The 61,660-nt window shown below is 41.0% G+C and overlaps 2 protein-coding genes across 2 annotated transcripts; both read right to left on the reverse strand.

The window, feature by feature from the left end:
- Positions 1–28,203: 28,203 nt before the first annotated feature.
- LOC113439312 (sulfotransferase 6B1-like) lies at positions 28,204–35,781 on the reverse strand. The gene is made up of 7 exons (XM_026705130.2): positions 35,473–35,781; positions 34,318–34,463; positions 33,286–33,375; positions 32,084–32,210; positions 29,893–29,987; positions 29,030–29,183; positions 28,204–28,633 (listed from the first exon to the last, which is right to left on the reverse strand). Exons 1-7 carry the CDS (start codon positions 35,666–35,668, stop codon positions 28,503–28,505), a joined length of 939 nt encoding a protein of 312 aa, XP_026560915.1. The 5' UTR covers positions 35,669–35,781; the 3' UTR covers positions 28,204–28,502.
- Positions 35,782–51,352: 15,571 nt separating this feature from the next.
- On the reverse strand, positions 51,353–59,588 carry LOC113439313 (sulfotransferase 6B1-like). The gene is made up of 7 exons (XM_026705131.2): positions 59,297–59,588; positions 58,123–58,268; positions 56,414–56,503; positions 55,576–55,702; positions 53,406–53,500; positions 52,856–53,009; positions 51,353–51,819 (listed from the first exon to the last, which is right to left on the reverse strand). The coding sequence occupies exons 1-7, from the start codon at positions 59,490–59,492 to the stop codon at positions 51,689–51,691; spliced, it is 939 nt and encodes a 312-aa protein (XP_026560916.2). The 5' UTR covers positions 59,493–59,588; the 3' UTR covers positions 51,353–51,688.
- Positions 59,589–61,660: the final 2,072 nt, after the last annotated feature.

Consider the following 61,660-nt stretch of genomic DNA (forward strand, 5'->3'; position numbering starts at 1 on the left):
ACTAGTCAAGACTAAAACAGGATTCCACAAATTCCACCTCCCTGAAGTAACAGTAAAGCAGCAATTAATTAAAGAACCCCCACTTCCAAAACCATCTCCAATTTGGACTGCTGTACAGGATAATGGTGCAATTGAAGCTTTAAATCTGCACTGTGATTTCAAGGAATATCTTCAAAACTTCAATGCAGAAATATTACTGTTTTTCAACTCAAAAAAGTAGTTTTGGACTAACTGTGTTCCCAATTTCATTCTACAACCTGCCGATGAAATTCCTACAGAATATGGAATGAGAGAGGCTTAGGCAACTTTGGAGAAAGACAAACTGATCTTTCGCAAGGATCCTAAAATGCATTTCATCTCTTTCCCTTTTTTTTTCATGGAGAACCCTTAGAAGGGGTTGCAGTGAATTGTTGTGGTTATGAGACAGTTAAGATTCCGGTACCACTCAGAGAGCGATAAAGGGGTCAAAAGGGGAGTTTGGTTGATGAGGGTAGAAAGAAATATTCCAGAAGAGGTCTTGGAAAAGGCTGTGAACTATGGAAATTTACTCTTCCACTGTCACCAGCTATTAAAAAGGCCATTAATTAAAGAGCATCAAACTGCACTGAACTCCTTGGTATGCAGTTCCCATTAACCAGTACCACAATGAAAGAAACGACCTACCACCTTTTTTCCTCAAGCGCGAGGGGATCATTAAAAGCGAGAAAATGGATAATGGATGGTTAAACTATTTATATTTCTATGTAAGTAGGCAACCTTATGTCCACAAGCTGTTTCAATCTAACAATCTAATTGGCTCTTGCCAGTTTGCCCAAAAGTAAGGGAATTGTCAAGGATTTCCATTAAATCCATTGTTTGGGTGCATGCCTGGATGCATGTGCAGACAGAACACACACACACAAACACAGAGAGAGAGAGACGGGGGGGGGGGGTTGTGTTCAATGAATTAATCCTTATCAACCAAAAATACACACAATGTAGGAGGAGCCCAACTCCCTTCTCCAGATCAGTGGAGAGAGAAGGGGGGAGAAGGGGGAGGGGAGGGGGAAGGGGATGGAAAGAGAAGAGAAGAGAAGAGAAGAGAAGAGAAGAGAAGAGAAGAGAAGAGACAAGAAAAAGAAGAGAGGAGAGGAGAGAAGAGAAGCCAAAACGAAGCAAAGCAAAGCAAGAATGCAGCATCTTAGTAGAGCATTTAATGAAGGAAACTCTTACGGATTTGAACCGAATGATCAGAATAAAATAAAATAGCATTTTACACAGTTCTTTCTTATTTTGATGAAATTTTTTGCTGTCTGGTAGAATTAAGGAAAAGCTATTCACTAAGGAAAACAATATTACAGAATTTTTATACACTTAAAACTTACCACAAATGTTAAAGATCATAAAACATGGCCTTTTTGTTTCTGTTTTAGCAGGATTCAGCATCTCCAATAGCATAATTGCAATGACTTCTAGGACCATTCTCATGTATACAAATTCACAAGATTAGAAAGATTGAACCATATGGAAACCTAAAATTCAGACTTTACACTTTAACAACAAATTTTTACAATAGTCCATCTTGCTAAATTTTTACTTATAAACCTGTTTATAAAACTAGAACTGTGAACTGGCTTCCTACATTTTATTAACCCATGTATGGTCCACAGTTCTTGGAGTTCCTTTTATTTTCTCATCTTTGATGTCATTTTTAGGCTTCTCTTCACATTGTACATTATTTCTTGTAGTCAGAAAGCAGAGACAGAGACAAGAAATCATGTCATATTGGGTAAAGTCCTAGGTAACTGGCAAAGCAAAGAGCAACAATTGCACAAGTTCTAGAAAGAATTATAGGATAAAAGTCTTGGATAAAAACATAATCATGAAAACTCTGAGACTGAATTCCCAGACTTATAAAAACTTAATTAGGGTGGAGTCTCTTTGAAATGCTTGCTTCCTACAATGCTCATATCTGGGCTATATGCATGTTCCTACCTAAGCTGCACTCGTTTCACAGCGAAGGAGTCAACCAATTCTTCAAAGTACCTGAGGGCAGAACAAGAAATAACAGTTGGAAACTTATCAAGGGGAGAAGTAACCTAAAACTAAGGAGAAATTTCCTGACAGTTAGAACAATTAATCAGTGGAACAACTTTCCTCCAAAAGTTGTGAATGCTCCAACACTGGAGGTTTTATAGAAGAGATTGGATAACCATTTGTCTGAAATAAGGTATAAGGTTTCCTACCTGAGTAAAGGGTTAGTCTAGAACAAAGGTCGTCAACCGGTGGTCCGTGGACCACTGGTGGTCCATGAGAAAATTTTCGTGGTCCACAGCGCACCCGTGTCTGCAACAGGGGTGATACTGGCAGTGAATGGACTGATGCACGCAGGGAGAGAGGGTAGTGCACTGGAGATTGTGGCATCTGAGTTCTTCCCTGGCCTGTGAGGAACGGGCGCAATCTCTTGTGCCCTTCCCCTCAGGAGCCACTCACCACCCCTCTGGCAGCTGCCAAGCCTCCTTCCACTGTGCTTCTCTTCCTCCTCACCAGAAGGGCTCGCATGCCCAGTGGGAAGGAGGCTTGGAGGGTGCCAGAGGGGTGGAGAGCACTTTGCAGCTCCTGAGGGGAGGGATCGAGCCTCCCCCTCGCACCGTCTTCACCTTAGGAAATTGCTGGAAGCCGCTTCCTGCAGCTCAGGGGGTCCCTGTTCTCCCCACTACTGCTCAGCCTCCTTAGTGTGCAGCGGCAGGAGGCAAGAGGCAGCAGCCATGACACAGGTTTGCTAGGGAGACTGCAGGATTGTCCCACCTCCCCACCAGCCATCTGGTCTTCAGCACATGGCTTGTCGGCCTCCAGACATCAGATTCTCACCACCCAGCACCAGTTCAGAGGTTCCTTCCCCCCGCCCACCCCCAGGGACAGAGAGATAGAAAGAGGGAGAAAGGGAGAAAGAGAGGGGGGAAAGAGAGACACAAGACACAGAGAGAGAGAGAGAAAGAGAGAGAGAGAGAAAGAGGGAAAGAGAGAGGGGGGAAAGGGAGAAAGAGAGAGAGAGAGAGAGAGGGAAAGAGAGAGATGAGAGACAGAGAGAGAGAGAGAGAAAGAGAGACGTGAGATCCCGGTGTTTTGTTTTCTATGGGAAACGGGTCCAAATGACTCTTTGGAGTATTTAAGGTTGCAGAATCAGGCAGCCAAGCTAAGTGCCTGAAGGACCTTGTTCCATCACTGGGAGTCCAGGCGCTTCAGCAATCAGCATGCTGGATTCATATTAGTAGTCCGTGGGATTTAAAATTATGTATGAATTTGGTGGTCCCTGAGGTCCAAAGGGTTGGAAACCCCTGGTCTAGAATACCTGGCCTACACACAGCCTGAAAAATCCGACTGGCTGTAGGTGAGAAACTGGAAAAGAAGCACGTGAGAAGTCTAATCAGAGAATGCAAAATAAAGTAGTTGGAAAGGACCCTAAAGGTCTTCTAGACTAACCCTTAACTCAGGCAGGAAACCTTATACCATTTCAGACAAATGGTTGTCCAGGACAAGAACAATTCTAGGTAAAGGGATGCTGTTATGTCCTGAGAACTCTAGGAGTTCTCACTCAGGTCCACTCTCTTTGCGTGGGCGTCCTTCCTTTCACCCATTGGTTGGTTCTCCCCAGCAGCCAACTATAAAAGCAGGCTGCGGGGTCCCACCAGCTGCTGATTGCTGCGAGCCAGTTCCAGACGTGGCAAGCACGGTCAGCCCTTTATTGTTTCAATAAAGTATTCGTTGCATTCATGCTCTGGTTCAGCCTCTCTTTTCCCAAACTTAACACTGGCGATGAGGATGGGATGGCTACCAGAAGCACCATGCAACCGCTGAGTCACTAGCCGCCGATCCGCAGCCAGAGAGAGCGATCGGCCGGCGATAGAGCAACACTGATCCGCAGCCAGAGAGAGCGGTCAGTAAACAAAAAGAGCAAACAAAAAGAGCAAATGCTGATCCGCTGACAGAGAAAGCGGCCAGCGAGCGATAAGAAGCGAACACTGATCCGCAGCCAGAGAGAGCGGTCAGAATCGAAAGTTAGAAGCATCTGTAGCCGCTTGTTAGCCCAGCTACAGGAAAGTGAAGCGCTGCGAGCCGCAGCCGCTCAGAATTAGGCGCGAAATTCAAACGGCTGTCATTTGAATTTCAAACCTAGAAGGCACAGCATAGCGCTGTAGTCCAGTCACTGACGCCCACACAAGGCGCGAATCTAGACGCTGCCAACGGCTAACAGCCAAACGTGGTTAACCCAGAGAGAAAGAGAGGATCGCAAAAAGCCTCTCCTGAGCTGAAATCACTCGCCTACTACAGGCGCTAAAACATTGTCTGCTGCCCCAGAGAGATTTTTTCCACAGGTAGTTCAACCGGCCCCAGCACCATGAGTTCCAACCCAGTCTTCCCGGCGTTCAAACCAGACGAGGAGAAGTGGGAATCGTATAAGAACCGCTTCAATCATTATATCGATGCAGTCGGCCTGGCGGATGCAGGAGAGCATCGGAAAAAATCCTATTTCCTAATCTACTGTGGAGCCACCGTCTACGATACTGCCACAGCACTCGTGGCTCCTCGTGAGCTGAAAAACGTTCCGTGGTCTGAGTTACTTGAAATCCTCACTAACCACTATTCTCCCAGGCCCTCACAGATTGCCAGGAGATTCACCTTCCGTATGAGGAAGCAATCGAGCAAGGAGACCATCAATCAATATATGGCCGCTCTCAGAACAGCAGCATTGCATTGTGGGTTTGGAACCTACCTGGAGGACATGCTCCTTGATCAACTAGTCTGCGGGTCAAGGACCTACACCTGCAAAGGCGCCTTCTCGCCAAAAAGACCTCAACCTCGCACAAGCAGTCGAGGAGGCCTTGGCAGCTGAGTTGGCAACGAACTCAGCCACCGAAATCCAGGGCCCAAGTGCCAAGCTGACATCACTTCCAGTCCACTCCGAGGAGGTGGTAACAGAGGAAGCCATCAGTGATGAAAACGACGCCCACCGCCTCTCCAACGATAGACGGCCGCAGGTAGGAGCCAAACAAGAAAACATCGGTCCTCCCAAGCACATCACCCTGTGCCTAGCCTGTGGGGGATCTCATCAGAGGGCCACCTGCAAGTTTAAGGGAGCCACCTGCAATAACTGCCATAAAAGGGGACACATCACGAGAGTCTGCCAAGCCCCTCAAAGCGCAACACAAAGACACCCCCCCTCGCACTCGGGACCACAGAGGCAAGTATTGAACTGTCGTACGCACCACCTTGCCAAGCACACTTGCCCCACTGTTAGTAAAATTTCTCTCTCCGTTTCCCTAGAAGGTAAACCGTGCCGCATGGAGGTTGACACAGGGTCAGCGCTCTCAATTATCTCGTGGAACACCCTCAAGAGGCTCCAACCCAGCCTATCCACTAGCCGGCTCCAGAGATGCCAGTTTAGCCTGAAGGACTACCAGGGGAAGACCGTTCCTGTAATCGGCAGAGGCAAGTTCCTTGTCAGTTTTAGAGCTTTTAAAGGTCACCTACCTCTAGTGGTAGTTAACGGCAATCTACCCACCTTATTGGGGCTCGGTTGGTTTCCCCATCTCGGCCTAGGGCTAACAGGAGTCCATGCTGTCTCAACCTCAGACACTGACTCCTTATTCGCTGATTACTCAGATGTGTTCAGCGAAGAGCTGGGGTGTTATAACAGTACCCCCATCTCATTCTCAGTTGACCCCCAGGCAGTCCCAATCAGGCTAAAACCGCGTAGGGTCCCATTTGCTATTCGGCCAAAACTTGATGCAGAATTGGATAAACTGTTAAAACAAGGGGTCATTGAGCCAACAGATTTCACCAAATGGGAGACGCCCATTGTCACACCCCTCAAAAAAGACGGTAGCCTGAGAATTTGCTCGGACTACAAGACGACAATCAATAAATTTTTGCAAGTTAGCGCTTATCCGGTGCCCGTCATTCAGCATTTATTACACACATTCGAACCAGGCAGCATTTTTGCTAAATTGGACATGTCTCAAGCATATCAGCAGTTCCCTGTTGATAACCAAACAGCGGAACTCCAGACCATTGTCACGCACAGGGGTGCTTTCAGATGCAAGCGTCTCCAATTTGGCGTAAGTGTTGCCCCAGGTATTTTTCAATCCCTCATGGAGCGGATTTTGCAGGGCCTCCCTGGTGTAGTACCCTACTTTGACGACATCTTAGTCTCGGCCAGGGACAGACCCCAACTCTTCCAGAGAGTGCGAGCAGTGTTAGAGAGGTTCAGACAGCATGGCCTCAGGTTGAAAAAAGAAAAATGTGCCATTGTCACTAGACAGGTGGACTTTCTGGGTTATAAAATTGACGCCTCTGGCATCCACCCCCTGGAGTCCAAGGTTAAGGCAATCCACGAGGCGCCCACTCCAACCTCCAAAACTGAACTGCAGGCTTTCTTGGGGCTGTTGAACTTTTATGCGTCCTTCTTGCCCCATAAAGCATCAGTAGCCGAACCCCTACACAGATTACTGGATAAAAAGTCACCGTGGCACTGGGGGCACAAAGAAGATCAGGCTTTCCACGCCGTCAAATCACTACTCACGTCAGAGGCGGTACTTATTCAATTCGACCCTAACCTTCCTTTAGTGCTGGCAGCAGACGCATCCCCTTTTGGAATTGGGGCAGTACTAAGTCACAGGCTCCCCAATGGCGCCGAGGCTCCCATCGCCTTTTTCTCTAGGACGCTCTCTGCAACGGAGCGCAATTAAAGCCAGATCGATAAGGAAGCCCTAGCAGCTGTTGCAGCCGTGAAAAAATTTCACGAATTCCTTTTTGGCCATTTCTTCGAGCTGGTCACGGACCACAAACCCCTCCTGGGCCTACTAGCCGGGGACAAACAGACCCCTCAAGTCCTTTCCCCTAGGATGACAAGGTGGACCCTCTTCCTAGCAGCCTACTCCTACAGACTTATACACCGCCCGGGTAAAACACTGTCCCACGCTGACGCTCTCAGTCGCTGCCCCTTGCCGGCTCTGGCTGAAGACCCTGCTCCTGTCCACGCGATTTTCGAGATCACCCAGTTAGACCTACCCATCACGGCTCTTGATATTGCGGCTAAAACCAAGACGGATCAAACGCTCGCCCAGGTGCTCGACTGGGTAAGGAGGGGGTGGCCAGAGGGAAATGTTGAAAACAAATTCACACCCTTCAAGACTCGCATGCAGGAGTTGTCCAGTTTGCAGGGCTGTCTACTATGGGGCACTCGAGTGGTCATCCCGACCTCGCTGCGTCCGAGTTCTGGAAGCGTTGCACGAGGGACACCCTGGCATCGTGAGAATGGGCGTTAGCACGCAGCTACGTGTGGTGGCCAGGTCTCGACGAGGACATTGTCAATTGGGTAAGTTCCTGCAGCATTTGCCAGGAATCCCATCCTGCTCCCCCCATTGCCACCCCTACCAGATGGGAAAGCGCCAGCGCTCCTTGGTCCAGAATTCACATCGACCTGGCCGGCCCCTTGCATGGGAAGATGTTCCTAGTGGTCGTGGACGCCTATTCTAAATGGATTGATGTAGCACAGCTATCCACGACCACCACACTAGCAATCTCCAACGCATTAACACACCCGTTTGTAACGCACGGGCTACCCGACGCCATTGTCTCCGACAATGGCCCACAGTTTGCATCGACCGAGTTCAGCCGTTTCGTGGCCAACCTGGGCATCCGCCACATTTTCACAGCCCCATTTCATCCTGCCAGTAACGGATTGGCTGAAAGGGCCGTCAGGACCACTAAAGAAGCCCTGGCCAGGTTCAACCGGGATGACTGGCACCACAAACTCTCGCGGTTCCTGATGAGCCAACACTCAACTCCTTGCTCAGCCACCAATAAGTCCCCAGCCGAGCTCCTGATGGGCAGGTGCCTGAGGACTGTGTTAGTGTTTGGGGATAAACCCCCAAGCAGAGTATGCAGCAGCAGTCAAGCCAGGCAGGCAAATGAGAGAGAGAGTGGGCCCAAGAGTATACACACACTGGAGACAAAAACACTGTTTGTAGTTATAAAATAGTTATTTATTGCACACAGAGATTAAGAAGTGTCATTCAGTCCATATGTCATTATCCAGTATATCCATCCAGTTATCAAGTCCATTAACAGTAAATACAATGTCCTTATCTGCTTGTAAGTCTTCTCCTCCCGATACCTTTATCTCAAAGACAACGCTGAATCTTCAGCTCACCAAGCAAACAGTCTTTGTGTTCAGTTGAAATGGTATCTGGCACAGTAGCCTCCAAAAGCAAGCAGACGTTCCAAAACAGCAGGCAGCAGACCAGGAACAGAACCAGGTGCATCCAGAAGCAGGGTCTATTACGTTTCCCTTCCTACCTATATTGCTGCCTGCAACCGCACCCACAATGACATTGCAGTTTCTTGTGCTTAAAGCTACATAGACACTTAATCCTAGATTTACATATTTATTCAACCCAAACCTGGTTGGTGTATCCATATACCCAACATTCTCCCCTTTTGGGTGACATAAATATGTAATGCCTTTACATTCTAAACCCATATTTTTCACAACTCTCTAGATGCTTAATGGCACCTTGGGCTTTAGTAAAATGATCAGCTACATTGTCCTCCGACATGCAGTACTCCAGCTGTATCAATTTACTCTGTACAGATTGTCTTACATTAAGATACCTCAAATCTGTATGTTTACTTCTCGTTTTGACTGCAATATTAGTGGCCATTTGAATTGCTGCCTGATTATCTTCATGTACAACTATAGGGTAATTTACAGTTATACCCATATCCTTCAACATTTGTTTGTACATAATTAACTCAGTACACAATAAAGATAAACAGGAGAATTCTGCCTCCATAGTAGACAAACTTATATGCTGTTGTCTTATTGACTTCCAGCCTATTAATGTCTTACCCAGCATTATGGCTGTTCCTGAAGTCGACTTTCTAGTATCTCTTTCTGCTGCAAAACTAGCATCTGCATAAGCACTCAATATGAGATCACCTTTTGGTTCTAAATACAGTGCATAGTGTAATGTTCCTTTAAGATATCTTAGGATTCTTTTCAATGCATTCCAATGACATTGAAGCGGATCATTATTGTGTCGTGCCAGCTGATTAATACTAAAAGCAATATCTGGCCTTGACCAATTGCTAATATATGATAAGCTACCAATCAAAGATTGATATAATGCCTTATCACATTTGGGACTTTGAGTATCCATTTTGCAAATATCCTGACTCATTGGAGTCTTTGCAGGCTTACAAAGTTCCATCTTATAATCTATTAGCAATTTAGATATCTTATCTTCCTGAGATATCTTAAAACCTTTCTGTGTTCTCAGTATATTCAATCCTAGATATCTCTTTATCTCCCCTAATTGCTTGATTTTTATTTTCTTGGCTAATGATGATATTATTTCATTTGCTTCATCATTAGTTTTAGTTATCAGAGCAATATCATCAGTAAACAACAATAATAATGATACTTTCCCATGTTTCTCTCTCTTAAATAGACATGGGTCGGCTAAACCAGCTTTAAACCCTATATTGGTCAGTTCCTTCACAATATACTGGTTCCATTCATAGCCCGATTGTTTAAGACCATAGAGGCTCTTCTTTAATAACCAACAATCATTATCATTGTCTCCTTTAAATCCATTAGGCCTTTTCATATAAACAGTATGTCTTAGTGGAGCGTGCAAGTAAGCAGTTTCCACATCTAAATGGTTAACTATATATTGCTTGCTTGCTGCCCACACTAATGCTGCCCTTAACGTTGCTGCTTTAAGACTAGGTGCAAATACTTCATCATAGTCGTTTGCACTTTGTCTAAAGCCTTGGGCTACTAACCTTGCCTTATAGATTGTGTTTCCATCCTTATCTGTTTTTATTTTAAAAATCCATTTGCAGCTAATGGGTTTTTCATTACTAGGTAATCTCACGTTTTCATACACTTGCATATCCTTCAAGGATTGTAATTCCTTATTGATAGCTGCATACCAATTTTCTTTCTCTTTAGAAGGATATCTTTTAATCTCATCCACAGTACTTGGGATTCTATTTTCCTGGCACACTGTGTTAGCCTGGTATCTTTCAGGCGGTCTAGAAATACGTGTAGTCCTTCTGGGTATTACTGGGCTTGGTTGAGTTACTACCTGTTCCTCATCCTCAGCTATTTCTTCCTCTAGGGGCTGTACTTCTTCCTGTACTTCTTCCTTTACATTATTTTTAAAGTTACAGGGATACTTAATGGGATTTCTATAGGATTCAATAACCACCTCGTTATTGTTATCCTGCTCTAACTTATCCCATCCTACGTGCTCTAGAAATTGGGCATTGGCACTACATAACACCTTAGATGTGCCTTTCTCCCAAAATCTATATGCCCTATGGTTAGCTTGATAACCAACGAAGAAAAATTGTTTAGCTCTGTGTTGCCCTTTACGCCTGAGTTGTGTAGGGATATGCACCCATGCTGGTGCACCAAATGTGTGCAGGTAACTCAAATCAGGCTTCCTGCCATGCCACATGGTGAATGGTATTTCACCAGTGGTTGAGTTAACAACGTTATTTAATAAATGATTAGCACACATTACGGCCTCCCCCCACAAAGAATCAGGTAACCCAGAATCAGTTAACATAGTACGGGTCATTGCCTGCAATGTTTGGCCTCGCCTTTCAACATATGCATTGTGCTGTGGTCTGTATGGTGCAGATGTCTTATGAGCTATTCCAGCTGCCTTTAACCTATTCTGGAATTTGCTATTAACAAATTCCGTGCCATTATCTGTCACCAGGGTTATAATTTGCCGTTTGGTTTTTCTTTCAGCAAACTTTAACCAGTTGAAGAAATGTTGATATGTTTCAGTTTTGCTTTTCATTAGGTAGCAAAACCCATATCTAGAGTAATGGTCCATAATGCTCAGTATATATCGAGCACCCCCCATACTGGGTTTCTTTGGACCTATAATGTCTGCAAATACTACTTCTAAAGGTTCTTTAGTTTTGAAACCATTTAGCCTATTTGCAGGCAATATATTACTCTTATCTTCACAACAGACATTACAACGCAAATACTTATCACAGGGTTTTAACCTTATTCCTTCAGATAACTCTACTGTACGTTTTAGCATTTTAAAATTCACATGCCCCAAACGCCTATGCAATAAATGGATACAATCATCATGAGGCTTGATATTATTAAATACAGTTTGTGCCTCCCCTTTCTTACTATCATGTAAGACATATAATGTTCCATTTAAAGCTGCAGTTACCTTTTTGTTATCTCTCTCCAGTATGCACTTATTATTCTTAAATGTAACTACATATCCTAGTTTATCTAATACTCTTACAGAAAGTAAGTTCATCTTTAACTGTGGTACATATAACATTTTTATATTCTGGTTTAAACATGGACAATAAGCAATACCTTCACCCTTGGCCTTGAGGTGCCAACCATTGGCGAGTGATATACGTTGTGATCTTGTAGACATTTTTATAAACTTTGTCTTATCTCTCGTGATGCAGTGGGATGCACCACTGTCCACCACCCATAAATCATTCTTCATATCACAATTGCTAAACATGGCCAGTTCAAAGGATTTCTTTGGCTTCTTTACATTCTGGCTTTTTCCTTTTCTGCAGAATCTTGCCAAATGTCCTCTGCCTCCACAATTAAAACACTTTTTAATTGTGTATGCCGTTGAAGATAATTTCTCTTCTTCCGGGTGCTTTACTTTACACAGCTGGTTTCTTTCCAGCCTTGAAGATAATTTCTCTTCTTTATTAGGCTTATCTTCTCTCAGCTGATCACGTTCAAACCTTCTTCTGGCTTCTTCTAATAGCCTGCCGGTAATCTCAGTTACTGATAAACTGTCTTTTGGTAACACCTCTAATGCAGTCACAAAATCATCATAGCTTCGATCCAAAGAAGACAGTATGATGTATACTTGTTGCAACTCATTAAAGATAAGCTCTTTTTCTTGTAATTCTTGAAAAATGCTTTTCATACAGTTTAAATGAGTTAACATGTCTCCATTTATCTCAAGATGTGTTCTAAACAGCTTCCGTGTAAGATTGATATGAGCTCCTACACTGTCTCGAACATAAATCTTCTTGAGGTTATCCCAGCAGTCTGCAGCATTTTCCACTCCACGGATATGAATGAGTTGCTGGTCAGACAGGGTGAGACCTATGATGCACAAAGCCTGTTCATTCTTTCGTTCATAATCTTGTATCAGTTTATAATCCTCTTCATCATTGGGATTTAAATTAGACACATCTGGTGGGTTTGTTATTATGTCCCACAAACCTTCTCTTCGTAGAAGTAAACTACATTTCATTGACCATGAAACATAGTTTGTTCCATCTAGTCTGGATATCATGGACAGACTTGGCAAATTGACTTGTGCCATTGCTCTTGTGATAAACAACTATTTAACAAACAGTTTGTATTTACAGTAATGTGCAACTCCCACCAGCTCTCACTGCTATATCCTGGTTAGTTAGACTGTGCTCACTGCTGGGCCCATAACCAATGTTAGTGTTTGGGGATAAACCCCCAAGCAGAGTATGCAGCAGCAGTCAAGCCAGGCAGGCAAATGAGAGAGAGAGTGGGCCCAAGAGTATACACACACTGGAGACAAAAACACTGTTTGTAGTTATAAAATAGTTATTTATTGCACACAGAGATTAAGAAGTGTCATTCAGTCCATATGTCATTATCGAGTATATCCATCCAGTTATCAAGTCCATTAACAGTAAATACAATGTCCTTATCTGCTTGTAAGTCTTCTCCTCCCGATACCTTTATCTCAAAGACAACGCTGAATCTTCAGCTCACCAAGCAAACAGTCTTTGTGTTCAGTTAAAATGGTATCTGGCACAGTAGCCTCCAAAAGCAAGCAGACGTTCCAAAACAGCAGGCAGCAGACCAGGAACAGAACCAGGTGCATCCAAAAGCAGGGTCTATTACGTTTCCCTTCCTACCTATATTGCTGCCTGCAACCGCACCCACAATGACATTGCAGTTTCTTGTGCTTAAAGCTACATAGACACTTAATCCTAGGTTTACATATTTATTCAACCCAAACCTGGTTGGTGTATCCATATACCCAACAGACTGTATTGGACAAACTCCACCCACAATATTGCCCTGACTCTCCCCTCGCTTCCACATCGGGGGTTAGACATTTTATCTTACAGGAGCCAGTATTCGCGAGGAACTTCGCTGGAGACCCCCTGTGGATCCTGGGCGAGATCGTAGCCATCACCGGACCGCGGTTGTATCGGGTCAGACTAGAGGATGGCCGCGTCTGGAGAAGGCACATAGACCAACTGCGGAGGCGCCCCAGCACCCTCGCCAGCAGGGATCCAGAGTCACACGATGAAGGGAGACCTCATCAGCAGCCCCACATCCACATCAGGCCCGGCGACCAGCTCACACCAACAGCCGATTCCGAAAGCCCGAACACGGACAGCGACACCCAGGTGGCTGACCAACCCGATCCTGTCTACGGGAGCGCATCCCCAGAAACCAACCCTACAAGCCCCGGGCATGCCCGAACCGAAGGGCATACTGATGACACCATGCCGACCCTGCCTTCCCAGGCAGACCCCGAACGGACAGACAGTGTTCCAGAGCTGCGCCGTTCCGGGCGCCAACATAGACCTCCGGCCTACCTCAGAGACTATGCGTGTTCGCATCTGGGGGGAAGGGGTGTTATGTCCTGAGAACTCTAGGAGTTCTCACTCAGGTCCACTCTCTTTGCGTGGGCGTCCTTCCTTTCACCCATTGGTTGGTTCTCCCCAGCAGCCAGCTATAAAAGCAGGCTGTGGGGTCCCACCAGCTGCTGATTGCTGCGAGCCAGTTCCAGGCGTGGCAAGCACGGTCAGCCCTTTATTGTTTCAATAAAGTATTCGTTGCATTCATGCTCTGGTTCAGCCTCTCTTTTCCCAAACTTAACAGATGCCTTAATGTCCTACAGACGTTCTACCAAGTCTCTCTTTGGCCAGGAAAAGCAAGTTACCAGTGTATATGCTGTTAATCAAGCAATTGAGAGTTGCAAATAGACTGGGCAGTTGAATGGTAATGTCTGGAAGGTACGTTTTATTTATTTATTTGTATCCCGCCTTTATTATTTTTAGTGGGATATTTTAGTGTGTGTATTCTTTATACACACACAAACACAAACCATGTTGAGCATGCCCAAACCCAAACAAACTCAAGGCAGTGAACATATTAACTTTTCCTTCCTCCTCCTATTTTCCCCACAGCAACCCTGTGAGGTGGGTTAGATTGAGGGGAAGCGACTGGCTTTCATGGCTAAGGTAGATCTTGAACTCAAGATCTCCCACTTTTTAGCATGGTGCCTTAACCACTAGTCTAAACTGGGTTTAGTTCACTATAGGTTTCTCCCTTCTCATATTCATAATGTGCTATTGGGGGGAAAAAGACGAAGCAAGAATTATATTCATGGATTGATTGTAAACCTGTGCAAGGAAGCCTTATATCCATACCAATTAATAAAAATTTATTTATTATTGTAATCAAGACTGTGCCTAAATATTATTTTGGATGGGCAATGCTGGGCAGTTTTAAACTCAATAACATCTAAATTGTCCATCCAATTCAGATTTATGGCATGGATTTTATTTACTGTCTCAACTTTTGCTCTCCATCTCGAAAGGTGAAATGTTATAAAACTCTTAAGTTTGCCTTTTTAATGTTATTGATTGTAGCCTAATATGCATCTTGCCCAAACGAATTTTGAAAATTTCCCTTGTAGGATAGTACATTTAATTTTAGTAGTTGGGAATCTACAGAGCATGAAAAGGAAACAGCAAAGAGGTTTGGAACCATCTTCTAAATCACATTCCTCTAATTAATTATAAATAATGATTGATTTTAGAAATCATATCATTTAGGGTTTAAAAATCAAACTAGCAGAGCAGACAGTAGAATATAATCAGGGTTTTATAGGATGTACAGGTGAAACTTGAAAAATTAGAGTATCGTGTAAAAGTTCATTTATTTCAGTAATGCAACTTAAAAGGTGAATCTAATATATGAGATAGACTCATTACATGCAAAGCAAGATAGTTCAAACCATGATTTGTCATAATTGAGAACATTATGGCTTACAGCTCATGAAAACCCCAAATCCACAATCTCAGAAAATTAGAATATTACATGCAATCAATAAAACAAGGATTGTACATAGAACAATACCGGACCTTTTAGAAGTATAAGTATGCATATATACTCAGTACTTGGTTTGGGCCCCTTTTGCAGCAATTACTGTCTCAATGCGGCGTGGCATGGAAGCTATCAGCCTGTGGCACTGCTGAGGTGGTATGGAAGACCAGGATGTTTCAATAGTGGCCTTCAGCTCTTCTGCATTGTTCGGTCTCATGTCTCTCATCTTTCTCTTGGCAACGCCCCATAGATTCTCTATGGGGTTCAGGTCAGGTGAGTTTGCTGGCCAATCAATCACAGTAATCCCACGGTCATTGAACCAGGTTTTGGTGCTTTTGGCAGTGTGGGCAGGTGCCAAGTCCTGCTGGAAAATGAAGTCAGCATCCTCATAAAGCTCATTTGGGGAAGGAAGCATGAAGTGCTCCAAAATCTCCTGGTAGATGGCTGCATTGACCCTGGACTTAATGAAGCACAGTGGATCAACACCAGCAGATGACATGGCTCCCCAAATCAACACAGACTGTGGAAACTTCACACTGGACTTCAAGCATCTTGCAGTGTGTGCCTCTCCATTCTTCCTCCAGACTCTGGGTCCTTGGTTTCCAAATGAGATGCAAAAGTTGCCTTCATCAGAAAAGAGGACTTTGGACCACTGAGCAACAGACCAGTTCTTTTTTCTTTAGCCCAGATAAGACGCTTCTGATGTTGCTTGTTGTTCAGGAGCAGCTTGACAAGAGAAATGCAATATTTGAAGCACATGTCCAGGATCCGTCTGTGTGTGGTGGCTCTTGATGCACTGACTCCAGCCTCAGTCCACTCCTTGTGAAAGTCCCCAACACTTTTGATATGCCTTTTCCTGACAATCCTCTTCAGGCTGCGGTCATCCCTGCTGCTTGTGCACCTTTTTCTTCCACACTTTTGCCTTCCACATAACTTTCTATTAATGTGCTTTGATACAGCACTCTGGGAACATCCAACTTCGTTTGCAATTACCTTTTGCGGCTTTCCTTCCTTATGGAGGGTGTTAATGATGGTTTCCTGCACAACTGTCAGGTCAGCAGTCTTTCCCATGATTGTGATTCCTACTGAACCAGACTGAGAGACCCTTTAAAGACCCAGGAACCCTTTGCAGGCGTTATGGCTTAATTAGCTGATTAGAGTGGGACACTTTGAGCCTAGAATATTGAACCTTTTCACAATATTCTAATTTTCTGAGATTGTGGAAGTGGGGTTTTCATGAGCTGTAAGCCATAATCATCTCAATTATGACACATCATGGCTTGAACTATCTTGCTTTGCATGTAATGAGTCTATCTCATATATTAGGTTCACCTTTTAAGTTGCATTACTGAAATAAATGAACTTTTGCACGATATTCTAATTTTTTGAGTTTCACCTGTATACGGTAGGGTGAAAGCCAAATGATTTATGTTGAAACCTGGAACACAAATGTTAAGAAATCATTTCCAGATGAGGATCTGCACCCAATGAGAGGCTTTGCATTTTTCTTTTTAAAAACCAATATGATAACTTTCATCCATATCAACAGTTTCCCCAATGTCAACTGGATTTTTTTTACTGTATATTCCTTTCTATAAGCCTTTTGTCAAGGGTGTTCCAACTGGCTTTTCATTACGTTGTTGCCCATTTGAGCCTGAAAGTTTATTGCCATGTTTTAATTAATCTATATCTTTATACAGGTGGTATCCTCATTCCACAAAATGCAAGCTTTTATTTTGATATATGATTCCAAGCATCTCTTCCCAGTTTGGACAATAAACGTACCATAGTGTTTCTCAACCTTCTCAAACTGCCAAGGTTGAGAAACACTGCCATAACCAATTACATGTTTAACAAATTGCTGCCCTTTCCTGACAGCCTATTTTTCTGCCAGCTGCCAATTGCTGCCAATTAGGATCAGGGGTGGGATTTAAATTTCTTAACAACCAGTTCTGTAGGCATGACCTAATTTGTGGGTACGGCTTGGTGGTCATGTGACTGTCTGGGCATGGTTTGTATGTAAATATTATAAATATTTATATAAATATTGATTTTTTTTTATTTAAAAAGAGCAACTTTTACCCAAAATCAGGCAGAGCAGGCAGGCAGATTGAGTTGCTCACAGAATCACAGATTCACTTAGAGATCTGTGTTTCTGCCATCAGCTATCTGAGTCTGCACTGCTTCAGTCCTAAGGAAGGTTCAGCTCTGCTTAAAATCAGAGCCGAAGATCTAAAGATTAGCTAGAAAGCAAGAAATCCAACAATTTCCTGCTTTTAGATTTAGCTAATTTAAATCTCCCTGCACAGCAGAATAGCTGATGGTCGGGGGGCGGGGGAAGGAAAAATAGCAACTTAGCAGGCAAGTTTGCCAGGTAAGGAGTGAGTGGGCAGGGAGACTTCCCATGGGCCACTTGGGCAACACAACCTTATGTTCCCACGCAGCCTGGATTAATTACTTTGGGGGGTGCTCTAAAGATGACATTTCTCTGCGGGCTACCAAATTTTCTCACAGACCACCAGGGGCACGGTCCTTCTAAACAAGCTCCAAACTGTTGATGCTGCTGCAAGCCATGAATCTAGACTAAAAGCAGTTTTTGGAGCTTAACAGCCATGCGTTTTCAAGCCACTCCTTTAAACTGCTCCAAGCCTGGATTTCTTGTGGGTGCTGGAAGTTTCTTTCTTTTTTTCTCTCTTTCTTTCTCTCTCTCCCTTCCTTTCTTCCTTCCTTCCTTTCTTCCTATTTCTTTTTTTCTCTTTCTCTATTTCTTTCTTCCCCTTCCTTTCCTGCTCTTTCTTTGTCTCTTGCCCTTCCTTCCCACCTGCTTACCTACCTTCTTTCTTTCTTTCCTCCCTCCCTCCCTCCCTCCCTTCCTTCCCTTCCCTTCCCTTCCCTTTCCTTTCCTTCCTTGTTTCTCTTTCACACACACACACACACACACACACACACACACACACACACCAAATTCTTTCTTGTGACACACACACACACCTGGTCTGGGATGAACTGATCCGGTGAGTTCCAGAGCAATGAGTGGTGGGACAACAAAAAAGGAGCAGCCCCGGCCCCCAGAACATCCATCTGCCCTCCCTTTTGGCAGGGGTGGGGGTGGGGACAGCCCCAGGAGTTCCCGGCCTCCCTTTCGGGCTATCTCCATTGCCCCTCTCAGGCTCAGCCCCAGTGTCCAGCTCAGCCCTCGTGTCAAGAAGCAGGCAGCCAGGCGGGAGGAGGCCCAGCATGGATGCAAGGTGGGGGAGGCTCTCAGAGGGCAGGGTAAGGCCTGGTGACCTATGGGGAGGCCCACAGGAGGCAGGGCAAGGCCTGGGGAGCTATGGGGAGGCCTGCAGAGTGGGGGCGAGGCCCAGGGACAGTGGGAGAGGGGCTAACATGACTCTCAGTCTTACCTGTGAGCAGACGGGAGCCATTTCCCGAAGAGAGGGAGACTTGCAAGCTTTTCATTCTGCTGTAGTGAAAGGCAGGCAGCAATAGCCTGGTGGGTGGGCAAAAGCAGGCTGCAGGCATTTCGCGCATGCACATGATGTTGCGCGTGCACGATAGGGACTGACCGGGCAGGGAGCGGAGAAGTGGGAGGAGAGGGGCAGGACCAGCCAGAGGCTCAATTTACTGGTTCTCTGAACTATCGGGAACTGTAACAACCAGTTCTCTAGAACCGTGCCAAAACCGGGTAGAATCCCACTCCTGATTAGGACCCATTTTCCTCCCTCCAGTTCCAAAATACACATTTCCACATTGTTTTGAGCTCCTGTCCACTTTGGAGAATGAGCTATTGCTAGTTTGCAAGCTAACCTGAAATTTACTACTTCACAGGGACAGGAGAGAGAGCTGCTTTTTATCCTGCATTCTACAATAGCACAAAGATTTTACTACTTGCCTTGTAAGTAAAAGTTTGTAAGATCAAAATCTGCCAAAAATATCTTTTTGTTATATCTTTTGTGCTTTTTTTTCTATTTTTATTTTCCTGAACTTTTCTAGTTTTCTCTGTACTTTAAGTTGAGCAGTATACCTTTTTAGTTTTTCCAGTCATATGAGGCACCAACTTCCAAATAGATCTCTCTCTCTCAGACACACACACACACACACTCACACTAGTGTACTGTTGTGATTAAGGTGCTCAACTTGGGGGCAGGATAATTTAGCTGTAGAAACTGGTTAGGTGACTTTGGGCCACTCATTCTCTCCCAGATGGGAGTGTGAAGTAGAAGAGCATCTGTCTTCTAACCAGTACTGAACCACTGTGACATATTACTATACATAAATAAAGTGACAAGGCCCCCTCTTCACCCAACATCCAGTGAATTTATCTGGGATGATGATGATCATGGTCATGGTCGTTCTGGTGATGATAATGATGATATGTATAATTTTTAAATGTACATATGTCCAGGAAGATCTATTCATGGGAAGGAAAGGAATTATCAATTGCATTCCTGGAACATAACAATGAGAAGACACAGTAGCAAGGGCACAGCCAAATGAGAGGTCTGCTGTCCAGTTTGGATCCCTTGCAACCTTTTGCCAAAGTTCTCAGCTTGGACAAGAATTACACAAACTGTAACATGACCACAGAACCAGAGCAGCTTAAACTGTAAGTGCAGTTACCAAGCAAATCAAGAATTGGCCTCGTTATTTCCTGATATTATATGCTATGTATATTTTCAATTAAATATATTGCCAAATTCCTTGAGGAAGTGTTGCACACAAATATTTAAATAGACAGCACAAAATGCAAATAAATTATCTTGCTCCCACCACAAGTCTATGCTACATAATGGAATACATGATCCTCCAGATTCTGAACTACAGCTCCAAGCAACCCCAGCCAGCACAACCAATGCTGAAAAATGCTAGTTGTACAGTTCAACAATATCTGGAGGGCCATCCTTTCTTTTTCTTGACACAGAGGATACGCTGCTAATGGCAGCTAGTTATTTACAAAGAAGATACCAGTTACTGGAGAATATAAGCACAAGAACCTTGCTTGTGGACTTCTTAAAGGTATCTGTAGGAACAGAAATCTTAACCAAGAAACCACACTACTTTTGGTAGTGTGCAGAAAAACTGTCTCATATTTTTCTCATTCAATATGAAATTTAGTTTTTCTTCCTTGACATTTCTTTCAAAGGAAAATTCTTATAGGTGGTGCCTGGAGTTTCTGCTTCTTTTGATTCATGAAGAGGCTGGGGAAGAGGTGTGAATGTCTTATCTTTGAATGAGGCTTCAAAATAATGAAAGGATGTATTATACAAAAACAAACAACAACAAAATCACCACCAAAAGAAATTTGAAAGAAAATCTCAAGAACTCAAAAAGTAGCACAGAAAGCTAAGCCCTTTTTTTCCTTAGCAGAAATAAACTTCAGAGAAATTGAAAAGGTTAGGGTTAGCTCTTGAGTTATTATATCAGTTTAGAAACCTACCTTTTCAAAGTGAATTAAATCAATATCTGGGCCTTTAGTGAAGCACTCAGACACCATTCCGTAATTCTACAGTCAGTCTGGACTGCTCGCATACATAAATTAAAAATGGTCCCAATAATAGTTGGCCAATAATTGGCCCAGAATCCATGGGACTGGCAGATTTAATCTGTCTTGCCTGCAACCTCTTTCTATAAAGGCATCATTTATACATTTGGAAACTTATGAGCTGACCTATGGAAGGGACTCAGAGTGGCTTTTTAGAATAACAGTAATACATGAATGCACATTAGACCCATTTTTGTGAGCAACTTTGCTTCTCTGTTAGCTTGTCTAAATATGCTAAATATGTTTATGTTTAACGCAAAACTGCTTTCCAGCTAAGTAAGAGAAATTAGACAAGAGTGAACCTATTCATTCTTCATGGCTGAATGCAAGGATTCCTGAGCTACATAAATGTTCCCAGTGGAAAACACTTCATTTTCCTGATCACAGCAGAATTAAATCATCCCAAATAATGCTTGACACAGGGAACAGATATATTTGTGTTGCCCAATAGTGACATCTAGTGATTGTTCCAATAAATGTACAATGACTTTTCCGAAATTCATACATTAATTTTTACAAAGTCACACATAATGCTACCAATCAACAAAATTACTAAATGTAAGTCTAGCTATATTTAGCAACTCCAGATCTATTTCTGCATTGTGCAATGTTGAATGCCTAAAATACATTCTTTGTTAAGTTATAATCTGCACATTCCTAATAAAACGAATCCTGGAAAGCTACTAATATTCCAGTATTTCAGGGGCTGCCACAAAGAAGGGGGGGTTAACCTACTCTTCAAAGCACCTGAAGGCAGAATAAGAAGCAATGGATGGAAACCAATCAACTAATTTCAACCTAGGAATAAGGAAACATTTCCCCAACAGAACAATCAGTGGAAGGGCTTGCCTTCAGAAGTTGTGGATGCTCCAACACTGGAGTTTTGAAGAAAGGATCGGACATCCGTTTGTCTGAAATGGTATAGGGTCTCCTGCTTGAACAGGTGGTTGGATTAGAAGACCTGCAAGGTCCTTTCCGACTCTGCTATTCCATTAATGCTGATACCACTGTGCAATTTATAGCTGGATTACTATAGTTATTTCTCGCCCCTTTCGCTCTGTGGTCTACTTATGTTCTTTCCCATGTACACGAAACAAAGCCTGAGAATTAGTACTATGAACACTTTGACTCGAGGAAAATATCCTTTCTACCTTCTCAATGCTATTTTCATTTGCTACCTGGGATAAAGAGGTATATTTGACTAGAGCTTCTACACCAGGGTTGGGCAACTCTTTGACAAGTTTAAAACTTGTGGACTTCAACTCCCAGAATTCCTGAGCCAGCATGGCTGACTCAGGAATTCTGGGAGTTGGAGTCCACAGGTCTTCAGGTAAACTTGTCAACAGTTCCCCACTTGTTTCTACTCTCTATCTGGGACACAAACATTCTGACGACTACCACAGGGTAACACTGCTGCAAATCTTCTTCAAGTCTTCTTCGCCACCGTCTCGTGCTTGTCCGCAATTTTTCCCTCAGGTGTGGTCGCCCTATTTTTAACTCCCCTCCCCGCAAAGCACAAGAGCTTCTTATCCTGCTCCGGAAGAAAGCCTCATTTCTTCACCTTGGGAGGTACTATCTGGCTTCAGTGGAGCTAGAAGAGAGGGGAAGACCTCTTTCAAGACGCCGCTACAAAGAGAACGACCCACCCGCGGAAGGGGAGGGGAGGGGAGGGGAAACGGGGTGGGGGGGAGAGAACTGCAAACCGGGCCCGCGTTTGATTGCTCCTTAATCCAAAACACCTGCTGTGGGCCACGCACCTGGGCCGACAGAAAACTTTGCCCGACCGACAGACCGTTTGAGGAACGGAGCGCTCGCCCTCTGGCGACAGGCGAAGGGAAGCGCTAGTCGGAGCGTCAGCTTTAAACAGGTGCGCGATGTGCAGTGTGAGCACAAACCAAGTTCAGACCCATATAGCTCCACGTTACGCCGTTCCACAGTAGGTTATTTCTCCGCTAATGATTTATAGTGGCTTACAGCTTCGACTGATCTATAGCTACTGGCAGATGCTATCAAAAGTAAAAACTCAAGTCCAAGTCAGTTCAGGGACAAATGGATAAGTTTTTTGGGGGACAACAGTATGGAGATTATTTCCCATTGCTTTCTTGGGATTTTCTAGCGCTCTTCCATTCAAGCAGAATCCTATTGAATCCTCTGGCTTTTTAGTCCTATTGAAAAAGTGTCTTGGATGAGAAGTTTAACATTAAAAAAAAAACACTAAAAAGGTCCTGTTGTCTTTTGGAGAGAAAAAGAACGTCTTTGGGACCAATTGAATTCTGTTTAGATTTTCAGAGTTAGCCAAGATTAAACAAATGCTACCCTGATGTGATCAAAAGTCAGACTCTTGGCAATTGGCCTGTATTTATGACAGTTGCAGTGTCCTGGGATCATGAGATCACCTTTTCTGACCAGCAAAGACAATGGGGAAGCCACATTCACCACTATGTTACTAACTATGTTACTAACTTGACAAGTAGTGCAATGGTTCAATTAACAACTGTGGCAGGCTGTAAAATGGGGCAAAACTCACTTAACTTGTCTTGCTTCGCAATGGAAATGTTGGGTTCAATTGTGATCATAGGTCAATTAACTACCTGTAAAACTATCCGTGTTTTCTGGTTCTGTAACTTTTTATATACATTGAAATTTAACCACATTTTCTCATTTGGATATGAAAGGAACTCTTTAAATCAATTAAACACAATAGAAGTGGCAAATAGGCAGAAAAGTAGGTTTGGGTTGTCTAATATATCATGCATTATTAGACTGAAATGTATATCTGAATTGGCTCATTTTGTATTTCTAATTTGTAAGCACTTTGTGGAAAATACATAGTAGGTCAAGACTGTGATACTCAAGCTTATCTTATATTGGTAAGTCATGATTTAAATCCCATTCAAATATTTAAAGTTGGCAGAGTAAATCCAACCTGCTCTTACAGTCCATACTACATAATGTGAAAAAAATATTCTTACCTTCTTTCAAACACAGAAACAACTTTTGCATCATTTCTTAGTGGAGAAAAGGGTGGAATAGGAATGGAACTTAATCTTCATATTCTACTCTAAACAATGTACAAAACTTCTTTTATGGAAATTAATGGTTGTATGCTGGCTAGAGAATCTAGAGGAGAAAATATCTCCCAACTCCATCTGAAAGTTTTCTCTGCCTTTTGTTCCTCAATATTCATTGAACTATTCATTTAATAATTTTAATGATAATCTATATAACAAAAATAACATCCCAGTTGCATTTGTTTTGCACTGCAGCCCTAAAATTCAGTTGCTATATAATAAGGTTATTTCAGTACAAAATGTTTTTTTTTTAAATTTAAAAAAGATGCAGAATAGACAGAGCTCAGATCATCTGTAGCAGGTAAATACGATATATCAGTGGAGTTGTGAGCAGTGGAATTTCTCTTCACTCAATTTGTTTCTTTGACAGAGTATTTCAGTATAAATATGGAAAGAGATTTTCTGTGTGTATGGTTAAAGGGGGGAAAATACCACACATCTAGAAATATGTGATTTATCCCCTAGGTTTGGAATGTAGCCATTATTCAGCTTTGGGTATCTGTTCAAATCTAAATGTATTTCCCCAGTTACTGGTTTTTCTCCTTGAGGAAAATTGCAGAGAACAGCATTTCTTGAGGGAAAGTTAAAAAGACTGCTTCTTTGTGCAATAAAGCACAAATAAGGACCTTGCCAAAAAAACTGGTCATTCCTCTTCAAAGGGATGACAGCAAGGTTGCAGAAAATCCGATATGAGCTCATAAATGTTTCTTAATACAGCAATAACTGTAGCCCTTCACAGACATATGAATCTATTCATCTTATTGTATGCCTTTGCTTAGAAAGTGTCTCCACCCAATGTTTGATTTCTAAAGTCGAAAACCATATTACAATCTGCCTTCCCATTTTCCCAAAGATATCCTCCCCAGGGAGGAAAATTTAAATTTTCTATCTCATCTGCAGCATGGTTTAGAATTTCTTTTGGATTTTATTTAGGTGGTGCTTTTGACATTAGTTGTAGAATGACAGAACAAGCTGCTCTTTCTTGATCACTTTCCCTGACTTCATCCTTTCTGGTTTCCCAAAGGTTTATGGGGAGGGCCCTCTCCAGCTGTTCTGTGTTGGGGCTGAAATGAGATACAGCAGACCAGGAAGATTATTCACCCTCTTAGTGTGAGATGACTGTAGGGTAACAATTCCATGGTAACGGTTACATAATTACTGATGTCTGCGCATATAAGAAAGTGAAAAATCTCATACTTACAATTATTTCATCAAATTTTTCTACTCCTTTGCAGGAAAAAAAAGTGCAAGAGAAATTTTTAGGGGAAAAACTCCTTATAAAAACATTCTTTTTCTAAGTTAAAAAAATCAGATGAACATCTCCCAGTGCTAAGTTAGACCCTCAGCAATGATTTCACCTTTGCCCTCTTTAATACCACTTGGTCTGGTCCTTTAGAAGAGAAGACTCCAACCATGGCAACTTTAAGCCTGGCGGACTTCAACTCCTAGAATTGGGGAATTATGAGAGATAAAGTCCACCAGGTTTAAAGTTGCCAAGGTTGGAGACTTTTGCTTTAGAAAGAGAAGGACAGTATGGCAGAGCACAGGAAGCAGAACGATCTGTAGGAATCCCCATTGGTACAATTTCCAATGACTCTCATTCTACCCATATGGCTTTTTATGTATATCCGGGCAAGCACATGCTTAGGTGGTACAGCCAAATTCCTGGCTCCTTAATGTTGCTTGACTGAAATCTGTTTTAGGACTAAAGATGGTGTTGGAGACTTTGTGGTAGGGAATGCCAAAATTAAAAGCAGCTGCCTGATTATATTCATATATTCACAGCATGTGCCAAAAATCCCTAATGTGGGTGGCATGCTTTGAAACAAAGAATCTTTCTGTGGGAGGTCTGTTAAAACACACAAAAATGCACAAACACACAACACCACTAGAAGAAAAGTGGTGATGGCTGGTGATTTTCTCTATTTCAGCTCCCTTAAAGAATGCAAATAACTTCAGCACACTTCTACCTGCTAATGTGTATAGACTATTTTCAAACCAACTGAATATATATTCAGTATATATTCATATATATATAGATATACATTGCATAAGTTATAGTTGATGGCATAAGGCCACCAGTAATTTGGCTTGCAAGATAGTTTCTACAGTAGATACCATGAATAATGTAGTATGAGCATGCTTCGAATAAACTGAGTTTGATGTATCCTTTGGCCTGCATGTGGCAAAACTGAGTTGTATATAAATTGCATGTAGCCTGGGTACTCATAAGCCTGGACATTTTTCTATACCTTTTCTAAATTGTTAAAGTTCTTATGTGAAAGCCAGGTAAAGTACTAATGTCCACCAGCAAACTAACTAAACTAGTGATTTAGCCGATTTCTTTGAGATGATAAATCCCATAGGGGTTTTCACAGTGGGTGAAGTTAGAACTCCCAATATCTCTAGAGGAACTGATATGGATATGTTTTTTTTTCTATCATTTAATTCACAGATGGCCCCTGAACATAAATTGAAAATAGCAAATAGAAATAATAAAGCTGGTTTTCAAATGTATAATGAGTTCTTTCACCTCTATCAGTCCTATGAAGGGATACCTATAATAATCATTGCAGAAGTAAATTTTTAAATACACAAATTTTACTGTCAATGAGGGTTAATGAGTAATGATTAGCAAATTAGCCTGTATTAACAATACATTTCCTTAAATTGGACCTTCTTCAACTCACCTGAGTCAACTAATACAAACTTAAAGACTTCACCCAATTACCTCTTCCTCCTAATTGCTATTTCTTGATCTCAGAAATTCTAACGGTGTCCTACTTCAGTTCTCATTCTTCCTGAAATTACACAAACTATATACTATAAAAGGGTGACATCTGCTGTCTGCTTTGCTTATCGCTTTATGCAGAATGGCGCTGAGCAAAATGAATGTTAAAGAAGCATTTACACAGCTCAAAAAAATAATATTATACATAAGCCAACAATGGGACTTTAAGAAAACCATATGACTTCAATTTCTTTTGTCCTAACTAAATATTCAAGGATTCTTCAGCCTGCCTTCATAAGGCATGTCCTCAAGTCCCTCTGTCATCTGAAATTCTTCTAACCTATTAAACTTCTGAAAGTGTCATATCAGAACTAGGTCCAATACTCCAGGTGTGATCCCATCACTGGAGAACAGAGGGGAATAAGGACTTCATGAGGCATTGATCTGTGGATATGTTTGTACTATAAGCCTGCATTCCTACACGCTTCTATCTGAAAGTTAGCCCTATGAGGTCGATCTCAAAGGAATTGGCTGATTAAATCACTAGTTAAGTGGAGAAAGTTTGCTGATAGACATTGGTATTTTATCTGGCTTTCACATAACAATAATCAAATAACACATAGTTATTTCCTTTTAAATAAACACCTACAGGGCCATTATACACAAGGTATCTGTAGTTTGCCAGGGCAAATGTAGAGTTTTGTCCAAATGAAGGAAGCAGCATTGTAATAGGCAACATAATTTGGATCTCTTTCATCTGTATGGCTAATGATATCACAAATATAAAAGATGGGATTTTTGTCATGACAGTGCAATACTCTTTGCCTCCTCTTCAGACAGCCCTAACCATACAGTTTCTTTGCATTAGTGACAGTGGGAGATTCAATTTTTTTGACTACTGGTTCTGTGGATGTGGCTTGGCGGGTGTGGCAGGGGAAGGATACTGTAAAATCTCCAGTCAAGAGGTGGGGTTTGCCAGTTCTCTGAACTACTCAAAATTTCTACTACTGGTTCTCTGATAGTGATCAGAACCTGTTGGTCAGAACCTACTGAATAGCACCTCTGGTTAGTGATCACTAGAGTAAGGACATTTGATAAAAGTTTTGAACCAAGAAGCTAACTCTGATGGGATTTTGAATTTTGGGATGAACTACTGTATTAAAGCAAACTAAAATGTATAAGGAATTTTATTATGGGGATAATAAAAGCCTCTTAGACTTTTTAGTCTTTCAACAATTGGTCAACAAATTTTGTACAGAATAAGAGAGTACATTTCTTCATTGGGACAGGACAACACTGTTTTCACCTTCGCCTCCTCTGTGGAAAGCCCTGACTGTACAGCTTGTTTGTGCTAGTGATCAAACAAAAGAGGACATTTGGTATAAGTTAGAATAGAGTTCCCCAACCTTTCTGGGTTGGTGGCCCAGAGGATGGGGGAGAGCATGCACCTTTATGCATGCATGCGCATGTGTGAACGGAAGTGGGCTGCAGCCCACAAGTTCAGAACCCCCGAGTTAGAACCAATAAATTATCTCTCTTGGATTTTGAGTTTGGGGGTGAATTACTGTATTAAAGCAAACTAACATTTAGAAGGAATGCTATTTTGGGGATAAAAGAAGCCTCTTAGTCATTTTAATCTTTTAACAATTATCAACAAATGTACAGAATAAGAGAGTCCATCTTACTGATAAGTCTAGGTTTTTATTAATTCTGGAAAAATTCTTCCACTTAATGTCAATATCCCAAAGAAGAGAAAAGAGTGAATGGTTGGACTTCCCCACCAGATTGTTGGACTTTAGCTGCTATTATCTTTGACTCATCATATAACACAACCAATAACTGTGTTAAGGTTATCGGAAATGACATCTGCCATATCTGGAGACTGAGGAAGGCACTACCAATTCTTCTTGAACCACTTAAGTATGTTTATCTTCATGCAGAGAATCAGAACACGAGATGTTTGTAGCACTGATGATCTCTTCAGTTTTTGCAGTACACCTCATATTTCAACTTCATTCCAAGCTTAGTTTTTGCTACAGTCTCCTCAAATTTTCTGTCCATTTTTTCATTCTGGCTTTCTGAGAAGACAGATGTCCAATCACCGACTATGCCTAAAGAAAAAGAAAAAAAAGCCCAATTAGAGTAGTTGGTGGAGGGTAAGGAGAGAGAAAGTCTTTCAGTTAACCCAAAGAATAACTATTCTTCAAAGCTCCTCTTAAAACAACAGAAGGTTTTATCACACAATAAAGACACTTCCATGGGACTTCCATTTTCAGGAAGTGGTGTTCACTTCATACGATTCATGAAATGTTAATTTTAACAAAAATATATTATGCATGCTTAGGAAATGTTCTATTTCTCAGATTTGGAATAAATCTCTCCCCCCTGCCTTATCTCTCCAAAAAGGTTCGCCTATTTCAGCTGAAACCTTGCAAACCATGAAGCCCCTAGGTTACACAGAATTGCTAAGCTTTTTTGGCAAAATTATTAAAATGTTTACATGTTACCTTTGCGGAAAAGTATTTGTCCCACTTTTCCAAGGGTTCCTGCATTATTTTTCATGCTTTCAAAATGTGTTTCCTTTACAATGCTCTCAATCTTTTCTTCAGTCACAGAAAGATCAAAGAATTTGGCTATTTTTTTCAGTGATGAGGCTGGATCCTGAATAACCCAAAAATATATATGTAATGTAAATTAATAAGGCTTCCCTGGAAACATTTCAAATATCTCTATTCCAAGTCTAAATCTGGGTACCGCACAAAAATTTCTATAATTGCAGGTTGGACTTGTGTGAATTAGAAAAAATAAACAAGTGAAACAAAGCACAGTCTTCATTCTTCCATTCTTTCAGCCAATCTCATTGTACATATGTTGTACTCTGACAATAAAGGTTGATTGATTTCACTGAAGTGTTAGCAGGAGTAGATCAACTGATCCAGAGGTTGATTTTAAAAAGAATTTTTTTCTGATAAATTTACCAATTGCTTAGAAAAAAGCAACCAAGCAGAAACCTTGAGTTATATTTCCTATTTTTATTTCCTAATCAGTTGTTCATTACCACATAGTACTTGGCCAAAAATAATTATATTCTTAAATTAAATTTAAATCTTTATTAATAAAAACTTACCTCTTTTACCAACAATCAAGTAAGCATTACCCCAATCAAGAAACAGCCAAAGAAGTCAACAGCAAACAGCCTAATCAAAAAATGTCTAAGACCACCCCACCAACACTGACAGAAAGCCACCAGAATATAAACTGACAACAAACAGCATTCCTTACTAGCACTGATAATGTTACCTAGTTTGGGTAATGAAATGTCTGCAAGAAAACAAGCAAGCTCACAGGGCACGAAGGAGCCCTCACTTACCTCTTTTATCTCCTCATAGGTAATAAAAAATATATTGCTATCATCAAGATACTTGTTCCATTCAACAATATAATCAAAATAAGATCCATAGGCCACTGAGAGGAATTAAGCAGAACATATTGATTACTTATCCATAACAGAGTGAATGAAAATGAGTATATATATTGCTGTTTAGCCCCACAAACCCACAAAGTAAACAAACAAACAATGGTGTGAAGCTTATAAGACAAAGTTTGGAATAATGGAACAAAACCCTTCTCTGAATATTTCTTCCAGGAGAAATTCAGAATTACCGCTTTAACATCAGACATGTGGAAAGTCTGCTTTAAATAATATTACAGAAATATAATTGGCCAACACCTATTCATTATTTCAATTTATTATTTATTTAGCGTATGGCAAATACATGGGCTTTTATAGTGGTTCAAATGTTAATATCCACCCAGCTATTCAAGGACAGGGTGGTCTGTATTCTTCCCATTAATGTTTTATATTGATTCCAATGTGATCTCTTTATTGTACCCTTTCTATTTAAGATTTTGTTCTGATTATTAACAAATATTGAATACTCTATGTGATGTAAAGTATTGGTCACCATTATTGATCACTGTTTCTTTTATTCCTTAAACATGAAACTTAGTCAACTGAACATTTAAAAATGTATCACAAATACCAGTGAGTGATGCTAATGGATGATATGGGTTGCTGCCAGCATCCTAGGTATCAACCTAGTATCTTCTTAAAATGTACGCTGTTCCAAGTAGCACAGTTTTTTTTGCAGTTCCGCTGGTGTTATTGCAGGAACCTGCAATTTCTTGATGTGTTTTGTAAAATTATTGGACATAGTACCAAATGACAATGGGTATCACTGTTACATGTTTCATCCATAACCGTGTAGTTTTGATGGCCAGGTCGTGATATTTTGTGATTTTTCCCAGTTCTTTTTCTTCGACTCTGGTGCCTGGTACAGCAATATCAATAAATTGTATCCTTTGGCCCTCAACAACCATGATATGTGGCGTGTTGTGTCAGGGGTGGGTTTCTACCAGTTCTGTCCACCTCTGTAGAACTGGTAGCTCTAAAGAGCAGCAGACATAGAACCAGTTCTATGTCTGCTGATGTTTTTGCCCATCTGTCCACCCAGGCTCTTACCTGATCTTTATTTCCTGATTTTTCAACTTCAGCTGCCGAACGAGGCACAGCTGCAGTTAAAAAAACAAGAAAAGAGGGCTGCTTCAAAGGCTGCTTCTTGCAGGCAGGCAGCGTGCTGATGACGTGCTAATGACGATTTATGACAATTTACAGGAGCACGACTCTGGTAGTTAACCCTTTCGTATCCCACCCCTGTGTTGTATTCCAAATGGCAATCAGTCTGTGTTCAAAAGTCCCACAAGATCTTCACCGTCTCATTTTCGACAACTTTTTCCACTTTATTTTCCCATGACTTTTCAAATATAGGCGGTATTATTATTATTATTAGTATTATTATTATTATTATTATTATTATTATTATTATTATTATTATTATTAAATTGTTGGGTTGCTTGACTAACAGGGGGCATCTATAGGAAGAATCATAAACTTATGACCACTCAGTCAAAACCTTCCTTTTTCTTTTTTATACATACAACACATTTTTAAAAGACACGGGATTTTATTGCATAGTTACATCCATTCTCTTGACATTTTTGACAGCTTCCTAGTCACTGAAGCCCCTGTTTATTAATAATGACTGTTCATTAGATTGCCTCAACTGTTTACCAAAAATGACATGTTTACCAAAAGTGAATGGTTTTCCATTCATTCAGAGTACCTAATTCCAATATTTGTTTATGATGTATGACAATATGTCATTTCAAGTGTAGTCAACCACAGCCAGACGGAAGAGTTCATAGCATGGCATAACAAATATTAGGCTAATGTGCAGTTAATCCAGGTTTAAGTCTGTTATATGAACTCTGGAGTATGAAATGAAACAGGGAACTATTGCTTTATCCTGAGGCAATGGAAATAAGTTTCAGTATCGAAAGACAAACAGAACAAAAGAGCCCTTTGTTGGAAGAGATCTTGCTTCTCCTCCACAGACAGATGGAGGGTACAGGAGATCAAAAGTATAAGGCCAAGGGCTCTCCCCCCTTTATTTGAATCATAATTTATTTTGTTTCCAATGAAGAAAGAGAACCAAGCATACCCTTTCCAGTGATAAAAGCTTCAAAGTACTCATCCCAGGTTTCCTGGTCAGAAATCAATTTGATGCCTTTGGAAAAATGGAAGAAAGATACAGCTGTGTCCTTCGGATTCCGCAACAAAACCAGCATCTTTAAGGCAAAATCATATATGGACATGTAAATATAAAATCTAGAAGACCAGAGCCAGAAACCAGAAAACATTCCATTTAAAAAAAATTGCAGTATGAAAGTTTAAATGTAGCTACCTAGAGTCATCCTGTAGGGGAGATGGGTGGAATAGAAAATAATAAACAAACAAACAAGAAAATGAATTGAATGAGGATTACAGATAAAATCACCAGATTAGGAGAACAGTAATTTTTAAAGAGTTTTTCCAAGACCATTTTCCAAGATTCTAAATAAACTATTGTAAGCAGCAAAGCTCAGAATCTTTGACTTGAAATTTTTAACAATGACTCAGTTTGAATATTTAAGTGAAGATTTTATTTATTTTGTTTATTGCTTAAATTTATTTGCAGGTCATCCCATCTTGAAACAATTCTGGGTGGTGATCACTGATGTGATGAACTTGCCTGATACTAACATAACACTAAATAATGACATCCAGCGCAGAGGTGGTATTCAGCAAGTTCTGACCAGTTCTGGAGAACTGGTAGTGGAAATTTTGGGTAGCTTGGAGAACTATCTCTGACTGGCCCCACTCCCATCTATTCTCTGCCTTCTGAGTCCCAGCTGTTCAGCTGGGTCTTCTTTTGTTGCCCTGCACAGGAGAATGGAGCTGGAAAGCAGGTTAGTGGGGTGGGGAGGGAATGGGATTTTGCAGTAACCTTCCCCCAGAGTGGGGAGGGAATGGAGATTTTACAGTATCCTTCCCCTACCATGCCCACCAAGCCATGCCACACCCACCAAGGCACACCCACAGAGCCAGTAGTAACAAATTTTGAATCCCACCACTGATCCAGTGGCAATAAGTCTCCAACTTTCCAATGATGCACCTAACTTGCTTGCTTGAAAACCAGAAAAAGAAAGCTTTCAATTTTTATTCTGAATAAAGTACAGTTGCTCATAGGTAAAATCCAGGCCTGCTCAGGTCGGGCATGTTGTTCTATTTTACTGTGTAAATTTATTTGACAACATCTCATTGATAGATGATATATGTACTAATGATATATAAAATTGAAATCGAGAAAATTAAGGTACTTACTTTTGCCTTTTGTTCAAAAACAGACTTGGGCAACTTTTGAGGCATGAGGTGTGTTTTTATAATTCTTCTGGAAGGCAGTTTTTCCATCCTCTTTAATAATGTTTAAATCAAAGGAAGTTAACATCATTCATGCAAAGAAAGTGATACACAAATATAAATAAGGGATATCAAAGCTCATCTCAACAAAATGAATCCTACTGAACTTTGTCATCATAAACTGCTGTGGTGGACTGGAAGAAGGTTCCAAGAGGGGCCCGAGTTTGGAGTCATTGTTCTAGAGCAGGGATGTTAAACTGGCAACCTGCGGGCTGGATGCGTCACATGAAGGCCACGCCCACCCCAGCTTCGTGAATGGAAAAATACCACGAAACATCACATGACGGCAATGTGACACTGCAAGTTTGACATCTGTGTTCTAGAAAAAAACAGCACAAGTCCAATCCCCTCAGAATCCTTGCGGTTCCCAAGGGAATGTATTCTCTAGTGAGATTCTTTAAATTATTTGACTGGATTTTTTTCCCTACAATTCTCTGTGAAAGTGGGCATGAATTGAACTAAGAATTCCTGATAAAATACAAAGCTACAGAAAATATTTTAAAATACGGACAAGCTGAAATCTCTGAATCTTCAATTCAAGCCCTAACTTTTTATTTGTTTGTCTTCATGCAGCCTGTATATATGCTCTCTTAAGTGATGATATATATTTATCACTGATACGTAGTAGCATATTATAAAAAATCAAAGATGAAATTTCATTCCCTATTCCAATGGAAATTACACTAAATAAGGTCGGTTAAACTACAACACATTCTACAACACATTTTTGCAGTGAGCAGATTAAACCAAACACACAGCCTCATACACAAATCCATATTTTTCTCCTGCACCTACCTAGCTTTTTCCCCCCTTTTCTAATGAATGAATTTTACTTTGTTAAAACAGAGCTGCTCTGTCCCACGTCAGTTTTTAAATCTTTCATGTGACATTCCTGCCACTTGATAGAAGCTACTGACTATTTCTCCAATTTCTAACCTCAAATTTTTCTGGTTCTCCAAATTCAAGAAAAAGAGTTCGTGATAATTCTAGCAGTTTTTGCAGCCTTTGTTTCTGTTCGTCTTCCTCATATTTTCCAGAGGCAACTTCCAGTTGCATTAAGATCTGCTGAACCCAGTTTGAACCTGAAGAAATGCAGAAATGCTATCAGTTAATATAGAAAAAGACATATTCATTCCTGACCGTAGATCATTTCAGTGATATCAGAATTAAAACTATAAACACAGATTGAGAACATGAAGGAATAACATTGACTGGACATGCAACTTCAAAAAGAATGAGAGGAGGGTGCAACTCTGTGGTTTGTTGCATGCACATTAACTTTAGGTACATAGACTTATTGAGTAGGAACTTAGTATTAAACAAGTAACTCGACATTAAGCATTGTTACTAAAAATGGCAACTATCAACTGTCTTCTTTTTAAAATAAAAATACAGAAACATATAAAACTGTCTGATAGAGCTGTATTATAATCTACATTGCATGAAATATTCATGGTCTCAAAATCAAAGTCCTTGCAACCTTGAATAATTAAATCTATTCGGTTTGACTCGATATTTGCTACTGTATATGTAATTCTTTTGGGTTATGTCCACAGAATACAGAATTTATCAACACACCAGTTTTTTTGCCTGCCCAGAACCTGATATAATCATTTTTCAATATTACACATACAATAGGAAAAATAATTTTACAATTTTTGTTCATGTCTAATAAGTTTACTGACATTTTCAGAATGACAGTATTGAAGGTATTCCTATAGTTGATTATTTTAAGCAGAAATTCCAATGTCATTGTATGACCCCGGTATTTCTGGAAACACACAGAAGGTCAAGAAGGTCACCTTAGACATAGTAGTAATCAGTGAGGACTTCATAAAGAGAAATTATTGAACCCCATCCCAATAAAATGTCTAGTGCTTTGACATCTACTAGTTTTCATTTAACAGAAATTCTTTTTAGAAACTCTAAAGAACCTACCAAACATGCATACATTTGACCAGGATAGTATAAGTTCTCCTGCCTTGAGAAGAGGGCTGGACTAGAAGATCTCCAAGATTCCTTCCTACCCTATGATTCTATATTCTATGTGTACAGAGACAAAAGCATTCCTTGCAAAACTGTAATGCTTACCTGATTTGGGGTATGACACTAGTATGATATCATCTTTTCGAGCTCTAAAAGTATGAATACTTTTCAGGATTTCTGGGGAACAAACTATAGTAGGATATAGTACCCCATCATACATAAATGTCCTTTCCGAAAGTGCCTTCTTTTCATTTTCTTCAAACCTTTCATCCAGAACCTTACTTAGCTGTTGTTGAGTCATGATCACAGATGGGTAGCTTAGAGATTCAGTTGGCTTCGTAAGTGAAGCTAATGCATTTACAGAGAAATCAACTCTCACATGACAAAGAACACGTCTTGTTACTAATTAACTATCATGGAATAAATCTATGAACAAAGTTCATTCAATCCTTCCTCCCGTAAAACATTTTCCAATGAACTTGTGCCCACCTTGGATTGAACGGGATAACATAAGATTTATTCTTAAGGGGATAGTTGACATGAGGCAACCTTCTCTGAAAATGGAGATAGAGTTCCTGTATTCATGAAACACTTGCTGGACAGCATGATGGAAATCTTAGAGCAACTCTTTCTCAGACCAAATGAGGTGGCAGTAATTAGCCATTGGAAAGCTAGGATGCAGACTTAATAGTCCCAATTTTTATTTATTTATTTATTTTATTTTGCTTGTCAATCGCTTACAAGATAATCGGTATAAGTATAAACATGAGTAAGAATACAGGAAATAGGTACGAATAAATGGGGACAATAGGACAGGGACGGGAGGCACGTATGGTGCACTTATGCACGCCCCTTACAGACCTCTTAGGAATGGGGTGAGGTCAATAGTGGATAGTTTGAGGTTGAAGGAGTGGGGGTTAGAGGATGTAACAACAGAGTCAGGTAGTGCATTCCAGGCATTGACAACTCTGTTGCTGAACCCAAAATTTCTGTTGCTGAGTGAGTCATTTCTTAAATGAGCTTTGCCCCATTTTACTACTTTTCTTGTCACATTTGTTAAGTGAAATTGTTGCAGTTAAGTTAGTAACATGTTTGTTAAGTGAATCTGGCTTCCCTAATTGACTTTGCTTGTCAAAAAATTATAAAAGGCGATCCCTGGAAACATTATAAGTATGAATCAGTTGTCAAGGATCCAAATTTTGATCACGTGACAATGGGGATACTACAGTGGTCATAAGAATGAGAAACAGTTACAACTCACTTTTTTCAATGCCATTGTAACTTTGAGGGGTCACTAAACAAACTGTTATAAGTTGAGGGCTATCTATATTCTGCTACAGATTTTAACCCTCATTTTTTCCTATATTTTCTTAGTCCAAGCACCACTGCCATAACCCACCCATTTTTGTTATCATTACGTTTGCGACAAAGCTGAATAAAAGTTTGGCAAGTTAATACTGGTTGTTTATAATGATTTTGAAAGGCTTGAAGAAATATTAAAATTGAATAAATTATATAAGATGAGGTATGAAAAGCTGGCCTTGTGTAGAAAGTCTAGGAAATCTATAGAACGTGTGACATTTTGGGGCAAAATATGAAATGTCTGTGTTATTTTAAAATGCTATATATGCTCCTTTGGCATTGTGTATAATGCCTAGGCATTGTGCAGAATGACAAGAACTATTTAGGCAAAGTATGAAAAGACAGTCATGAAAAGGGCTAGGGTTAAGCCTAACCCTAACCCTTTATTGAAAAGGCCTATACGAAAATGAAAGAAGAAATGCAAAATAAAGTACAGGAGTTTCTTACTGAAAAAAATAAAGACTTGTTTCAATAGGGAACACTAGAATGGCATTTTAGTGTGAGCACTTTATACAATTTGCCATTTGGTATTTCATAAAATGCCTAGGAAATAGAGTGGGATGGAATGGAATTCATAAGCTGCATAGCCCACAGTGTACATATAAACAGTAAGTAATAGGACATGGATCATAAATCATAGTTACTATCGTTAATAACTATCTGAATTTTTTGGTGTTTTATATATTTCTTGGGCATTCTATAAAATGCCTAATTTCACACACTGATGGTACCATACATACATAAGAATTGTATTTGTTTGTGTTCCTACCTGTCCTACCTGATCTGGAAGAATGAGTATGCTTCAGGTACTGTTGTCTACAAAGCATTGGCTGATGGAGCCACAGTAGATCTAGAGGGACAAGCTTTTTTTCTTTTTCTTTTGCTGTGGCACCATTCATAAAGTCTTGGAAACTTGGATTTGTGCCCAGTTGTGAGGCCCTGGCCATCGGTTAAAACCCACCTTTTGGTTGTATGGAAGATTTGTTTCATTTTTGGTTCATTTCTTGTTCAGGGTCTGTTGGAAGTTAAAACCCACCCCTCTCCTAGGAAAATGAAATATTTTAGGATATGCTATGTCTCCAGTTCTCCAGCAGGATATTTCCCCTAAAAAGAGAAGTAGAAACTCAGAAGCAGAAACTCAGCTCAGAAGCAGAAGCTCACCCCCATCTTTGTTCATTAAGGCCTGGGCCAGAGTATTCTACATTACAAAGCCCTCTACCACATGGCCTGGGAAGATTGCATCAGCCAGCACACTCAGGTGAAGCCATGTGGTCCAGACAAAGTCTACAAAGTTAGCCAAGACCCCCGCCCCTGGGGGTCTGACAGCCAATGGGATACATTTCTTACACAGGAACAGGAAACACTAAGGTGGAACCCACCAGAGGGTATATAACTAAGGGTCTCTCACATCTTGCCTCTTCTTTTTTCTTCACCCAAGGCATGTAATCCTCTGCACCATTAAACCATCTTTCCAAGCAGTCACCATGTTTCCAGTGTCTTTTTCCCCACTTGGAACTGAACCCAGAAGGATATTTCTTCCAATAGGCCACACTGAGTTCAAAAGTTTATTAGGCAGATAAAGCAATAGCGTTAGGTGTGGCGGGTCCTTTTCCAAACATGAAACAGTTTTTTTAAGATGGGTAACAAACACCTGAAGAACCAGTTTAGTGTAATGATTAAAGTATCAGGTTTGGACTAGTTATTTTCTCTCAGCCTTAGATAGGAGAGAATAGCAAACCAGTCCTGGAAACTATTGTTGTGTTGGAAGAAATGTCCTTCTGGGTTCAGTTCCAAGTGGGGAAAAAGACATTGGAAACATGGTGGCTGTTTGGAAAAATGGTTTAATGGTGGACAGGATCACATGGCTTGGAGCTCTTGGGCGAAGAAAAGGGGACAGATGCTGAGAAACCCTTGGTTTTATGTCCTCTCTGGGCTTTGAACTTCCTGGGGCACAGGAAGAGTATTCTGATTGGTTGCTGTCAGAGCTCATAGCTAGCTTTGTAGGTTGTCTCTGTGTTAAGTTTGGTTGAAACTTGGTGGGTGGTGCAATGAAGGGCAATTCAATGGCTCTGCCCGAAAGAGACAGATCTTTGTTATGTAGAACAGACATCCCAGGCCTTAATGGCCCATTAACAAAGTGTGTGTGTGTGTGGGGGGGGCTGAGTTTCTGCCTCTCTGAGTTTCTACTTCTCTTTTAGGGGAAATATTCTTCCTTTTCAGTATATCCCAAAATAGAGAGAGGGGTGGGTTTTAATTTCCAACAGTCGCTTTGTACTGAAGCAATGGAAATAGGTTTCAGTGTTCAAAGACAATGAAAAAAACCCTTTGTCCAAAGAGATCTTGCTTCTCTTGACAGACAGGTGTTAATGGGCAGGCCATTAAGGCCTGGCCAGAGTATTCTACATAACAAAGCCCTCTACCCATCTCACCACCATGGCCTAGGAAGATTGCATCAGCCAGCGCTCAGGTGAAGTCATGTGGTCCAGACAAAGCCTACAAAGTTAGCTAAGACCCAGGGAGATTGAAAGCCAATGGGATACATTTCTTACACAGGAACAGGAAATACTAAGTTGGGACCTAACAGAGGGTATAAAACTAAGGGTCTCTCAGCATCTCAGCCCTTTTTCTTCTTTGGAGCCTCCATGTTTCCAGTATATTTTTCCCCATTTGGAACTGAACCCAGAAGGTTATTTCTTCCAACATAAGTTTATTTTTTTTCCAATAAGAAGGAGAACCAAGCACACCTTTTCCAGTGATAAAATTTTCAAAGAATCCCAAATGTGGGAGAGCTCAGCCAGAAACCTAAAAACATTTCATTTTTAAAACATTGCTATATGAAGGTTGAAATGTAGCCACCCAGAATAACCTTGTAGGGGAGATAGCAGCGTAGATATTTAATACATAAATAAAATTTGGAAATTTGGAAATGAATTGGAATTAAGGATAAGATAACCAAATTAGGAGAACGGTATTTTTTTTAAAGTATTTTTCAAGACCATTACCCAAGATCTTAAATAAAGTATTGTAAGCAGCAAAGCTAAGAATATTTGACCTGAATTTTTTTAACAATGTCTCATTTTGAATACTTAGGTGAAGATTTTATTTATTTCTTTTATTTATTAAATTTATTTGCTGGTCATCTTGAAACAACTCTGGCTGGTGAGATCACTGATGTGATGTACTTGCCTGATACTAACATCATCATTTTAGCCATTGCCTATCCACCGAAGGGTGAAAGCCGCTTCTGCATGTTTCCAACCAATATGGTCCTGATCTTTCTTTTGCCAATTGGTCCCACAATACTTGCTGATGTCGTTGATCCATCTTATGTCTTTTGTGGATGCTTTTTATCAAGTGGGATCCATTCTATGGCTGCCTTGGTCCACCTGCCATCAGTTCTTCTTGCTATGTGACCAGCCCTTTTCCATTTCAAATCTTTTACTCTCTTGATGATATCATACACTTTCATTTGTTCTCTAATCCATATACAAGTCTTTCTATCTTGTCTTGTAATGGCGAGCTTGTATCTTTCCATGGCTCTTTGCGCCATTTGTAGCTTTTGTATTGATTGCAAGGTTAGTGTCCATGTTTCACCAGCCTATGTTAGAGCAGGTAGCTCACACTGATCAAAAACTTTTCTCTTCAAGCAAAAGGCTCTTTGTTCATGAAAACTATGCTTAGCTTGCTGAATACCTGCCAACCAATTTAACACACCATTCAGTTTCCTTTATTGTATCACCTTCCACTGAGATCTGTTGGCTAAGGTATATAAAGTCGTCTACTATATCTAGTTATTCATATATAAGATAGGTATGTGCTATATGTAATTCTTTTGGGGAATATACACAGAATACAGAATTTATTAACGCATCAGTGTTTAGACCCTAAAGAACCAGATAAAGTCATTTTTCAATACTACCCAAACAGAAAGAAAATGAATTTTACCAATTTTTAAATGTATTTTCCTACGTTTGGAAAATGTGTAATTGGCATTTCCAAAATTACAGTATTGAAGATATTCATATAGTTTATTATTTTAAGCAGAAATGCAAATATCCATGGTTGTATGGAAGATTTATTAGATTATACCTTGGCTGCTGCAAGTTTTTATTTTTGTTTCTTACATTGCGTATTTTGTGTATTTTATTTGTTTTGTTATAAGCTGCCTAAAAACACATAAGAGTGAGATAGGTAAGTATATAATAAATAATAAAACAATGGTACAAGCCTGGGGAAAAATTACTCAAACTTACGTTTTTCTTCAACTACAACATGACATGACCAGCTTCAAAAATGCTGCAAGTCGTAAACAGTTAGAAAAAGAACAAAAATCCCTTTTCTCTCTGTTGGAGGAATGTCTTCCCTTTGGTTCATTTCTTGTTCTGGTCAACCAGAGGCTATAATTCAGAGTTTATTAGGCATGTAAGCAACAGCGTTAGGTGTGATTGGCCCCTTTCCAAGTGTGAAACACTCTTTTATAAATAGGTTCAAACATGTGAAGAGCCTGTTTAGTGTAATTGTTAAGGCATCAGGTTTGGGCTAGTCATTTTCTCTCAGCCTTAATTAGGAGACCATGGCAAACCATTTCTGGAAATCCTAGTCAAGAAAACTGCAGGTACTTATCCAAGAATTGGACATGATTAAATGGAGAGGGAAAAAACACCAAACAACTGGTCATGTCTAGCCACAAAGGTGTTGTGTTTAACAGCTATCTCTCCCTTTAATTAGTATACCTTATCCTTTGCCTGAAGCATAAGCATTCTCCTCATTCTTTGCTATCTTTCACATCATCTTCTTGTTTCTCTATAATAGTGAAACATTAATTTCCTTCCATTTTCTAATAATAATTTTCTCATGCCTCTGTAAATGAATAACTGAGTTTAAATATTCAGTGGACTTGTGATGCCCCCGGGTTACATTTAGCAAGCATAGGTGGAGTGATTCTTAACAATTCTGAAAATCATTACTAACCCACAAAGTTGGCACAAAAGGATACTGTCATTGCAGGTTAAAATCAAACAGCACCAGAACTGAGGAAAACCCCAATCCTAACTCACCACATGTCATCATTAGCAGAATATCAGAGTTTAAGGGACCTTCAAAATCTTCTGGCCCAAGCAGGAGACCCTATACCCATGATGGCGAACCTATGGCACATGTGCCACAAGTGACACGCAGAGCCATTTGTGCCGGCACGCGAGCCTCAGGCAAACTTATCTCACTGCACATGTGCGTACCTCATGGCTGATTTTTCGGCTGGTTTCAGGCCTTTTTCAGCCTCCCAGAGGCATGGAAAAAGCCTCTGCAAGGCTTTTCAGGGTGAATAGGTCCATTTGTCACTTCCTGTAATATTGGAAGTGACAAAATGGGCATATTATTTGGCCTGAAAAGCCTTGCAGAGCTTTTTTCCAAGACTCTGGGAGGCTGAAAAAAGGCCTCAAACCAGCTGAAAAATCAGTTGTGAGGTACAGTGCAGGTAAGGGGGTGGGGGGAAGGGTGACATGAGGGATTGCGCACACATGCGCAGGGGGTGCGGGGGGACATATTGCATTCTGGGTGCTGGCATGCGAGCCCAAAAAGGTTAGCCACCACTGCCCTATACCATTTCAGAGAAATAGTTTTCCATTTTTTTAAAAAAAAAAACCACCCATAATTTCTGAAGGTAAACCATTCCACTGATTAATTGTTCTAATTGATGAGTTTCCATCCATTGCTTTTGTCCTGCCTTCAGTTGCTTTGTAGAATAGGTTGACACCAGAGGTGGTATTCAGCAGGTTCTGACCAGTTCTAGAGAACCGGTACCAGAAATTTTCAGTAGTTTGGAGAACTACAGATAAAATCACCAAATTAGGAGAACAGTAATTTTTAAAGAGTTTTTCCAAGACCATTTCCCAAGATTCTAAAGAAACTATTGTAAACAGCAAAGCTCAGAATCTTTGACTTGAAATTTTTAACAATGACTCAGTTTGAATATTTAAGTGAAGATTTTATTTATTTTGTCTATTGCTTAAATTTATTTGCAGGTCATCTCATCTTGAAACAATTCTGGGTGGTGATCACTGATGTGATGAACTTGCCTGATACTAACATAACACTAAATAATGACATCCAGCGCAGAGGTGGTATTCAGCAAGTTCTGACCAGTTCTGGAGAACTGGTAGTGGAAATTTTGGGAAGCTTGGAGAACCACCTCTGACTGGCCCCACCCATCTATTCTCTGCCTCCCGAGTCCCAGCTGTTCGGCTGGGTCTTCTTTTGTTGCCCTTCATAGGAGAATGGAGCTGGAAATCGGGTTAGTGGGGTGAGGAGGGAATGGGATTTTGCAACAACCTTCTCTCAAACCCGAAATTGACATATGTGTAGCCATTTTAGTTCGGCTTAGTATATATTCTTTTTCTTACTTTCTCTTTGATAGTCATGGGGGAAGGTTTCCAGGCTTGCCACATTCCTAAGCGGGGAAGAGTAGAGATAAGAGAGATGTTTTGGCTAGGTGATCTTTCTTCCCATGGGAAATGAGCTGTCATTGCTAGGGCCCCTTGAGGAGATTTATGACATCAAGCAACATTGAATTACTTCCATTGGAGAATATGACTTTTGGGGGTTGTTTCTAACTTTTGATACTGTGGGGTAATTCCAGGTTGTGTCAGATCCAGAATTACCACGGACTTTGCCAATTTGATGCTTTCCTAAATAAAAGAAATTGTTTCAGAAGATGGACTTTGCTCTTTTCTTTTTAAATGGATTTCATCTCTTCGAAACCTGATTTCATCTCTTGGAAACCCCCCATTTCCCCTGCCACGCCCACCAAGCCATGCCCACCAAGCCACAGCATGCCACACCCATCAAGCCATGCCCACAGAATCGGTAATAAATTTTTTTTTTAATCCGGCCACTGGTTGACACCCCCTTTTCTTAGTGGCAGCCCCTCAAATATTGGAACACTGCTATTGTGTCATCCCTTGTCCTTCTTTTTACCGTGTTTCTCATATAATAAGGCCGGGTCTTAATTTTTGTTGAGACCCCAAAAAATGGCTAGGCCATTGTTAAGTTTGGGAAAAGAGAGGCTGAACCAGAGCATGAATGCAACGAATACTTTATTGAAACAATAAAGGGCTGACCGTGCTTGCCACGCCTGGAACTGGCTCGCAGCAATCAGCAACTGGTGGGACCCCGCAGCCTGCTTTTATAGCTGGCTGCTGGGGAGAACCAACCAATGGGTGAAGGGAAGAACGCCCACGCAAAGTGAGTGGACCTGAGTGAGAACTCCTAGAGTTCTTAGGACATAACACCCCTTACCCCCAGATGCGAACACGCATAGTCTCTGAGGTAGGCCGGAGGTTTATGTTGGCGCCCGGAATGGCGCAGCTCTGGAACACTGTCTGTCCGTTCGGGGTCTGCCTGGGAAGGCAGGGCCGGCAAGGTGTCATCAGTATGCCCCTCGGTTCGGGCATGCCCGGGGCTCGTAGGGTTGGTCTCTGGGGATGCGCTCCGTAGACAGGATCGGGTTGGTCAGCCGTCTGGGTGCCGCTGTCCGTGTTCGGGCTTTCGGGATCGGCTGTTGGTGTGAACTGGTCGCCGGGCATGATGTGGATGTGGGGCTGCTGATGAGGTCTCCTTCATCGTGTGACTCTGGATCCCTGCTGGCGAGGGTGCTGAGGCGCCTCCGCAGTTGGTCTATGTGGCTTCTCCAGACGCGGCCATCCTCTAGTCTGACCCGATACGACCGCGGTCCGGTGATGGCTACGATCTCGCCCGGGATCCACAGGGGGTCTCCAGCGAAGTTCCTCGCGAATGCTGGCTCCTGTAAGATAAAATGTCTAACCCCCGATGTGGAAGCGAGGGGAGAGTCAGGGCAATATTGTGGGTGGAGTCTGTCCAATACAGTCCTCAGGCGCCTGCCCATCAGGAGTTCGGCTGGGGACTTATTGGTGGCTGAGCAAGGAGTTGAGTGCTGGCTCATCAGGAACCGTGAGAGTTTGTGGTGCCAGTCATCCCTGCTGAACCTAGCCAGGGCTTCTTTAGTGGTCCTGACGGCCCTTTCAGCCAATCCGTTACTGGCAGGATGAAATGGGGCTGTGAAAATGTGGCGGATGCCCAGGTTGGCCACGAACGGCTGAACTCGGTCGATGCGAACTGTGGGCCATTGTCGGAGACAATGGCGTCGGGTAGCCCGTGCGTTACGAACAGGCGTGTTAATAGGTTGGTGATTGCTAGTGTGGTGGTCGTGGATAGCTGTGCTACGTCAATCCATTTAGAATAGGCATCCACGACCACTAGGAACATCTTCCCATGCAAGGGGCCGGCCAGGTCGATGTGAATTCTGGACCAAGGAGCGCTGGCGCTTTCCCATCTAGTAGGGGTGGCAATGGGGGGAGCAGGACGGGATTCCTGGCAAATGCTGCAGGAACTTACCCAATTGACAACGTCCTCGTCGAGACCCGGCCACCACACGTAGCTGCGTGCTAATGCTTTCATTCTCACGATGCCAAGGTGTCCCTCATGCAACGCTTCCAGAACTCGGGTACGCAGCGAGGTCGGGATGACCACTCGAGTGCCCCATAGTAGACAGCCCTGCAAACTGGACAACTCCTGCATGCGAGTCTTGAAGGGTGTGAATTTGTTTTCAACATTGCCCCCTGGCCACCCCCTCCTCACCCAGTCGAGCACCTGGGCGAGCGTTTGATCTGCCTTGGTTTTAGCCGCAATATCAAGGGCCGTGATGGGTAGGTCCAACTGGGTGATCTCGAAAATCGCGTGGACAGGAGCAGGGTCTTCAGCCGGAGCCGGCAAGGGGCAGCGACTGAGAGCGTCAGCGTGGGACAGTGTTTTACCCGGGCGGTGTATAAGTCTGTAGGAGTAGGCTGCTAGGAAGAGGGTCCACCTTGTCATCCTAGGGGAAAGGACTTGAGGGGTCTGTTTGTCCCCGGCTAGCAGGCCCAGGAGGGGCTTGTGGTCCGTGACCAGCTCGAAAAAATGGCCAAAAAGAAATTCGTGAAATTTTTTCACGGCTGCAACAGCTGCTGGGGCTTCCTTATCGATCTGGCTGTAATTGCGCTCCATTGCAGAGAGCGTCCTTGAGAAAAAGCGCGATGGGAGCCTCGGCGCCATTGGGGAGCCTGTGACTTAGTACCGCCCCAATTCCAAAAGGGGATGCGTCTGCTGCCAGCACTAACGGAAGGTTAGGGTCGAATTGAATAAGTACCGCCTCTGACGTGAGTAGTGATTTGACGGCGTGGAAAGCCTGATCTTCTTTGTGCCCCCAGTGCCACGGTGACTTTTTATCCAGTAATCTGTGTAGGGGTTCGGCTACTGATGCCTTATGGGGCAAGAAGGATGCATAAAAGTTCAATAGCCCCAAGAAAGCCTGCAGTTCAGTTTTGGAGGTTGGAGTGGGTGCCTCGTGGATTGCCTTAACCTTGGACTCCAGGGGGTGGATGCCAGAGGCGTCAATTTTATAACCCAAAAAGTCCACCTGTCTAGTGGCAATGGCACATTTTTCTTTTTTCAACCTGAGTCCATGCTGTCTGAACCTCTCTAACACTGCTCGAACTCTCTGGAAGAGTTGGGGTCTGTCCCTGGCCGAGACTAAGATGTCGTCGAAGTAGGGTACTACACCAGGGAGGCCCTGCAAAATCCGCTCCATGAGGGATTGAAAAATACCTGGGGCAACACTTATGCCAAATTGGAGACGCTTGCATCGGAAAGCACCCTGTGCGTGACAATGGTCTGGAGTTCCGCTGTTTGGTTATCAACAGGGAACTGCTGATATGCTTGAGACATGTCAATTTAGCAAAAATGCTGCCTGGTTTGAATGTGTGTAATAAATGCTGAATGACGGGCACCGGATAAGCGCTAACTTGCAAAAATTTATTGATTGTCGTCTTGTAGTCCGAGCAAATTCTCAGGCTACCGTCTTTTTGAGGGTGTGACAATGGGCGTCTCCCATTTGGTGAAATCTGTTGGCTCAATGACCCCTTGTTTTAACAGTTTATCCAATTCTGCATCTAGTTTTGGCCGAATAGCAAATGGGACCCTACGCGGTTTTAGCCTGATTGGGACTGCCTGGGGTCAACTGAGAATGAGATGGGGGTACCGTTATAACACCCCAGCTCTTCGCTGAACACATCTGAGTAATCAGCGAATAAGGAGTCAGTGTCTGAGGTTGAGACAGCATGGACTCCTGTTAGCCCTAGGCCGAGATGGGGAAACCAATCGAGCCCCAATAAGGTGGGTAGATTGCCGTTAACTACCACTAGAGGTAGGTGACCTTTAAAAGCTTTAAAATTGACAAGGAACTTGCCTCTGCCGATTACAGGAATGGTCCTTCCCTGGTAGTCCTTCAGGCTAAACTGGCACTTCTGGAGCCGGCTAGTTGATAGGCTGGGCTGGAGCCTCTTGAGGGTGTTCCACGAGATAATTGAGAGCGCTGACCCTGTGTCAACCTCCATGCGGCACGGTTTACCTTCTAGGGAAACGGAGAGAAATTTTACTAACAGTGTGGCAAGTGTGCTTGGCAAGGTGGTGCGTGCGACAGTTCAATACTTGCCTCTGTGGTCCCGAGTGCGAGGGGGGGTGTCTTTGTGCTGCGCTTTGAGGGGCTTGGCAGACTCTCGCGATGTGTCCCCTTTTATGGCAGTTATTGCAGGTGGCTCCCTTAAACTTGCAGGTGGCCCTCTGATGAGATCCCCCACAGGCTAGGCACAGGGTGATGTGCTTGGGTGGACCGATGTTTTCTTGTTTGGCTCCTACCTGCGGCCGTCTGTCGTTGGAGAGGCGGTGGACGTCGTTTTCATCACTGATGGCTTCCTCTGCTACCACCTCCTCGGAGTGGACTGGAAGTGATGTCAGCTTGGCACTTGGGCCCTGGATTTCGGAGGCTGAGTTCGTCGCCAACTCAGCTGCCAAGGCCTCCTCGACGGCTTGTGCGAGGTTGAGGTCTTTTTTGGCGAGAAGGCGCCTTTGCAGGTGGAGATCCTTGACCCCGCAGACTAGTTGATCAAGGAGCATGTCCTCCAGGTAGGTTCCAAACCCACAATGCAATGCTGCTGTTCTGAGAGCGGCCATATATTGATTGATGGTCTCCTTGCTCGATTGCTTCCTCATACGGAAGGTGAATCTCCTGGCAATCTGTGAGGGCCTGGGAGAATAGTGGTTAGTGAGGATTTCAAGTAACTCAGACCACGGAACGTTTTTCAGCTCACGAGGAGCCACGAGTGCTGTGGCAGTATCGTAGACGGTGGCTCCACAGTAGATTAGGAAATAGGATGTTTTTCGATGCTCTCCCGCATCCGCCAGGCCGACTGCATCGATATAATGATTAAAGCGGTTCTTATACGATTCCCACTTCTCCTCGTCTGGTTTGAACGCCGGGAAGACTGGGTTGGAACTCATGGTGCTGGGGCCGGTTGAACTACCTGTGGAAAAAAATCTCTCTGGGGCAGCAGACAATGTTTTAGTGCCTGTGGTAGGCGAGTGATTTCAGCTCAGGAGAGGCTTTTCGCAATCCTCTCTTTCTCTCTGGGTTAACCACGTTTGGCTGTTAGCCGTTGGCGGCGTCTAGATTCGCGCCTGTGTGGGCGTCAGTGACTGGACTACAGCGCTGTGCTGTGCCTTCTAGGTTTGAAATTCAAATGACAGCCGTTTGAATTTCGCGCCTAATACTGAGCGGCTGCGGCTCGCAGCGCTTCACTTTCCCTGTAGCTGGGCTAACAAGCGGCTACAGACGCTTCTAACTTTCAATTCTGACCGCTCTCTCTGGCTGCGGATCAGCGTTCGCTTCTTATCGCTTGCTGGCCGCTTTCTCTGTCAGCGGATCAGCGTTTGCTCTTTTTGTTTGCTCTTTTTGTTTACTGACCGCTCTCTCTGTCTGCGGATCAGTGTTGCTCTATCGCCGGCCGATCGCTCTCTCTGGCTGCGGATCGGTGGCTAGTGACTCAGCGGTTGTATGGTGCTTCTGGTAGCCATCCCATCCTCATCGCCAGTGTTAAGTTTGGGAAAAGAGAGGCTGAACCAGAGCATGAATGCAACGAATACTTTATTGAAACAATAAAGGGCTGACCGTGCTTGCCACGCCTGGAACTGGCTCGCAGCAATCAGCAACTGGTGGGACCCCGCAGCCTGCTTTTATAGCTGGCTGCTGGGGAGAACCAACCAATGGGTGAAGGGAAGAACGCCCACGCAAAGTGAGTGGACCTGAGTGAGAACTCCTAGAGTTCTTAGGACATAACAGCCATCTTTTCAGGGGTGGCTTAATTCCGCCCCCACCTTGTATCTTCGGGCAGGCGACGGCTTGGATGTTGACCTCGGCGTTGGTGGGGCACTTTGTATCAGGGTCAATGCAGGCAGCACCATATCCGGGTATGCAACAAAAGTACTTCCTAACAGCAAGCGCCCCCCGCCATTCCCCCCCCCATTTTGCATATTTTAATATAGGCCTTAATTTGGGGGGAGGGGCTTAATTTCATTTCATGCCTGTAAAACATGCTGGGACTTCCTATTGGGGGAGGCTGTATTGTTGGAGAAACAGGGTATTAAACTAGACATGGCAAATTCCTGCAACCATTCTTCATATGTCTTAGCCTACAGTCCCCTCATTATCTTTGTTGTTCTTCTCTGCACTCCTCCTCAATTCTCAATATATTTTTTATATCATGGAGGTCAAAACTGGATGCAATATTCCAAGTGTGGTCTTACCAAGGTATTATAAAGTGGTATTAACCTTAACATTATTCATGTGATTCTATCCCTCTGTTAATGCAGCCTAGAACTGCATTGGCTGTTTTGGTAGCTGCAACACACCGCTAGCTCATATTTAAGTGATTGTCCACTAGGACTCCCAGATCCTTCTCACAATTACTATTACTATCACCTATCCACAATATCATTTCCTTGTTTTCTGCTGATGATACTAGTTTTGCAATGCAGCACCCGCAGCAGGAGTAAAATGGGAGTCTCACTGTGTGTGTATGCATATTGAATGCCAGGCACTAACTTGCTTGTTTATTGTAATATTTAACCAGACAAATAACCCCTGAACATAATTGAAAATAATAAAACTGGTTTCAGAGTATAATCACTTATTTTATCTCTATCAGTCCTATCAATGGATACCTATAATAATCGTTGTACAAGTAGATTTTTAAATACACAAATTTCATTATCAATGAGGGTTACTGAGGAATGATGCAAATTAGCCTGTATTAAGAGTACATTTATTTAAATTTGATCTTCTTCAATTCACCTGAATCAACTTATGCAAGCTTGAAGAGGTCACCCAGTTACCTCTTCTTCCTAATTTCTGTTTGTTGATATCAGAAATTCAAATGGTGTCCTACTCAGCTTTCATTCTTCCTGAACACAAACATAGTATACCCAGGTCTATGACAACTCACCACAGTGCCAATTTACAGTGACCAATTTGCCACAGCCAACTTGTTGCAGGACAACTCTCCATGACCAACTTGCCACAGGACAACCCATTGTGGGACAATTCAATAATTCAATTTAATTAATTAAAATAATTAAAAAATAATTTTTGTCATTCGCATTTCATTTTGTCCGTCCTTTGGCATCCTTTCTTTAACGATTCCATTCCACCATTTGTTCGATATAAGTGTAACTCTTGTCCTGCGGCAAGTTGGCCGTGGCAAGTTGGCCCGTGGCATATTGGCTGCAATGAGTTGGCTATGGAAATTTAGTCATGGCAAGCTGGCCAGAATGTGTTGGATGTGGTAAATTGTCCCATTCCAAGTATACACTACAAAAGGGCGACATCTGCTGGATGATTTGTGTATTACTCTATGCAGAATGATGCTGAGCAAAATAAGAGTTAAAGAAGCAAATATACCACACAAAGGTAAAAATGTGCTTAAGTCCACAATTGGAAATCTGAAAACCACATATTTTTTTCTCTGTTTCTTTCCTCCAACTAAACATTTGAGGTTTCTTTAGCTTGCCCTCATAGGACATGTCCTCAAGTCCCTCTATCATTGTTGCAGTCCTCTTAGATGCTTCTAACCTGTCAATTATGCTCCTGGAAGTGTCATATCAGAACTATGTCCAATGATCCAGATGTGGTCCCATCAGGGCACAGCAGGGGAAGAAGGACTTTGTGTAGATATGGTTGAATTGGAAGGCTGCAGTCCTCCCCATTTTATCTGAATGTTAGCTCTGTTGATCTCAATGTTATTTCCTTTTAAGTAAACACCTACAGGGCCAATTATACACAAGGTGTCTGTAGTTTGCCAGGACATATGTAGAGTTTTGTCAAAATGAGGAAAGCAGCATTGCAATATGCATCATAAGATGGACCTCTTTCGTATGTGTGGGTAATGATATCACATATATAAAAAGATGGGATTTTTGGCGTGACAGGGCAGCACGGTTTTCACTCCTTTGTCTCTTTGTGGACAGCCTTGACTGTAAAGTTTCTTTGTGCTAGTGGTCATACAGAAGAGGACATTTGGTATATGTTACAACCAAGAGCTTTCAAATTTGGGGCAAATTTCAGTATTAAAGCAAAATAAAATTTATAAGAAATTCTGTTATTAGGGACAATAGAAGTTTCTTAGTCATTGTCTTTCAATAATTACTCAACAAACATTGCATAGAATAAGGGAGTACATTCTTATAGGTAAATATAGATTTTTTATTAATTCTGGAAGAGATCTTCTTCCACTTTTAAATAAGAACGTAATATCAAAAATGTCATAAGAGGAGAAAAGAGTGAAGGGTATATTGAAAGTAGCTTTTTTTCAGATTGTTAGACTTCAGCTCCTATAATCTTTGACTCATTATATAACCCAACCAATAGCTGTGTTGGGATTACTGGTATCAGAAATGACACCTGGCACATCTGGAGACTGAGGAAGGCACTACGGATTCTTCTTGAACCACTTAAGTATGTTTATCTTCATGCAGAGAATCAGAACACGTGATGTTTGTAGCACTGATGATCTCTTCAGTTTTTGCAGTACACCTCATATTTCAACTTCATTCCTAGCTTAGTTTTTGCTACAGTCTCCTCAAATTTTCTGTCCATTTTTTCATTCTGGCTTTCTGAGAAGACAGATGTCCAATCACCTACTATGCCTAAAGAAAGAAAAGGGGGGAAAAAGAATTATATTGGTAGGTAGAAGGAGGGAAGGGGAGAGAAAGTGTTTCTCCCAAAGAATAGCTATTCTTCAAAACTCTGTGGAGATTCTCTGTCATTCAGGTCATAGTTGTCTCAGAGACTCTTTTTTTAAAGGGCAACTGGACAGTTTTTCCTCTTGAGGAAAAAAAAGAAAATGTTTTACTTCTCATCCAAGAAGCTTCATTGATTCTGGCAGGATGAGGGAGTGGGTGATAGAAGGATTAGCCCCAAACCTCTGTTGCTAAGTGAGACAGGTGTTGAATGAGTTTTCCCCATTTTATGATCTTTCTTGCCACAGTTGTTAAATGAATTACTGCAGTTGTTAAATTAGTAACATGGTTGTTAGTTTAATCTGGCTTTCCAATTGACTTAGCTTGTCAGAAGATTGCAAAGGCCTGGCCCCTGGACATTACAACCACCGTAAATACGAAACAGTTGCCAAATATCCAAATTTTAGTAGATGATAGATAGATAGATAGATAGATAGATAGATAGATAGATAGATAGATAGAATTCTTTATTGGCCAAGTGTGATTGGACAAACAAGGAATTTGTCATGGTGCAAATGCTCTCAGTGTACATAAAGGAAAAGATACATTCATCAAGAATCATAAGGTACAACATGTAATGATAGTCATAGGGTACAATAAGCAATCACATGACCATGGGGATACTGCAATGGATGTAAGTGTAAAAAATGGCCATGTCACTTTTTTCAGTAGCGTTGTAACTTTGATCACTAAATGAACTGTTGTAAGTTAAAGTCTGTATTATAGTCCCTAATTATTTTAATAAAGCTGCTAAGCTAATATCCTAAAAGCATTATGAATATCAGCCTTTCCCAATCCATTACTAGACATCAGCTCTTATCATTCCTAGCCAACACACCTTTAAATATTGGGAATTGAAATCCCGCACACCATGAAGCCACTAGGTTAGAGAAGACTATTAAGTGTGTTATTAACAAAATTATTAAAAATATTACAATATTACCTTTGCGGAAAAGTGCCTTCCCTAGTTTTCCATAGTTTTCTGCAGTACCTTTCATGCTTTCAAAACTTGTTTTCTTTACAATGCTCTCAAACTCTTCTTCGGTCACAGAAAAATCAAAGAATTTGGCTATTTTTTTCAGTGCCGAGACTGGATTCTGATTAACACATCAATATATAACATAAGTAAGTGATGCTTTCCAGGAAACATTTCAATTCCTTCAATCCATGTCTTGATTTGGGTACCACACAGTTGTTTTGGTATTTATAGGTTTGACTAATGCAAATTAGAATTAATAAAGAAATAAGCAAAACAAAACATAGTCTTTATTGTTTCATTGAAATATTAGCACAAGTAGATTGGCTGATCCAGAGATTGGCTTTAAAATGAAAATGTTTCTGAGACATTTACTTAGAGGAAAGTAACCAGGCAGAAACCTTGAGTTACATTTCCTATTTCAATTTCCTGATTAGTTGTTGATTACTATATAGTACTTGGCCAGACATAATTTTATTATTAAATTAAATCTAAATATTTACCCTTAAAAACGTACCTCTTTTATTTCCTCATAGGTAATAAAAAATACATTGCTGTCCTCCAGATAGTTGTTCCATTCAGTAATATGATCAAAATAAGATCCATAGGCCACTGATAAGAAAGCAAAAACAAAACATTTTGATTATTTATCTACAATAGAGTGAATAGTAATGAGAATATTTATGTTGGTGTTTGGCCCCACAATCCCAGAAAATAAACAAATATCCTATTCATTTTTTCCATCAGAATTTTTCTATGGATTCCAATATGATCTCTCACTGTACCTTTTCCATTTTCCATTTTTCTGATTATTAACAAATGTGGATTCCTGTACATAGCTTAAATCTATTATTATTATTATTATTATTATTATTATTATTATTATTATTATTATTATTATTATTATTATTATTATTATATCTTTAGTGAGATTCACAGCCTTTGGGGCTGGCTGGTAGCTCAACAGCTCCAGTCCTAACTAAGGACCTAGGAACTGTTCAGGTAGCATTGGTTTTACCGTACATAGTTTAAATCATTGATCATCATTATCATCATCATCATCATCATCATCATCATCATCATCATCATCATCATTTAATTGTTGGGTTGTTTGGCTAACAGGGGAATCTATAGAGTGAATCAAAAACTTATAGCCACTATCAAAGCTTTGCTCTTTCTTTTTTACTAATACAAAACATTTCTTAAAAGGTGCAGGGTTTGATTGTATAATCATGGCTGTTATCTTGACATGTTGATAGCCCTCTATCCACTGAAGCCCCTGTTTGTTAAGCATATGTGCTTATTAGGTTGCCTTAATTATTCACCAAAACTGATGTTTGCTTTGCCATTCATTCACAGTTTGATCATTCACATTTTTGTTTATGGAGTACCCATCAAACCATATGTCTTTTCAAATGCAATCAACCATGCTCAGAGGCATTGGCAAGGTGGAAAGCAGCAAGGTGCCATCGTGCCACAGTGATGCTTTTGTCATTTGTCCCCTACCCTCTCTTGATCCTACCTGCAGATACTTCTGGTCACACCTGTCCTGGAATTATCAAAATCCTTGCTCCTAAAAGTAAATATATTTGGTCACTTCCTTACACTAAACTGAAAAGTCAAGCTTAAAACAAATGTAGTGCTTTTTATTATGTTATTAACAATACTAATAGAACTGATGGAGTCAAATGAGAGTCTTAGAATGCTGAAAAAATGCATCCCAAACCTGCAATATTATTAAATGGCAACTAAGCACATCCATGTTTGAAATGAAATGAATGAAATGAAAATGCATATAAGAGAGAATTAATGTCTATGTAGATTCTCGGTCATCCAAGTCATGGTTTTCTCAAAGATACATTTTCAAAAGGCAACTGGATTATGTTTTTATCCTTGAGGAATATGTTTCACTTCTCATCCAAGAAGCTTTTCCAGTTCTAACTGGATGGTAGATGGATTACTTATTAAAGGAGCTTACAAATGACTCCTGAATGGAAATGAATTTATTTGTGAAAGGGTAAGGGAAGTAAAAATATTTGTTTTTATAGTCGGTGTTAGACATGTATATCAAAAACACAAATAAATTCACACAACATGATAGATTAGACTAAAATGAGGTTGGGTAATTTAGTACTATAGGAAACACAACACTGGCATTTTCTTAGCAGGTTGTGTGAGCTTTATCGCATTACAACATTTATGTGAATGGAGAAAATCAGCATGGTATACAAATACTAGGCTATGGTGAAGTTAATCTAGGTTTATTTCTTTTATATGGACAGAACCCAACCTTATTCTCATCAACTTCAGGAATAGTGGAAATTGTATTTCAACATCCACCTAGCAAGAAGAAATAATTCAGAAACATGGTAGGACAGAGGTATCCAACATTGGCACTTGTGGACTTCAACTCCCAGAATGCCCCAGCCAGCCTGTGAGATGAACTTTAGAGAATGAAATGAAACGTGGAACTATTGTTGCTTTGTACTGAAGCAATAAATTTCAGTGCCCAAAGACAAACAGAGAAAAGGACCCTTTGTTCAAAGAGATCTTGCTTCTCCTTCACAGACAGGTGGAGGATACAAATAAAAGATAAATAGAATAAGACCAAGGGCTCTCTGCAATCCACTATCTGCCTTATTTCAAGCATGTATATTGTTTTCCAATGAATAAGAAGAAAAGAACACCTTTTCCAGTGATGAATTCTTCAAAGAACTCATCCCAGGTATTCTGGTCAGGATGCATGTTTATGCCTTTGGTAAAATGGAAGAAAGATACAGCTGCATCCTTTGGATTCCGAAACAAAACCAGTATCTTTAAAATAAAAAAGAATATATTGGCATGATGATCTAAATCTAAAATATAGGAGAGCAGAGACAGAATAGTAAAATTATTCAATTTTAAAAAATTGAAGTATGAAAGTTCAAATATATTTGGAAATTAACTGAATAGGGATTAAAAATAAAATTATCAAATTAAGAGAACTTTTTTTAAAAAAGTTCCTTCCCAAGACAGAATAGCAGAAAAACTCTAAGGGACCTTGGAGGTCTTCTATTCCATCCCAGGAGACACAGTACCTTTCTGAACAAATTGTTATCCAATATCTTCTATTTCAATTTCCGAAGTAAAGTATTGTAAGTAGCAAAGCTAAGAATATTTGACATGAGATTCAAAAATGTCCTGTCTGAATAATTAAGTGAAGATACCATTGATTTGATTAATTTGTCTGATACAACACTAAATAATGAAATCAAAGTCTGCAACAATCCCAGACTTCGATCTCCAATGTTGCTCCTTTCTTGCTTTCTTGAAAAAACAGAAAAAGAAATCATTCAATTTTTATTTTGAATAAAATACAATTTCTTATAGCTGTGCTCCAGGCCAGTTCAGGACCTGAAAAGTTTGTTTGATCTTGGGCTTGTTGTCCTATTTTTCTGTGTAAATTAATTTGAAAACACCTTATTGATAAATGATATGTGTACTAATGATATATAAAATCGTAATTGAGAAAGTGCAGGTTCTTACTTTTGTTTTGTTTTCAAAAAGAGACCTGGGCAACTTTTGAGGCATGAGGTGTGTTCTTATAACTCTTCTGGAAGGCAGTTTTTCCATCCTCTTTAATATTAAAATCATAGGAAATTAATACCATTCATGCATAGAAAATAATACACAAATATAAATTAGGGATATTCAAGTTCATCAAAAAAAAAAAAAAGGAGTCTCACTGATCTTCGTCCAATGTGGTGAAATCTCCAGTTAGACTGGTGGGAGGTGTTAAGAGGGGCCTGAGTTTGGAGTTAGGGTTTTAAATATGTTTTTTTTTCCCTTGTCATGCAAACTGTGTGTTTAAAAATGACTTTTGGCATCTCATTCTAACTAATAGAAATGAATAACTGAAAACAGTTCCAGACCAAATTTCCCTTGCTACATTGTGTCCAGTATGTTCAATACAGCATTCCAGAACTTTTCAGCTCACATCGAAATCTTGGTTGGATACAATGGTCCCTTAATTGATTCCAGAGAAATGGATATGGTCTCCATCAGTAAAATAGGGATATTCTTCAGATGTGGAATGGACACCTGGATCCTTCCCTGCTGTTTAAATTATCTGTTATTGATAAACAGCATTTTTCCACATTAGGCTGATCTAAATATTCCTGATAAGATACAGATCAACAGAAAATATTTTAAAATAAGGACAAGCTGAAAATCTCTGACAGAATTTTCAGTTCAGGTCCTATTTCTTTATTATTATTATTATTATTATTATTATTATTATTATTATTATTTGCTTGTCTTCATGCAGCCTGTGTATGGTCCCTTAATTGGCAGTGTGTGGGTGTTTATCGCTGATATTTAGTGGCATAGTAACAAAATTTAAAGATGCAATTTCACTCTGTAGTCCAATGGAAATAACACTAGATAAGGCTGGCTAAGCTTTAGAATAGAATTAATTCTGTTAATTAACACAAGAACACACAACAGATAGAAACTATATGTGAACCACTCCAAACTTGATTGCAGGAAGTACGATTTCAGCAACAGAGTGGTCAATCTCTGGAACTCACTACCCGATTCTGTTATCACATGCTCAAACCCCCACTGTAGAGGTCTGTAAGGGGCACGCATAAGCGCACAATCGTGCCTACCATCCCTGTCCTATTGTCCCCATTTATTAGTTCCTATTTCATTAAACTTATGTTTATTCTTATTTCTATTATATTGTAAGCATCTGACAAAACAAACAAACAAATAAATAATAAAAACCAAAGCAGGCAAGCTAAAAATGTTCTCTATGCTGGCTTGGGTCTTCATGTCAGGGGTGGCTCCCTTGTGTCTTCTGTCAAAGTATCACTATGTCCCACCAATACATACATGTTTGGATGGCTGCAACAAGGATCCCTGCCCCAACTTTAGTTTATTTCTTATAGTTTGATGTTATGATATTTAAGGACTTTGTTTGTAGTAGAGCTCCAACAATCTACAATAAATCCTTGCAGTGAGAAACCTCACAGAAACCTCACACAAACATCCCTACTTCTTTTCCACACCCATCCAGGTTTTTTTTTTTTATCTTTTCTTTTCTAGTGAGTGAATTTCACATTGTTAAGTCTCAAGGTGCTCTAAGCTCTATAAATAGCTCTCTTTTTACAAACCCTTCTTAGCTAGTAAATATTTCAGGTAATTTTCCTGCCACTTGATAGAAGCTACTGAGTATTTCTCTGGCTTCTAACCTCAATTTTTTCTGGATCTCCAAATTCAAGAAAAGGAAATAGTGATAAGTCTTGCAGCATTTGCTGCCTTCGCTTCTGTTCATCTTCCTCATATTTTCCAGAGACAATTTCCAGCTGTGTTAAAATCTCCCCAACCCAATTTGAACCTGAAGAAATGCAAAAATATTGTCATTTAATATGTAAAAGTACATAGATTGACCATAGGTCATTTCAATGATATCAGAGTTGAAAATATAAATATAGAATGAGAAAATGCAGGTATAAATATTGTGCATGAAAAGTCAAAAGAGAGAGAGAGAGAGAGAGAGAGAGAGAAACTTCAGTTGTCTGTTGCATGCACAGTATCTTTAAGTATATAGACTTGTTGAGTAAGAATTTGATATTGAACAAGTAACTAGACATTAAGAATTGTTAATGAAAATGGCTGTCCTCTTCTTAAAATAATAATATAGAAACATAGAAAACTGCCTGATAGAGCTGTATTATAATCCACATTGCATGAAATATTCATGGTTTCAAAATCAAAGTCCTTGCAACCTTGAATAGTTAAATCTATCCAGTTTGACTAGATATGTGCTACTGTATATGTAATTCTTTTGGGGTATATCCACAGAATACAGAATTTATCAACACACCAGTGGTTTGGCCTGCCCACAACCTGATATAATCATTTTTCAATACTGCACAAGCAATAGGAAAATTAATTTTACAACTTTTGTTTATGTCTTTTCATACATCGCATGGATTGATTTGGAAAATATGTAACTGACATTTTCAGAATTACAGTACTGAAGGTATTCGTATAGTTGATTATTTTAAGCAGACATTCCAATGTCATTATATGACCCCAGTATTTCTGGAAACACACAGAAGATCAAGTAGGTCACCTTAAACATAGTAATCGGTGAGGATTTCATAAAGAGAAATTATTTAACCCCATCACAATAAAATGTCTAATGCTTTGACATCTGCTAGTTTTTATTTAACAGAATTTTTTTAAAAAAAACTCTAAAGAACCTATCAAACATGCATACATTTGACCAGGATGGTATAAGTTCTCCTGCCTTGAGAAGAGGGCTGGACTAGAAGATCTCCAAGGTTCCTTCCTACCCTATGATTCTATATTCTATGTGTACAGAGACAAAAGCATTCCTTGCAAAACTGTGGTGCTTACCTGTTTTGGGGTATGACACTAGTATGATATCATCTTCCCGAGCTCTAAAAGTATGGACCCTTTTCAGGGTTTCCAGGCAACAGATCATAGTAGGATATAACACCCCATCATACGTAAATGTCAGTTCCGAAGAAGTGGCCTTTTTATTTTCTTCTAACTTCTCATCTAGAAATTTGCTTAGCTGTTTTTGAGCCATGATTGTGCTATTCCGAGACCACAGATGGGTAGCTTCTCAGACCACAGATGGGTAGCTTAGAGACTCAGTTGGCTTCGTAAGTGAAGCTAATACATTTATGGAGAAATCAACTGTCACATGACAAAGAACACTCTCTGGATCTTGTTACTAATTAACTGTCACAAAATGAATCTATGAACAAAGTTTATTCAACCCTTCCTCCTGCAAATAAATAAATAAATCCAATGAAATTGTGGCCAACCTGGACTGAAGAGATAACATATTAGAGAAAAGGATATTCTTAAGGGGATAACTCACCTGAGGCAATCTCTGAAAATGAGCTTAGAGTTGCTGACTTTATGAAACACTTGCTGGACAGCATGCTAGAAATCTCAGAACAACACTTGATTAGAGCAAAAAGAGTGACAGTAATTAGCCATTGCAAAAGTAAGATATTCTGCTAGCAATTTTAACCCTCCTTTTTCTTATCTCTTTTTCTTTGTTCAGTTTCCATTGCCGTAGCCCACTTATTTTTGTTGTCATAAAGCTTGCTACAAAATTCAACCAACATTTGGCAAGTTAATACTGGATGCTTAAAGTGATTCTGAAAGGCTTGCAGAAATTGTATAATTGAATAATTATTATATATAATGTAACAATAGTATAATTTGTATTACATATTGTATCTGATCTGGAAGAATCAGTATGCTCCAGGTACTGCTGTCTAGAAAAGGTTGGTTGATGGGGTCTCAAGGGAGAAGTCATTTTGGTTGTAGCACCTAGAACAGTTTGCCCTCGGAAGTTGTGGGAGCGCCATCACTTGAGACTTTCAAGAAGAGATTGGACTGCCCTTTGTCAGAAAGGGTGTAGGGTCTCCCACTTGGACAGAGGGTTGGACTAGCTGACCTACAAGGTCCCTTCCAACTCTAATTATCTGTTATCTGTTACCTTTCATAAAGCCTTGAAAACTTAGATTTGTGCCCAACTCGGAATCCTTTGTCATGGAGTAGAGCCCACCTTTAGGTTGTATGCTATGTGTTTTAGTTTTGTTTTTTATATTGTGTACTTTGTGTATTTTATTTGTTTTATTATAAACTGCTTGGATCCCTGGTCCATGGCATGCCAGAAACCAGTCTGCACAAACAAGCAAAGCCCCATCTAAGGGATGCAGGCAGCACACAAAACCACATCCCCTCTGGTCCACAGAAAAACCTCTCTCCATGGAACTGGTCCTTGGTGCCCAAAAGGTTGGGGGCCACTCACATAAAAGTGAAGTGGGTAGGTACATAAATTGAATAAATATCAAAACAACTGCACAAGCCTGAGGGACAAAGTGAATAAACTGTTTATAATAGATTAGAATAGAATTCTTTATTAGCCAAGTGTGATTGGATACACAAGGAATTTGTCTTGGTGCAAATGCTCTCAGTGTACATAAAAGAAAAGATACATTCATCAAAAGTCAAAAATCATAGGGTACAACATGTAATGATCATCATGGGGTACAATAAGCAATCAAATCATACTAGAAAACAGTCAATATAAATTGTAAGGATACGAGCGACAAAGTTGCAGTCATACAGTCACAAGTGGGAGGGGATGGGTGATAAGGAGTGATGAGAAGGTTAATAGCAGACTTTCTAAATAGTTGGACAATGTTGAGGGGTTTATTTGTTTAACAGAGTGATGGCATTCAGTAAAAAACTGTTCTTGTGTCTAGTTGTTCTGATGTGCAGTGCTCTATGGTGTCATTTTGAGGGTAATAATTGAAACAGTTTATGTCCAGGATGTGAGGGGTCTGTAAATATTTTCACAGCCCTCTTTTTGACTGGTGCAGTATACAGGTCCCTGATGGAAGGCAGGTTGGTAGTAATTGTTTTTTCTGCAGTCCTAATTACTCTCTGAAGTCTGTGTCTTGTTGCGTTGCAGAACCAAATCAGACAGTTATAGAGGTTCCTCTATAGAACTGGATCAGCTGCTCTTTGGGCAGTTTGAGCTTTCTGAGTTGGTGCAGAAAGAACATTCTTTGTTGTGCTTTTTTGGTGACATTTTTTATGTTAGGTGTCCATTTTAGGTCTTGTGATATGATAGAACCTAGAAATGTGAAGGTCTCTACTGTTGATAGTGTGATGTCTAGTATTGTAAGTGGTGGTAGTATAGGAGGGTTTCTCCTAAAGTCTTCCACCATT

The sequence above is a fragment of the Pseudonaja textilis genome, chromosome 1 (assembly GCF_049901715.1).
Source record: "Pseudonaja textilis isolate UNSWEBS1 chromosome 1, rPseTex1.2, whole genome shotgun sequence".
Taxonomy (NCBI): Eukaryota; Metazoa; Chordata; class Lepidosauria; order Squamata; family Elapidae; genus Pseudonaja; species Pseudonaja textilis.

Bases quoted from the DNA above. Each gene is read 5' to 3' on its own strand.
- LOC113439313 (XM_026705131.2), bottom strand. From the start codon at position 59,492: ATGGCTCAAAAACAGCTAAGCAAATTTCTAGATGAGAAGTTAGAAGAA. The intron at 58,269-59,296 runs GTAAGCACCACA...GCATTTCTTCAG, and splicing joins AGTGTCATACCCCAAAACAG to GTTCAAATTGGGTTGGGGAG. The intron at 55,703-56,413 runs GTAAGAACCTGC...TTTATTTTAAAG, and splicing joins TTTTTGAAAACAAAACAAAA to ATACTGGTTTTGTTTCGGAA.
- LOC113439312 (XM_026705130.2), bottom strand. From the start codon at position 35,668: ATGACTCAACAACAGCTAAGTAAGGTTCTGGATGAAAGGTTTGAAGAA. The intron at 32,211-33,285 runs GTAAGTACCTTA...TTTGCCTTAAAG, and splicing joins TTTTTGAACAAAAGGCAAAA to ATGCTGGTTTTGTTGCGGAA. The intron at 29,988-32,083 runs GTATGCTTGGTT...AATTCCTCTCAG, and splicing joins AGCTTTTATCACTGGAAAGG to TGGCCTATGGATCTTATTTT.